Source organism: Homalodisca vitripennis, chromosome 2 (assembly GCF_021130785.1).
Source record: "Homalodisca vitripennis isolate AUS2020 chromosome 2, UT_GWSS_2.1, whole genome shotgun sequence".
NCBI classification, from domain to species: domain Eukaryota; kingdom Metazoa; phylum Arthropoda; class Insecta; order Hemiptera; family Cicadellidae; genus Homalodisca; species Homalodisca vitripennis.
The window spans coordinates 65,281,039-65,353,127 of record NC_060208.1 but is presented as its reverse complement, the minus strand read 5'-3'; positions in this window follow the sequence as shown (position 1 = coordinate 65,353,127).

The following is a 72,089-nucleotide window of genomic DNA, read 5'->3' as shown; positions in this document are numbered from 1 at the left end:
CTATTTAAAAGTTAATTCCAGAGGCAACTTTTAACAAAGATGTTATTAATATTATTTTTTAATTTGTGCGATGCTACTTGTAAAATCTGTAATTTTAATGCATTAAGCATATCAAGGTCTAAAAACATTAATCTAACTATATTACAATTCTACATATTACAAATCAATGGGGCATTGCTACTGTAACTTCTATATTTGATTACACTTATGGATACTGACGCTGTGCACTGTTGAGAGATTGACAGAAATGTCAATACTGTATTGGTTTTGATTTTTTAAATTCTTGTTTCGATTTAAAAGACTAGTGAAACTTTAAATCAATAATAATTATTTTAGTACTTAAACTTTTCCTACGATTAATATATATATATATAAACTACTCTTTTTTTAAATGTTGAATAAATTTGTTTTTAGATGTATATAAACATAACGAAAAATTACTTAATTCCATTTACTTTGTTTCAAACCCCTGAAACATAATGGGTTTTTATAAACCTATAATATGTTGCGTTATTCGCAATAACTTAATAAATCCACATGTTTTACTAAAAATTACACTTAGCAGTAATATCAAATCTTTAATCTGGCGCACCAATAATGCAAGTATACGACATAGTATATTAACATTTCTGAAACCATTTTAGCACATTTTATATAGTTAATAATTTATAACACATTATTTCTAATGAAAGTAATCTGATTTATATTGGTTGAATTTCAATAAAGTATTATTAGAACTTTATCCATTTGATTTTTTTTGTTATTTTAAATGGAACAAAATTAAATGCTTCATCCACATAACCGTCACCCGCTAGCCAGTTGGATTATTGTACGGGTTTGCTGTGTTTCCAGTAATTCAATTACACGCGGCTCACTATAATCCTGCAGAGCCGAGCAACATTGATAGAAATTTACTGATTTACACAAACACACTCTGCACTGTCGGAGGGCAATAATTGACTTACAGCACTCTTTGACTATTAGCGTCTTAATCATTATCTCTTAAATAAGTTGAGATTTACATGAAGTATTTTAATTTATGAAGTATTTTTATTTATTGCTGTTTTTATGAAGTTGTGGCGCATACGGTAACAGAAAAACTATTCGCTGCACTCCTCACACTCTCTAAAGCGACCTAGTTTGGTAATTTCCACGGTATTAAACGCTCTCAATAGTGATAAAGGACCAAACACACGTGTTGTGTTAATATGTCCTGTTGGCTGCAGCACAGCAAACAGCCCTAACTATTTTGGCCATATTAGCCTATACACTTCAAATTGCCTTGGATAATCCATGCACTTGTTAACTAACTCGTTATTCAATAGTTATACACAATTCTGGCTGAGTTTATGGTAATGGGACATAAAAATTAATTATTATCATCAAGTTTTCTGAACTCTATAATTTTATAAAGTTATAAAACTCTATAGTTTTATAATTCTATAAAAAATTAAAATAATATAACCAATAGATAAAAGGAACTAAAAGTAGACATAAACAGTCAAATAGGGAAAGAGTTCAAAGAAATCAATGAGCAGTCAATTACTGTTTTAATAAGTTCATCTAGAATGAACCAATAACAAGAAGGTCCAGTCGGTCGATATTTACCGTGTACTGGTCTGGATTTCAGTAGTCGGTTATTTTACATCCACGTATTGTGTTTTGTTAAAATTTGTACTCGCATACTTCATAATTATTACACACTACTAGCAAAAATTGGCATGGGAGCTTCTCAAGTATAGGACAAGTACAATGTAGTTGCTGAGACCAACGGACTCGTATTCTCCAGAACTACCCTAGACGTCTTATAGTTTAACATATTCCAGGCAATATTATCTTGGAGGTTGTATTGAACAAATGTAGCTTAGCGCTTTTCGCTTAGTGCATGGGTAAAAAACCATTCTAAAAACAACAATTTACTTTGGACGACCTCGTTACCCAGGGATCACCTAAAGTAGAAAGGGTGTTCTACAAATAAATGGCAATGTTAATTTCATTCACAGACTCCACACACTCTACAGGCAATGTCACAACTTCATTTTGTTGTGGAATGTATCAAAATATTCCATGCGTATTATGAAATATGGCTTCAAACTGAACTAAATTTTGTCACCCGTACGTTTCTCAATCCATTCAAATGTATTTTTGTGGTGTTTCAATTATAGAAATCAAATTACGAATATTAGGACGGTTCTCTCATACAAGAGGTACAATACGTGGGAACTGTAATAGGCATTTCTATTCATATTTCGAGGTCCTAATAACCGATCTAATGCAAAACTGGTGCAATAGTATGCATTTTCTACAATATCATCCTCTAACTTTCGAAATAACTGCTTACATGCTCAAGAAAGAACATTATGGATCCATCATAACGAGCGGATATTTAATTATTTTTAAAGCAATCCTTAATAAATAACGTTTTTACAGGTATTTTACCAATACAATACAGGTTCTATGACCTTCTTTAAGTAAATTTTATATTAAAAGATATAAGACTGTATTTCATTATTTAATTCTTTCCCTCTCCAATACACGTAAAACGTTATATTCCAATAAACTGTTGGTAGCTGTAGACACCAATAACTCTTCTACTGACCAACAATAGTACATAACAGTAACAATAACAATAACATCTTAGGAGTAACTTCATGTTATTGTATACTTTGGACATTTTTCTCTAAGTTTATGTGATGACAGATAATAGTAAATAATAAATTTCGTCCCTGTAACTAAATCCATAAATTATTAACCATAGAAATATAGCTTAAAGAAAGCCTTGCCTAGTTTATAGTTTTTATATCCCTATTGTATATGTATTTATGTAATCTAATCACCACCAAGATTTTCAATAAATTTGCATTGGCTCTACAAGTAAATATAAAAGTCAAGTTTGTGATTTGGGCCAAAAGAGACCAAAGGTTTTAAAAACTAATATCGTTTCTACATACTTACAATCCCTACATAATCCTTGTTGTTTATCCTATTTAAAACCAAATTAGGAAATATATTACTCCTTGGCCGATGACAGCTCGTACATAGATTTGGAGAAAATACATTGTGGTCGTTAGACAAAGAATCTTTCGTAATCCTCGAAATTTGAAAAAAGATTTTCATGAACGTTATGTTTAACATGTATAAAAATATATTTTGCGAGCAAATTTAGAACAAAGGAGGTGAAGCCTTAGAGACATAACCTTACATATGTAAAAATCCTAGAGGCCCTAGAAAAACATGACTTTAACGAAATTTGGCATTGGTTTTCTATAGAACAGTTGTTAAAAAATTAATACGAGCTAGTAGCACCAACTGCTGCTTTTTATTGTTATCAAATGAACTTAAATTAAAACTTTTTCTCCTGTAGGCTCTGAAAGATTTGTTCCATTGACATGAAGTCTATAAAGGTCCCAGATGTTCTATGAACACAAGGACTTTAACCAAAGTTGGCATAGATGTAATATAAAATAAATTATAACATATAATAAATACCCAGAGCTTTTAATCCGATTGAGCTAAACTCCAGGTAAAAGAATGTTCCACACAGCTACTTGTCCGTCTTATACAAATATATGCATGGATGTTCACCTAAACTGGCATATGCATTACATTGAAAGTGAATCTACTAAGAGTAGATTGAGGAGGCTATTGGAGGAAAGGGTGTTTTGTGCAACAGTAAAACCAATTTCCGTTTAGGTAGATGAACGCCTAATGAATCTATGGAACTGTATTTAGGCTCATTTGACCAGCTAGAAACAAAATAAACTTATTTTTTCATTTATAATTTATAAAAACAAGGTACGAGTACGTCACACTAGGCGTTGCGGTAACAGGCTTCACTAAATTTGTATAAAACATTGGTTGGACAGAAAAGGGATATTTTACAGTACCCAGACAAACAGAATTGAAATGCAATGTACAGGCGATGTATTCAATACAAGTGTTTAAAGTTTAATGGATATAGATTTATTCAACTTGAAAATATTTATACGGCCTGTAATAACTTTAAATTTTTCATTTGTTCTTTTTACCACAACTATAATATGATTGGAACAAGCTGACCAACATTAGTTGTGGTTAGTTGTACCAGGCTATCCGCATTGCCTGCGGTTGTATGCATTTCGTATGTGCAGCTATTGTATAGAATACCCGTACAATATATTATACAGGCTGTCATTTAGTAAAATTGTATACATAATAAAACTAATTAATTCATGAAAACAGGATTTAAATTCATGTTATTTTTACTTAATGTTTTTGATGCAATTCAAATTTGAATAAGTATATATGAACTAAATATAGAATATTAAAACTACTCTTCAAGATTCTCAACCTACCTATATTAAAACTGCAGTGAATAAACACAAATGTATGATAAAACTACAAAGCATTACATTATAAAATGTGTACCTTTATTTAAAATGTACTTAATACTTTTTGATCTTTCACACTATACTGTAATATTTATTATTTCAAACATTTACCCAGCAATCATATTTTTGTACTTTAAAATTTCAATTAAATATTAGAATATACTTAAAAATTAAAACTCTGTTTTGGACAGTGTTAGGCGTTTAACGCAGAGGATAAGATAAGAAAACTATGTCATTTTTTAGTCTGTCACTAATAATAAGTGGGTACGTAGCTTTTTATAAATGAGTCGTTTCTGATAATTTTTCTGATAAATGTTTAAATTACAACTTGAATTAAAAATAGGTTATATTACTGTAATATTTTAACTTAATAATACTTATTATTAAATTATATGACAAAACATACTTCTTCAAATAAAATTAATAGTTTTATGATATCGTTTTTACCTTTCAACAGGCAATGTAAGCTATACAGTAACTCTTAACCCCACTCTTAAACCCACAAGAGTAACAGAACTGTCTACAACTTGCATTGATCATATTTTTATAAAACACTCTGACTGTAATGCTGTAACTGCCGGAGTTCTAACTACTGACTTGACTGACCACTACGCGGTGCTGGCCGGGGTGGAGCGCAGAGCTCCCCGCACCCGTCTTAATAGTGACATTGACACTTACCTGGACCATGGAGCTACCACAGAAACTGTTGGGGGAGCAGTCATGGGACCACGTGCTGCAGCAGGAAGACGTTAACGTCTGCTGTGACATATTTTTACAATCTCTTGAAGATCTAAAAAATTTATCTCTTAAACCGAAAAGAAACAGTACGCGCAACAAAAAGCTTAAACCGTGGATAACAGTAAATCTAATTCAATCTATCAGAAAACGAGACAAACTTAGTAAAACATTAAAAAGGCAACCATTTAATGATACGCTCAAAAATTAGTTTAAAAACTTATAGGAATAACTTGGCGAAAGAGATAAAAAAGACAAAGGCAGCTTATTATAGAGAAAAAATTACAAATTCATCGAACTGTCCAAAAATGTTTTGGAAAGTTATCAATGAAATTAGCGGTGGGGCACGATCCAATACCCCATTCCCCATTCACAACTTCCTGCAGGCTTCAGATCATGGGGGCGCTGAAGTTAAGGCTGTGGCAAACTCTTTTAATATTTTCTTTTCTAATGTAGGTTCACATTTAGCAAAGAAGTTGCCGCGGTCCGCCGACCCGCCCCTCGTGGATGATGTCGCCTATAGAACCGATCATGTGTTCCGGCTGATGCCGGTCACAGACAGCCAGATGGAGAGATGCGTTGCCGGATTACGCGGTGGCTCTGCTCCCGGGGTCGATGAAATTCCTACATCTGTTTTAAAAAATAATATTAAGAATCTTTTACCACCGATCAAACATTTAATCAATCTCAGTTTTACCTCAGGAGTTTTCCCAAACAAATTAAAATTAGCCAAAGTAATACCTTTGTATAAGTCTAATGATAAATCCGATATGAACAATTACAGACCGATTTCATTGCTAAGTGCGGTCGGTAAAGTACTGGAGAAGTGCGTAAAATATCAGTTTCAAAATTATCTTGAAATAAATAATATTATATCAAAATCTCAATTTGGATTTAGGCCAGGTAAAAATACTTCTGACGCCCTTTTTGAAATCAATAAACTTATAATAGACGCTTTAAAAGAAAATTATAAATCATTACTTCTTTTTATTGATCTAGCCAAAGCTTTCGATTCTATAGATAGAAATTTGTTATTTAGTAAACTTGAATGTATTGGAGTCCAAGGGATGGCCTTAAATTGGTTCATAAGTTATTTAAGCGGTCGAAACCAAGTTGTGTGTATAAATAATATTAGCAGTGAACCTCAGGAAGTAAATTATGGAGTGGTTCAGGGAAGCACATTAGGTCCTTTATTATTTTTAGTGTATATAAATAACCTAGATAAACTGTATCTCACAGGAAAACTACTCCTGTTTGCAGATGATACAGTGGTAATTCATAGCGAAAAAACTTGGCATGAAGTATATGAAACTGCTTCCCAAGAATTAAATTTATTACATAAATGGTTTTCTGACAATATGTTAACTATGAATGTCAGTAAAACAAAGTGTTTACCGATCGCACTACGCGCTGCGAGCGGGCCACCTGCGGACCTGCGGCTGCTGCTACACTCGTGCGGTGACTCTCTCAATACTGCATGTGATTGCCAGCTGATAGAGAGGGTGGACCAGTACAAGTATCTCGGTGTAATTATTGATGCAAAACTCAAGTGGGAACCTCTTCCGTTAATTGTATAAAGTCCAAATTAAGGAAATTAATTTATATATTTCGTCAATTAGGCCAAATTCTATATTATAATGAGTTAAAAACAGTTTACTTTGCGTATGTACAGTCCATTTTACAATACGGTATCATCGCATGGGGAGGGGCCTATAAAACTACATTAGAACCATTAAATGTTATTCAAAAATCAATAATAAAAGCAGCTTTTAATAAACAAAGACAATATTCATCTACTCTGTTATTTATGGAGACTGATATTTTTACAATTAGGCAGTTATTTATTAGGACTGTACTGGTCTACACCTACTCTCATAAAGATGCCGTCCTCACCCCTATTGTTCACAGTTACCCTACAAGAAACGCTGTGAGTGTGGGCTTGCAGGTCCCTTTAATTAAACTGTCTATTAACCTCACTAACGCATACTATGTCGCTAACACACTGTACAGACACTTGCCTTCTGTGATAAGGGACCTGCAGGACGAGCCTGTTAGTGGCTTCAAGCGGCTGGTCACTGCCTGGCTTCGTATGATCGGTCCGGACGGTGCTGAGGCCCTCCTCTCCCCCACTTACCGTTACCAATGAAAACAACGAAATCATTGCTTATTACTAACTTTACCGATACAGTCATTAACTTCCACTCATCACTGTCATCCGTGCGTCATCGTCTCTGAGATAATGTATTTTTTGTTTGTCCATCTTCATTTGTTTTTACCGTGTTTGATTTAAATGCTTGCTAAGACAGCATATTCTAGAATTTTTGTGTGATTCTGATTAAATGTTATACTTTAAATTATGTATAGACTGTCAAGTTTTTATTTTTTAGTTAAAGTTTCCTTTAGTTCATTTCTGTTTTTATTTATTTATTTTTCATTAACATATAGCATTTCTTATTTTATTATTAATACTTTGTACATTCTAGATTTGAACTGGACAGCACGCACAGACTTTGTTCTATGTGCTGTCAATTTTCATGCATTAACATGTACAAGTGTTGGAAATTTGTTTTTGAAAATAAAATTTATTTGAGTTTTGAGTTTCTTGTAAAATATATCACAAATAATCCACTTTACACATCACACACATCATGTATGATTTTAATATAGCAAAAATATTCAAAATTGTACTAACATATTTCATTACTTTAATGACCAACTTTCCAACACACTGTATTAAAAATCCTCTACAAAATTAATTAGACATAAGGCAAGGATATTTATTAATCATGCATTTCTGGAAGGCAATAATAACCGTATATAGCTTGTATAATAAGTATTTATCCCTAATGGTAAACATTCCTGAACACTGCAGACTCTGTGCTAATGCTTCTTTGATTAAAATACCTGTTACAAATGAGTATATGACTCTGATGTTTTAATTAGCTTGTCCCGTGGGTTTAATGTTTTTAAGAGAAGTTTATTATTAGAGGCTTCGCATTGCTATTATAGTCGAAGTTTTATTAAACTTCTAAGAACTAAATAAAATATTAGTATCCTTTATTTCGAATTTAAAACTGTGTTACTGTCTTTCCGTGTTCAAAGAACTGAATTAGTTTCGTTTACAGTAAAACATAAATATAATAACATAAATTATTTTCTTAAATATTTCGCCTGTTCACATTTAGTTATAATAGCTTCACAAATAACCAGTAAGAATGTATTAACAACCGGTTATATTTAATACCACCATAACACTTCATAAACTCTAGAATAACTAGAAATTCCAAGTGCTCCATCTGTAATGATCTCTACGTGATGGTCATTGACTGATCGGTATACCTTCGGCTTCGGTATTTGACAAACGATCATTAAAACATTGAGATGGTTGTATCTCATCAATGTTTTGCAGAGCTATATGTCTGTCCACAATGAGACTAATACCGAAGTGATTCACAGGCCGCGTTATGATGTACTCAGTATGTGGAGTTCCGCAGGTCTCAGAGCTATTAGACAAATTAACGACTCTTTCCATGAACCAACAAACTTATTAGTAATAAGGCTGGACAAGTCACCTTACTCGTTCTACAAAAAGCACTTGTTAGTTTCGACTTTCAGGTAGCATCCGGAATTCTTAGTATTAAGACTAAAGCTTATAAGTAAATATTTTCAAAATCTATTGATATAGTTGAGTTGTCAGACTCGAGCAATAATTTTTTTTTTCTTTTTCTATAACGCCCCTAGAAAACTAAAAAGTTTTTTTTTTACCCAAAAAAAACTTCTTGGGTAGTTCAAATCCACCATAGAAATGCTACACGGATCGAAGGTGAGTAGATGACTATCCGATTTTGTTATAAATTATAGTTATATATTTTCTGTTTCAACCGTTTTAAGGTAAAAGTTGCATTTTCTATGACATGCACACTAGTTACCATACAAAGGGGATAAACGACTCAAATTCAATTTTCTAACCGTAGTTCAGTACAAAAATGTAGCTCTAAATTGTAGCCTTCAAACAAAACTTATTAGTGTTAGTTCATTTTGGTTTAATAAATTTTCAGGGTACCTTTTTAAATTATTTGTTTACAACTCAATTATTATTTTGCTACTCTCGTGCAATCCACTTCATACATTAACATTGTTATCTAAATAATTGTTTTTTACCTAATTACGTAGGAAAAACTATTATTTAGATACCTTTCATGCATTTTATTAGTGTTTTGTCTTTTATCGTCAGTTATATATTAAAATTTTGTTTTAAACTTTAAGTTTAAGTAAGAAGCCATTTTGAAATTATGATTAATACAGTTGTTTTTTATATTTTTGGGTCGTTTTTACATAATTGTTTATGCTCGCAAAAAATGTTAAATATGTACAAATATATACTGAGATTTTTGAACATGTTATGTCCGTAAATAATTTCAGTTACAAATTCCAGGAATGACACCCGACTTTCACAAATATATTTAGTACGTTCTACTCATCTCTGAAAAGATTGAATTTTATGTTTATATTTCGAAAAGTATGTGTACGTTGTTCAACTGAGGTCATTGTTACATGAGATTATTATATGCACGTTTAGATTAGATTAAAGTGAAATTTCTCGTCTGGTTAACTGTGTAAACACGGACCTCACTCATCAGTCTCTCATTTCCTGGCAATATCTCCTCTCCCCACTCACCTCCCTATCATCTGTTTCTTTATCCAGATTACTTTGCATTCTTGTTCCCTTATCATCTTGAACTTTACAAGAATATAGTCACATTAAGCTGATACCACAGTCAGTGTTTTATGTTTGTACAAAACACATTTAGTTGCTCATCCTTTAAGATGTCATTATTAACTAAATATAAACAAGAATCCGTCTACTTAAATATATCAGATGTAGTTTTTATAATTCACTTTGCGATACTTTGTATTTAGTTTAATATATATTTGCGTTCATAAACTGTCATTTGTTACATTGATAAACAGTTTTCTTTTAAACTTATCTATATTATTAAGTCCTAGTTTGAATAGGACAATAGGAACTATTGGTACCAATTTGTGTCAAATAGAACTGCTTCAAATTACCAACCTGGAGTGTTAAATCTCTTATTTTCTTACAAATGTTAAGCATTATTTATATGAATACCAGTTGAGTTTGATATAACCATAAAATATATTTGTGCTATAGCTGTATTTTAATTGTACCAAATATGTTTGATATACATGCAACAGTTATTTTTTTATAATTGTACCAGTGGTTTTTGTTATAATGGTACCTATTGTGTCTCAAAGTTAGTATATCAACAAAAAAGCCACAGCAGCTAGTTAGCGATTCTAACAGATTTTTGCTATGTTTAGTTACTTTAAACAACATTTAGTGTAGATAATATAAAATAGAAGGTTAGGAAAACGAAACTGTACTCTATGTGTATCGTTATTTCAGAATATGTACACTACATGCAGTTCTTTGTATTGTCTTTCGTGTGTTAGAATAGAATATTGTGTCATCATGATAATCTTGTACTTAACACTTCTTATAATGTCAACCAATTATTTCTACATAGGCCAATAAGTAAAAACTACTTCATTCCTGTAGCAATCTTTTAGAGTTTAGTATGATAAAGGTTTTTTTCTTAAAGATTAAAATATGAAATAACGTTATAGTAGTGTCCATCCATTCAAGAGTTCTGTCTTTAGTATCGTTGATCCCAAATTAACTTATTACAAGATCCTGCTATTAGGATAAATTACTCACATCACATTAACTTCCGTCGATAAAACATGAAAACACGGTTAAAAATTTATATTTTTAAGCTATTTTGGACAAAAAATGTAAAGGGTAATATTGTTATAACTACATACAAATATTTATAACGATATTAAGGATAGTATTGAAACGTCACATAGAGCTTTCAATTAACAAAATTGCGTTTCCAAATTGAATTTAGTTTAACAAAAACACGAGCAGTCCTCACCGCGGTCGCGATTGTCCCGTATCGGTGTACGTGTATTAACGAGGTCTTTACTGTTAAACCTCACAACCTGACCTGAAGGATTTTAAATTTTGTTGTTTTTGTGATTATGGTTTTATTAGACAAGTAAATGTAAAAATTTAGCCTAGCAGTTGGCCACCCAGAGACCACAATCTTTTCACTCTCTATTAAATTAGCTTATCATTGATTATCAAGAAACGTTTGTGTGTGATTATGTTAAGACATAGGTTAGGTAATATTAACTCAAACGCGCGAGCGCATGCACACAGTTAATTTGGTAGTAGTTGTTTTTGTTACTTAGTAAATTATATTATTATAACTGTATGCATAATTATTTTGAATTATATAATTATATCAGTCTAGCTCCGGTAGCCGAGCTGATAACAACTAGCTCGTGTCGCTCCGCTTCAAGGTCACGTGCGCTTGTCTATTCGTGCAGCTCAACCTACACATTTGTCTTATAACGTGATTTTTACTTTAAGTTTTATGTTTAATATTAATAATGTCGGCCTGTGGCGTCTGTGAATTACAGTGTGACTCGAGTGCTGAAGTTTTGAAGTGCAGTGGTTGTGACGTTGCCTTTCATCTGAACTGTGTTATTAAGGATGGTGGTGAAGTAAGAAAAAACTAGATCTGCAAAGGATTGGAAATGTAAGAACTGTAAAAGAGCCAAAATTCTAGCCTTCAATCTCAGTCAGGTACCTGTCTGATAAGGTGGACGACTCTAACAACCTAATGGCGACTCTGAGAGAGGAAATACTTTCCTTGCAAAAAGGAAAATGAGTCTCTACGGGCTAAGTTAACTGATTTGGACAAAAGGCGTGGCGGATCTGAGGGAGAAGGTGCGAGGCCTGGAGCAGTACACCAGGCGCCTCAACGTAGAGATCAGCGGAGTTCCTGTCTCACCGAGGGAGGACATCGTCAGCGTGGTAAAGGATGTGGGAAAGGCGATGGGCGTTGAAGTCCTAGACAGCCACATCGCAGTAGCTCACCGAGTTCCGTCATACAACAAGGAGCGCATCCCCTCCATCGTCGTACAACTCCCTGAATAAAGAACTTAAGGGACACATGGATCGGCAGCTTCAAGCAGAAGAAGACAATAAGGGCTAAGGAGGTAAATGGTGGCTTTCCCTAACGATCTGGTATATGTTAACGACCATCTGTTCGCCTGAAAACAAGTTCTTTTCTATCCAAACTTAAAAGGAAGTGTAGAGAGGTAGGGTTTACTTATGCATGGTGCCGAGACGGCAAATTCTATGCGAGAAAGGCACCTGGTGAAAAGCTTAAAAGGATTTTTACCTATGAGGACATTGAAAAATTCTTGTTTAAAAACCTGAAAGCAAGGCAAAAATTCATAAAATGGTTTTATAAGCTATATAAATTAACCTAGTTTTAATAAATAAATGATAATTTCAGACAGTCAGGTTGTAGATACAGATATTAATAGTTTTTTTGCCTTTCAAAGTCCCAATAGTGAACCCTTTTTCACCTTAATCCACGTCAATATAAGGAGTGTAAGGAAGAATTTTAATGGTTTAATTGCCGAATTGCACCAGTTAGGAACCAAAATCACTGTTATTGTTCTTAGTGAAATCTGGATAGGGACTGATGAATCTGATTTAATACAATATTCCTGGCTATAATTTGTTTACCCAGGTGCAATGACAAGTATAGAGCTGGAGGTGTTATGTGTTTTGTCAGGAAGATATCGTTGCCAGTAAGCTAGATGTAAACATGACCACTGCTGATTTTATTTTATTGGATTTTAAATTAGGAAATTGTAACTATCAGTTATGTTGTGTGTATATGATTACATAGTTTCTCTGAGAGCGCTTATGTAACCGAATTGCAACAAACCATTGTAAAAATTAATAAAAGCTCTTTTTACGTAGGGGACGTTAATATTGATATTTTGGATACTATTTCACCTCATGTTCAAGACTATTTAAGTCTAATGTATAATAATGGTTTTATGTCTTTTATCAACACTCCAACTAGAATAAGCTTGACTTCCAAAACCTGTATTGACCACATTTTTGTTAAGTGTCGAAATATTGATTGTTTTCAAAGCGCAGTTTTTTGATATTGACTTAACGGACCACTGCTTAGTTGCCTTAAAATGTAATTACAATGGAAAATTAAATAATAATCCTGATTTTGAAAATATTCTCTATAATACGATTAATAAACCAGTAATAAATATGAAGCTTTTTGAGCAGAGAGTCAAAGATGTAGACCCCTAATCAGTTTCTTAATGTTAGTGATGTGAATATTTGTTTTGAAAGTTTTATCACTGTGCTAAATAACTGTTTAAATAACTGTAAAAGCAATATTAAAAATTCCAATATTAAATTGTTTAAAAGCCAAACTAATTAGTCCTTGGATTAATACAAATATTTTTATATAAGATGAAAAAGAAAAAGAACTTATATAAAACTCTAAAAAAAAAGACCTTATGATTTAAATTTTCGTACATATTACAATTAAGTATTGTCTAAGGCTGAAAAGTGGAAATAGAACTAACAAAAAAACGCGTACTTTGCAAATAAGATAAAAAAATTGTAATGGTGATTCGGCTCAGCAATGGAAGGTTATTAACGGGTTGACCGGGTCGTCTTCAAACAAGTCGGTAGATAAGATAGAGCTAGATAAACGGGGACATCGTAACGGAACCCAGCAAAGTTGCAGACCATATCAACAAACTATCTAGTTTCAGTGCAGTCTGATAACAGCACTAATCAGACAGTTCAGACAGCTAATCAGTTACACCCGACAAATCTATCACGCAATCTTTCTTCATTCCTCCTACTAATGAATTTGAAGTTCTAAATATTAATTCGTTCTTTTAAAAAACAAGAAGTCATCGGGTTTTTTTTTTTTTTTTGACGGAATTACAGTTGATTTAGTCAAAAACATATCCAATTTTATTGCTCCCATTTTAACTCACATAATAAATATTAGTTTCAGTACCGGTATTTTTCCCTGAGCTTTTGAAATCTAGTGTTGTAATTCCGATTCTAAAATCGGGAAAGTCCATAAGAGTTGATAACCTAAGACCCAATAAGTTTACTTTCAGTTTTTTCTAAAATCATAGAAAAAATCATCAAAAAAAATTTAATTGCTTATCTTAATTCAATAAATTTTTTTGATCCAATTTGGCTTCACAATAAATAAATCTACTGAAGATGCCCTAATCCAATTCACGAACAAAATTTACAGTAGTATAAATACGGGTCAGAAGACCACGGGGCTCTTTATCGATTTTAAGAAGGCATTTGACCTTGTACCCCACCGAATACTTTTGGACAAGATGGGGGGACGCGGGGGTGAGGGGCGTGGCTTTGGACTGGTTCGGGAGTTTCCTCGCCGGCCGTTACCCAGCGGGTGCGGGTGGGGGATCACCTGAGCCGGCCACTGCCGGTCACCAGAGGGGTTCCACAGGGCTCCGTCATCTCTGCTACCCTCTTTTTGATTTTTATAAATGATCTTTTGAAACAAGGCTTCGGTGGGGAGTGTAAGTGCAATTTGCCGATGATATTGCGTTTTTATACTCAAAACCTGATCCACACGAACTATATTGGTTTATTGATAGTGACCTTTCATTGTTGAGTTTGTGGTGCAAAGAAAACATGATGCAAGTAAATGTGAAGAAGACTAAGTTTATTAACTTTGACAAAAGAGGCTTTGACTTGCCTTTACCTTTGTGTATACCATAATGTAGATTGTAATTTAAATCCATGTGTTTGCCAACCTTTAGAAAAAGTTGATAGTTTTAGATACTTAGGTGTGATTATTGATAATAAGTTAATTTGGAATATACACATAAATACCCTGCCATAGTAAGCTTAGATCTACTGTTAGAACATTCTATTTTTTGAAAAATTTTTGTGATGTCACCCCCAATGAGAACCATTTATTTTGCTTTAATTGATTCGAAAATTCAGTATGGCATAACGTGTTGGGGAGGATCTTTTAATTACTTGATTAAAAAAATTAGAACAACACAAAATTTTTTATTAAGAATAATATTGAATAAAAATAAAAGAGAGAGTTCTTTCCCCCTTTTTAATTTCTTAAAAATATTGCCTGTGCAACATCTTTATGTATTCAAAGTTTTGAAAATTTTTTACGTAAGAAGTGGGAACAGAGGTACTTTTAACACTGCTGTTCAACACTAGAAGTAATTACCAACTAAACTTTAGATTACCCAAAGTAAATAAATCAATTTTCAGGTTGTCCTTTGCCTATGTTGCTCCCAAATTTTTTAATCAATTACCAATAAATGTAAAAGAAAATAATAATTTAAATAAATTTTGTAAAGCTGTAAAAAGCTGGCTCTTTGAAAAAGAAATACTTAGTTTTTAAAGTTTCGTACTGGAATAATATTTAACTATATTTTATTTAAGATTTGTGGTTTAAGTTAAGTTTCGTTTTTTTTTGGGTAGATAGTAAGGATTAGTATGTTAGATTTTACAATAAGTGCAGACGTCACTGAGCTATTTTTGTTTTTATGTTGGACTGGACTCATTTTTGTTTCCCTGTAAAGAACTGTACGTTTAAATAAGTAATGCTGCCACGCAACTTGTTATTGTGGTAAGTATATGATTCCTGATTAAAATTTTGTATGTAATATGTATTTATGAAAAGGAATAAAATCATTTACTTCATTTACTTCATTTACTTCAAATACGTTATTAAAATATATACTTCTTTATAATAAAAAATCGTAAAAACATATATGTATCCTGAAGCTTTGTATGTATGCCATTCATTCTAACACAGATTTAATATTATTAATAATGATACAAAGAAACAGTACGATTTGGAAATCAGTGAATTCTAAATAATTAGAATTGAATAATTAGCATTTGTTTTAATTCTTATTTCATAACAATATAAATCAAATATAAAATTACTCAAAGGTTTGACAGTTCAATGTAAATTTTGAGTGTGACATATCATTTAGGCTATGATGCCAATTTCACCCTTGATGAATTGATTGGTTATTTATATTTATCACATATCAATTTAAAGTTTAAAATTACTTCAGTAAATGGGGGGTGGGGGGGGGGGGGGGTGGGGGGGGGGGGGGGTGGGGGGGGGGGGGGGTGGGGGGGGGGGGGGGTGGGGGGGGGGGGGGGTGGGGGGGGGGGGAAGCACTCATCAAGGCGTAGGATCACGATGTTCTCAGACGCACGTATTGAATAAATCAGTTCCGGACACTTGTACCTACATTTTAGTTGTATCAATATGTCTCAGCACTCATCAAGGCGTAGGAACACGATGTTCTCAGACGCACGTATTGAATAAATCAGTTCCGGACACTTGTACCTACATTAGTTGTATCAATATGTCTCAGCATTCATCAAGACGTAGGAACACGATGTGCTCAGGACGCACATATTAAATAAATCAGTTCCGAACACTTGCATCTACATTAGTAGCCAATGAGCCAGAAACTCTTGTTATAGTGGTGAATACTATTTTATGTTGATATAGCACACTAAAGTAATGAAAATGTTAATCATATAAAAAATATGCTCCACCACTCTTATGCCCAAAGTTTTAGATAATATACCATGATCAAGACAAAATATAGATAAATGAATTAATATACAATAACACCGTTATGATAAAAGAATTAGATTACTAAAATTTTTTTGCAAATAAATTGACCGAAATGAGCTTAGGAAACTTCCAAGGAATTTATGGTTAGTATTTCATCAACCTCTACGCATCATCGGTCCCTGCTGTAGGCAATGGCCATGTAAACAAAGTGACTTCGTACTAGGAATCTGTAATTAAAAAACAGGTGATGCAATTTATTATACCCCTACCTTCTGAAATAACTATCAAGACTGTTTAGTTCAGAAATCAGGAAAGGCAGATTAGTTTATCGCGTTAAAGTATCTAACTCCGGCATTGATTCTAGCCCAACGTAACGCAGAATAAACATGGTTGCTCTTATCAATGGTCTACTACTTAAGTGGTCGGAATATACTGTTAGCACAGAACAGTAAATTGATTGCTGTAACAGTTCAGTTTGCCTGTTGTGCCTTAACAAGAATACGAGCAATTCAAAACTTAGCTTTGATGGTCTCTACTAAATTAAATTTTGAGTAATAAAAACAGATAAGATTTTCAGCAAGCAATACAGGAATAACAATCAAAAGATGAAAGCTTCTGTTAGAAACTTGTGTGTAGAAGGTTTGTCATAAGTTTTTGTCAAGCTAGATTTATAAACCTTACCTTGTCTCTCAGCCATAGGAACAACCACTATAGAAAATGACAATCCTATAGTAGTTTCAACGAGTCTATTAATGCTGGTGAGGAAAGATTAGATGACGGAATCCTTACAAACAAAACTACACAACGGGATTATAAGAGATTTTAATAGCAAGTTAATAAGAGCAATGCATGTACTATGATTTTTCCTGAACCATTGCGAAAGAATTTCAGCGGAATCAACGCGGATCATCATATTATTTCGAACGATTTTCTCTAATACATTTTGAAATCACAAGCAAAATTGGTAATGGTCCTAAAGTTTGTGGACTGGTCGGTCTTACTTCCAGGCCTTCGAAGTTTTCAATTAGCCAACTCTTGATTTATTGTTTATAATGAAATTGCTCCTAGTGCTTAAGGGCCTGCTGCTTTTAACATCTGCATCAAGACTTCATGACCAACGGGGAAAGAACTAAGAAGCCTTGTGTATATTCATGAGTTTTTCAAGACCCCCATAGATTGGAAAGTGGTTTAAATCTCCGATCGATTCCTAGAAGCGAGTGGTCCCAGACACATAATCATTTAAGAGAAATGGAGGCGATACTCTGTGACGGAAGAATTCATGATCATGTATACCTAAATTTGGAGTGATCCTATAAGGTTGTGGACCTTTTGTATTTGTTTCAAAAGTCCATAAGTCTTATAAACTTGATGTGCCCCTCACTATACATTTTCTGTTAATGTTTCCATGACGAGTTGTATCAATATTTATCAGCACTCATCAAGACGTAGGAACACGATGTGCTCAGACGCACGTATTGAATAAATCAGTTCCGGACACTTGCACCTACATTAGTTGTATCAATATGTCTCAGCAGTCATCAAGACGTAGGAACACGATTGTGCTCAAACGCACGTATTGAATAAATCAGTTCCGGGCACTTGTACCTACATTAGTTGTATCAATATGTCCTCAGCACTCATCAAGAACGTAGGAATACGATGTGCTCAGACGCACGTATTGAATAAATCAGTTCCGACACTTGTACCTACATTAGTTGTCATCAATATGTCTCAGCACTCATCAAGGCGTAGGAACACGATTTCTCAGACGCACGTATTGAATAAATCAGTTCCGGACACAATGTACCTACATTAGTTGTATCAATATGTCCTCAGCACTCATCAAGGCGTAGGAACACGATGTTCTCAGACGCACGTATTGAATAAATCAGTTCCGGACACACATTGTAGCCTACATTAGTTGTATCAATTATGTCTCAGCACTCATCAAGGCGTAGGAAAACACGAATGTTCTCAGGACGCACTATTGAATAAATCAGTTCCGGACACTTGTACCTACATTAGTTGGTATCAATATGTCTCAGCACTCATCAAGACGTAGGAACACGATGTGCTCAGACGCACGTATTGAATAAATCAGTTCCGACACTTGTACCTACATTAGTTGTATCAATTATGTCTCAGCACTCATCAAGGCGTAGGAACACGATTGTTCTCAGACGCACGTATTGAATAAAATCAGTTCCGGACACTTGTACCTACATTAGTTGTATCAATATGTCCTCAGCAGCATTCATCAAGACGTAGGAACACGATGTGCTCAGAATGCACATATTCAATAAATCAGTTCCGGACACTTGTACCTACATTAGTTGTATCAATATGTCCTCAATATTCATCAAGACGTAGGAACACGATGTGCTCAGACGCACGTATTGAATAAATCAGTTTCCGACACTTGTACCTACATTAGTTGTATCAATATGTCTCAGCACTCATCAAGGCGTAGGATCACGATGTTCTCAGACGCACGTATTGAATAAATCAGTTCCGGACACTTGTACCTACATTAGTTGTATCAAATATGTCTCAGCACTCATCAAGGCGTAGGAACACGATGTTCTCAGACGCACGTATTGAATAAATCAGTTCCGGACACTTGTACCTACATTAGTTGTATCAATATGTCTCAGCATTCATCAAGACGTAGGAACACGATGTGCTCAGACGCACATATTAAATAAATCAGTTCCGAACACTTGCATCTACATTAGTAGCCAATGAGCCAGAAACTCTTGTTATAGTGGTGAATACTATTTTTATGTTGATATAGCACACTAAAGTAATGAAAATGTTAATCATATAAAAAATATGCTCCACCACTCTTATGCCCAAAGTTTTAGATAATATACCATGATCAAGACAAAATATAGATAAATGAATTAATATACAATAACACCGTTATGATAAAAGAATTAGATTACTAAAATTTTTTTGCAAATAAATTGACCGAAATGAGCTTAGGAAACTTCCAAGGAATTTATGGTTAGTATTTCATCAACCTCTACGCATCATCGGTCCCTGCTGTAGGCAATGGCCATGTAAACAAAGTGACTTCGTACTAGGAATCTGTAATTAAAAACAGGTGATGCAATTTATATACCCCTACCTTCTGAAATAACTATCAAGACTGTTTAGTTCAGAAATCAGGAAAGGCAGATTAGTTTATCGCGTTAAAGTATCTAACTCCGGCATTGATTCTAGCCCAACGTAACGCAGAATAAACATGGTTGCTCTTATCAATGGTCTACTACTTAAGTGGTCGGAATATACTGTTAGCACAGAACAGTAATTGATTGCTGTAACAGTTCAGTTTGCCTGTTTGTGCCTTAACAAGAATACGAGCAATTTCAAAACTTAGCTTTGATGGTCTCTACTAAATTAAATTTTGAGTAATAAAAACAGATAAGATTTTCAGCAAGCAATACAGGAATAACAATCAAAAGATGAAAGCTTCTGTTAGAAACTTGTGTGTAGAAGGGTTGTCATAAGTTTTTTGTCAAGCTAGATTTATAAACCTTACCTTGTCTCTCAGCCATAGGAACAACCACTATAGAAAAATGACAATCCTATAGTAGTTTCAACGAGTCTATTAATGCTGGTGAGGAAAGATTAGATGACGGAATCCTTACAAACAAAACTACACAACGGGATTATAAGAGATTTTAAATAGCAAGTTAATAAGAGCAATGCATGTACTATGATTTTTCCTGAACCATTGCGAAAGAATTTCAGCGGAATCAACGCGGATCATCATATTATTTCGAACGATTTTCTCTAATACATTTGAAATCACAAGCAAAATTGGTAATGGTCTAAAGTTTGTGGACTGGTCGGTCTTACTTCCAGGCCTTCGAAGTTTTCAATTAGCCAACTCTTGATTTATTGTTTATATGAAATTGCTCCTAGTGCTTAAGGGCCTGCTGCTTTTAACATCTGCATCAAGACTTCATGACCAACGGGGAAAGACCAAATTATTTCCAGAGTTACTACCTAACTTACATTCATTATTTGTATGTAAATAATATGGAATGTATCTTATGTGAAGGTAATCGAACGTTATTTTGAATGCAAAGAGGATTAAATCTTCATATTTAATTACGATGATGACCTAATCAGTTCGTGGAACGTTTATTAAACACGTTTATTGAACACATACAACACTGTGAAACAGGCAATAAGTACACGTTTTGCTCTTGAATTCAATTAATAATATATATACTGTATATATATATATATATATATATATATATATATATATATATATATATATATATATATATAATACTAGCTGTTTCCCGCGGCTTTGCACGCTTTTCGTAACCTTTGCCCGTGTATGTGAACTTCTGGTTTAATTGAATTATATTTACAACGCCGATGTAGAGTTTGCCTTGTTGCCCACGATCAAGAAAATATGTTTATGTTTATAGCCATTGTACTTTATTATAAAGTGGTCTAACACTCAAACTTTAAGTTCAATCAGAAATGTATCTTAAAGACAAATATACATAATAACTTAGCGCCTTCAAATAGTGTTTAGCTATGTAATATACGTAACTATCTCGTAATTGCAGTTTATAGTGTGCAGGCGCTTTGAAACCTTTTCATAATGGTCTGTCTAAATTTTGCGATTCCATAAAGGGCAAACACACAAAACATTCATTTATATATATATATATATATATGAACGCTAAAAATACGATCGAGTCAAAATTATAATGAAAATATGGTACATTACCACAAATATAATTAAATTAGTACAGTTGACCAACAACAGTTTGTGGTTAGTTGTACTGTGGCTAGCTACACCGCCTGCTTTTATACAAATGTCAAATGTTAATGCATGTTGTGTTCTATAAACACATGTTGTGTTTATGCGTGCGTGCGTACGTGCGTGCGTCATGATATCGTTACTTCTACTCTAATCCTATGTTTCTAATGTTTTAAGGAAACACGTCTTACAACATTTTAATGAATTGCTCAGTCTATTGCTAAGATTAAAGCACGAGGACGGCAATTCAGCTCTATTTTTAAATATTTATAAAAGTTCAAGGAAGCAACAGAAGAAAGAAATTGGAACAGTTTCCCGGAATATCATTGAATTCTAGAATATAATAATACTGTACTCATAAAACATTATTCTAGTTTAGCTGACACTAAACAGTTTTTGACACTTTCAGCCGAATTTAGCCAAAGGGACTGTGATGTTTGGTAGTATTTTATTTACTCTTAATCTCAGTTGAGCACAGAGTCTATCCAGATAAGAAAAATCTAAGTTTTAGTTACTGCATAGTTTCAACTGTAAATTTTATAAAATACTTAGAATATAGTGATTTCTTGATAATTAATGTAATACAGTGACACCGCAGACAAAGTTACTGTTTAACTTTTACTTAAAAATGAGATTAGGCCATAAAGAACCGTTGTTTCTTACAATATAGCTGTTAAAAATCGATTATTTTAAAATATTGAATAACCTTAGTAAGAATTTTTTATTTTTCCTCTTTTACTAGAAGATTACAAGTGACCGAGTTGGGCTTCTACGCTTGTATACTTTTTTAATCGGAACAACAAGGCAAACTGAACTATGACACCGTAAACACATTAGACCAGAAATACATTACGAGTACAATTACGATAACTACACTTTTGGAACGAAGTAGGCTTCTGAAACCTACGTATATACTGAAAACACATTAGGCTGGAAGTAAATTATTATTGCTGAAAGTAAACGATTTTTGGACTAAATATATATTGACATGTTTCCAGTGACACCATTTATCTGAGAAGTGTTTGGTAAGCTGTATCCTTTGGTGTTCCTATTGTTGGCGGGAAAATGGGTGTGAAACAACGCGTAACTGCTAGTCTTGCTTGAATGTTTAAGTTTTAAGTGAGCTCAGTGTTGACTTGAAATATAAAATATCAAAAAAATCCCGTTTTGTGAAACATTATGGATCATAATACAAACTCTCCAGTACTTTTATAATAGATATAACTGTTAATTATAGAATCAATGTACTTTGGTAATAAAATAGAATGATATTAATATGAATTATGTTCGCAGTTTAAACATACAGTACAACCTCTTAAAGTCGGACTGGCCGAGACCGTAGCCGATCCGACATAACAAAAGTCCGGGTTAAACGGAGATGGTAAAAAATAAATTACAACATGTACAAACAATAAAATATTTCTTTATTGCCGGAAAACAATTAAAATACACATCACGATAAAGTGTAATACTGTATATACAGTTTAATTTTTCGGATAGAATTTCGTTAATTTGAGTTGCGTCAGCTTGTCGTGCGGTCATGCATCCTTTTCATCACGAGAAGCTCGGCCGACTCTCTTATTGCTGCTTGAAGTAAACCAGTAACTCTCAGCCTCTTTATGGCAACGAATAGCAATACATGTAATTGTTGATTACTAAGAAGAGTCTACCGATGAACAAACATCCTCCACACGCTCTGCAGTCTTGGTGGACGACAAAAAGCTAATTTTAAATTGTCCTGAACTGATCCGGGCTACCCGGAGATCCGACAAAGAGGTCCGACTGAACAAGGTTACACTGTATGCATAAATAACACTTATTACATTCCTGTGCAGAATAATTAAATATTATTAAGGCAAAGGTAGTATTGAAAATGGTTATTATTAATGGTTACTACTACACAGTAACCCCTGTTCTAAAACTATTTTGATTTAAATACCTGTTTTATATCAAAACAAGACTGACATTTAGAAAACAAGCATTGGAATTTTAAGATTTATAACATAAATATTTCCGATTGTACAATAAGAGTGTTATGACACTTTATACGAACTAAACGAAATGTTTGATTTTCTTCATCATGGACTATGTCTTACTAATTTTTTCTTAGTAAAAGAACTGTATGACTTTTATTTGTGTACATGTTTTGTAGAAATCAATGGTGAAATAAACAAATAATTACGAATACAGTCAACACAGAGTAAACAGTCGATTACTCCGTATACGAAGTAAATTGTATAATAATACAAAAATAGTAAAATTGGTTGTATAGTCAGGAAATAGATTGCTTTAGTCTTACAAGGTACTTTTTCAAGAAAATTACGGAGTTTAAATTGTATGTGTAATGACGAGATTTATATAACAGTAAAATAAACAAATTCCCTTTGTTATATTACATAGAAGTAATTATTATTTGGAGCACAAAGTCCCTGAATTAATTTAATTACATGGGAATGCCATGTAATTAAATTAATGCCGATGACTAAGCGGTCTAAGACGTTTGTCTTTGGATTTGAGATAGGGATATGCAAGTTCAAATCTTGTCTGTGACCCTTGCACATTTTATTAGTACCATCGATCTTGTACTTACATCGACTCTCCGCCTTATCCTCGTACAGCCCAGAGCCTCATGAGGACGGGGAGTAAAGGCTTAACAGGGCATCGGCCACTACTATAGAACCCACTAAAGCTTATTTTCTGACCTTTGGACCCTCGGCAGATGCATGTGGGCTCGTTTGTGTGTATGCTATGCATGTTGTCTGCCTGTTTGCCTGTACCTGTCTGTCTGTCTGCTAAGCTGTCTGGTTGTCTGTTTTCCTGTCTTTATTTCTGCTTATCTGCATGCCTCTCTTCCCTCACGTATATCTTCCTTCATGGTTGCCTGCCTGTCCGTCTATCAGTCTGCATGACAGTCGGTCTGTCAGTCTGCATGACAGTCGGTCTGTCAGTCTGCATGACAGTCGGTCTGTCAGTCTGCATGACAGTCGTTCTGTCAGTCTGCATGACAGTCGGTCTGTCAGTCTGCATGACAGTCGGTCTGCCAGTCTGCATGACAGTCCGTCTGTCAGTCTGCATGACAGTCGGTCTGCCAGTCTGCATGACAGTCCGTCTGTCAGTCTGCATGACAGTCGGTCTGTCAGTCTGCATGACAGTCGTTCTGTCAGTCTGCATGACAGTCGGTCTGTCAGTCTGCATGACAGTCGGTCTGCCAGTCTGCATGACAGTCCGTCTGTCAGTCTGCATGACAGTCGGTCTGTCAGTCTGCATGACAGTCGGTCTGTCAGTCTGCATGACAGTCGGTCTGCCAGTCTGCATGACAGTCGGTCTGTCAGTCTGCATTACAGTCGGTCTGTCAGTCTGCATGACAGTCGGTCTGTCAGTCTGCATGACAGTCGGTCTGTCAGTCTGCATGACAGTCGTTCTGTCAGTCTGCATGACAGTCGGTCTGTCAGTCTGCATGACAGTCGTTCTGTCAGTCTGCATGACAGTCGGTCTGTCAGTCTGCATGACAGTCGGTCTGTCAGTCTGCATGACAGTCGTTCTGTCAGTCTGCATGACAGTCGGTCTGTCAGTCTGCATGACAGTCGGTCTGTCAGTCTGCATGACAGTCGGTCTGTCAGTCTGCATGACAGTCGGTCTGCCAGTCTGCATGACAGTCCGTCTGTCAGTCTGCATGACAGTCGGTCTGTCAGTCTGCATGACAGTCGGTCTGTCAGTCTGCATGACAGTCGGTCTGCCAGTCTGCATGACAGTCCGTCTGTCAGTCTGCATGACAGTCGGTCTGTCAGTCTGCATGACAGTCGGTCTGTCAGTCTGCATGACAGTCGGTCTGTCAGTCTGCATGACAGTCGGTCTGCCAGTGTGCATGACAGTCCGTCTGTCAGTCTGCATGACAGTCGGTCTGTCAGTCTGCATGACAGTCGGTCTGTCAGTCTGCATGACAGTCGGTCTGCCAGTCTGCATGACAGTCCGTCTGTCAGTCTGCATGACAGTCGGTCTGTCAGTCTGCATGACAGTCGGTCTGTCAGTCTGCATGACAGTCGGTCTGTCAGTCTGCATGACAGTCGGTCTGTCAGTCTGCATGACAGTCCGTCTGTCAGTCTGCATGACAGTCGGTCTGTCAGTCTGCATGACAGTCGGTCTGTCAGTCTGCATGACAGTCCGTCTGTCAGTCTGCATGACAGTCGGTCTGTCAGTCTGCATGACAGTCGGTCTGTCAGTCTGCATGACAGTCGGTCTGTCAGTCTGCATGACAGTCGGTCTGTCAGTCTGCATGACAGTCGTTCTGTCAGTCTGCATGACAGTCGGTCTGTCAGTCTGCATGACAGTCGGTCTGCCAGTCTGCATGACAGTCCGTCTGTCAGTCTGCATGACAGTCCGTCTGTCAGTCTGCATGACAGTCCGTCTGTCAGTCTGCATGACAGTCGGTCTGTCAGTCTGCATGACAGTCGGTCTGCCAGTCTGCATGACAGTCCGTCTGTCTATACCTTCTTAAGAAAAAGTGTGAATCAGCTGTGTAGTCCTGTGGTACTGACGCTGAGGCAGAGTAGGTTTTTTATAATACATTTTCCTTTTATAGGGCTGTATTAATTCACAATTCATAAGTAGAAATCTTTAATGAAACAAATAGAAAAACCTACTCGTCGATAAAGATAAGTAAACACTGAGGTTGAAAAGAATCGATGCACTTTGATATATTAAAACATACACAATCAAAACTAAAAAGTCTTACACACCAAATTTTAAAATTATACTTTTAATTACTTATAATCTACAATGAAATTCTCATGTAAATGTGTATACAGTTAGTTAAATATTTTATAAAATATGAAAATGTAAACCTATCAAAGTTTATTTTATTCTAGTCGAAAAATATTAAGTTTATTATTATGTTTTTTACTTTATTTCGAAAATACTACAAGAGGGGGGAGGGATTCTTATACAAACGTGATTCCTTTGCCCTGTTTCAACCTACCTAGTATTTCATTTCATCACTATTTATTACATTATACATTTGTTTATTCACCTCGCTCCTTACACGATCCTACTTCAAAGCAAAGATTAAAGATGCAGTTAGAATGTTCTGAAAATCACATATTTTAATCACTCTTCTTGTGCCATAATTAGTTATTGTATTGCGATATGTTTTACACACCTTTGGACATTTCAAATCCTGAAATAAGAGCTATTCGTAATTTCTCGTAATCTGATCCTCTTAATCATGAACACTGAAAAAAAGGAAGTGATATTATATGCTATATCCGATTGCAGAATATCGTGGGATATATTATGTTACATTATAAGATCTTTCACGAAAAAGCTTAAAATTTTCAAAATTTTGTACGAAGACGAGGATAAATGCTAGTTTTCATATACATAATAGAAAAAATTAAATAGATTAATAAGGGAATTTTTATAAATCCGTTTTCTTCTTCAAACAAGCTTCAATAAAACGTTTAATTTAATAAGGATTCTTTAAAATTAAACTGATTTAAACATTTAGTTGTGAGGTGAAATCCTTGTTATTTAAAACCCAAACGACACCAGCTAGACTGGATATGACACATTAGAACACATCAGCACAACGTGACGAGGTACTTCAGTGTTTTATTTCAAGCCTTTTTGTGATGGTGATTGGCCCCGATTATTATTCATTCCTATAGACTGGACAACGGTAATTTTTCCCTCCGACCGTTTTTAAAATGGAATTTTGTTTATTAATTTATGATAAAATATATGCTTCAAATATTTCAGTGTTTATAAAAATTATTATAGTTGTTATATATAAAAGTCACATTTTAGTGGATTCACATCCAAATATGGTGTAATCTTAGATTTTATTGTTAAAAAGAAACAAATATGTATAATTTGAAGATTTGGTTGTGTTTTAATCATGTAAAAAACTGCTTGATTGTATTTACTGAAATTTAAAATAAACATTATTATGGTCCCTGGTTATCATATAGACCTACTCCTATTCCAAAATCCCTCTAGGTACGCCCTACTGATTTCGTAACTCCCTTAACACATTATAAACAACATTTAAGGATTTAACTTAATCAGCAGATAGTAAAATGTGTAAAAGTGTAATAACCCATACACATTTAAACAGGTGATAGTAGATGTTTGTTATTCATCTGTCAAAGTCAGTTACACTTTAAATATGTCATGTTACGTGTAGGAGCTTTTCTTTGCCTGGGTTTGATTTATTGGGATTTTAATCCACTAAAATAAAATGCCATAATTTATTAAATCATATGACAAGCTAAATACCTCGAATTTAGTCTTCCCTTACTCTCAGGATTTACTTATACTGGCCTAAAGTAGTTCAATTGTTACTGAAATCGCTGGAACTGTTCAATTAAATATCATATTAGGGGAGAATAAATCGATCCATTTTAGAGGTACTTATAAAAAAACCGTGTCCCTCTCGAACTTCAGGGCCTTATCTTAAAACTTCTAAAATGGACCTAGAAATATTGTTCAGTGCCCATCTCAGGATAAATTAGGATAATTTAAAGGAAAACATGCTCATTTTGTCCCTGTTTTTTCATAATAAAAATGCGTGCGAAGACGTGGGATACTGCAAGTATAAAAACGTCAGCTACAACTCAAAATTTTCCATAGAGCGATAACCGAGTCAAGCAAAACGGAGCGTTGCTTCAACTTGAATGGGTGACCGCTGAGCGATCCTGTACTAACAATCAGTCCGCCTACCGGACAAACACTCTCCTCCGTTGTTGGTTGTGCGGAGGAAGTCACTTATAAAAAGTTGACTTCTAGGTTATGTATTATCGAGAGGATATGTGTTATATGGTTTTTGTTATAACCAATGGTAGATAAATAAGTATACGATTAATGGTTCTTAAAAATTAAAATAAAAATAGATAACTTTACATTATTCAAACTACAACCAGCCAGACACTATTCCCGTTAAGAAGAATTAGGAGAGCAGAGGAGTATTTAGTTAAACATGAAGATTGAGTGAACAAAACAACACAATGCCGCTGGTAAAATGTAATCTACTGGCCAATCAGCCGCAGCAGTAATGGTTTAAATGCATCGGTGTACCATTGAACCTCATTGTCTGTAGTAAACGTGGTTAGCGCGGCACTTTTAGAACGCAAGGGACTCGTTAAAACCTTTAATTGATATACATTTTGTAGCTTTAACGTGAAACTCATTCTACTAGATAAAGTTAGATATTATTACTGATTATCAAAATACTAGTTGATAAAAATGTCTTTCTTCTCTTAGGACAAGAAGCTTATAAATTGCACTTACTCCGGTAAGAACCTTTGCGTTGCTTCCGGAGTGACGGGATATTCAGGATAGATAAGGTTAGGAAGTAGGGGCCGATTCTAATCGAGATCCATGAGGAAGAATTAGAGCACTACATCTCAAAGTCATGTGTCCCCGGAAGAAGGGAAGGCCCGCTCTGAACCAGCCTCTTCAGTCAAAGTAGGCAGGGGGTGGGACACCCTTGTTGAGGCTAGCAAGAACCTCTGAGGTTATAGGGTACAAGCCCCACAAACTCCATCAATCATCTCTCACAGTAGACTAAACCTATCGAATTGCCCATGAACCCCAGAATCTCGACATTTACGGTTAACGATGTGCCGCTCCTGGACATCCATAAGGTTGCCCAAATTTACGTGACACATCGGTTTTTGCTGTGCCCAGTGGTGGGTTTCAACTGGAAGGGATAAGTGATCCCCGCTGGGTATAAAAATGTCTTTACATTGAGTGATTTTCTAAAACTTGGAAATATTAAACATGATTTAATATACATTCTGAACATAATTAAAGGATAAATATTGTAATTTGTTGAAGAATACTACGTTGAAATGGAAGTTGAATATTTGATATATTGCCTATAACTTGCTATAATCAATATTTATTTATGTAAAATGAAACTTTAGACATTTACAATTTACATGAAGTATCACTATATCCCTTTAACCCCAAAAATTCAAATATATTAGGAGGGTTTTGAGTTGACTCTTCAATATATAAAAATGGTATATTTGTAAAAGATAAATAAACTAACTATAATATTATATGCGTCAAAAAATAACTTAAGTGTGTTACATAAGTGTGTTAGGTGTGTCAGTTAGGGATGTACAATATTAATAAAGATGTGTAAAAACTTATTAATTACAATGTATTACTTAATAATTACTACTATTTATTACAATCACCGATTGTTAAACTATAGTGGGTTCGAGACTCTACCGTTTGAAACATTATAAGTGGAGATGATAGTAAATTATGAGCAATATTTATGGTGGATTTAAAATAATTTGTATTGTGCAGCAAAGAACACTTGCACGAGTAATAAGATGCAGGTCTAACATTTTCATGCAGTGTTAGGTTCTTTGAAGTATTACATTTGAACTTACAGAGTAGTTAGGACTGATCTCACAAATAGTCTCAAACATTTAATAAGAAATGTACTTACAATAGGTCAGTATAAAATAGACTATTAATAGTAACAAAAGAGAATAGAGTGTGTATCGTAAAACAACAGGAAAATGGTTGCATTTTCCGTTCTGTTAGAGTTTATTTAAAAGTAATACCTGTATTGTGTTGCAAATATTGATAAAGGAAGTAAGCCATTACGATAATAACGATAAATGTTTCTTCGGGTATTTGTTAAATATGTTATTCAATAATTTTTTGTCTAGCTTTGTTTAAATCAATTGTCTGAAACTTTTAAGGATTCTTCCAATTTAATAAGAAAGCCCTTCCAAACGGTTCATAAAAATTAGCGCGGAAACAGTTTAAAATTATTGCAAATGTTTATTTGTACTTAGTAAGCCTCATTACTCAATGGTATTATTGGTGGTGGAGTTGAAAGGGATATTCAAAGTAAAGTTAACCCATAATGCTTAACCAAACAACACAATGGCGCCGGTAAAATATAATTAACCATCCAATCATCTAGAGCAGTAATGTTTATTTGTGCATATTTGCATCGTTGAACCTCGTTGTTATTGATTATACATAGCGAGACTGATTTAGAACTTCGGGGGACTTAGTATACTACCCTTATTTCCAAAGCTCGGATGCAAAGTAATATTTCAGGTTTCGTGGAACATATTACTTATATTAAACATATTAATAAAAAAAAATTAGTCGGCAAAAAGAATTTTACTAAACAAAATGAATTGCAAATCTATCATTTCTAAATTTTAACTGTAATAAACAAAAATAACGAAAATAAGTTCTTCTTAAATTTCATTTAAAACAAATAAATAAAAATAAAATCTCTTTCACACAGTTTTTACGGCTTCTCTGCACAGTTCTTATGGAGTGTAACTTCTACTACTAACTAGTAACTAGTAAATACTCTCGCTGAAGAGTGGGGACCAACGAAACTATACTACTGGAACGCGCGCTGTCCATAAGCCCTGTACTATGTTTTCCGGGCACACACAGCCGTGTGCTGCGGGAGTATCCATAGACTTGCAGGCGCTCGGAGTGGGCAAGAACTCAACCGCACTAATCGACTACACAGGTAACCCGCTTTTACATGTCACAACATGAACTTTTCATGTCACAACACGAACTCATCATTGGACATACTTTACTTCAGTCTGTCTCAACGTCTGCTACGAGAAGGTCAATTGTTATTTTTATCGTTTTAAAGTCAATTATTATTTTAATCGTTTTAATAGGTGTTTAAGAGTTACAAATTTGTTTTATATTCGAGATGCTTTTTAACAATGGTAAAGAGTTGTGCTGCGTACAACTGTACTTCGAGATGGAGTAAAGGCTGCAACACTTCTTTTCACAAGTAAGGGACTTAACATTTTTTAACCATAGTAATACATTTAGCAATTATAAAATTGTAACATGATATGTTGTATTTTATATACTTGTTTCATAAACTTGCAAGATTATATAGGACCTAACAGAAATAGTTCAGTAAGTACGACTGTTGAATGGTATATAAAAATAAATAATTATGTGTAAAGACTGATTATCCGCTAGTCAAAAATATATTTTTATATTTTTAAAACTATAATTTGATATTTCTGTAAACAATTTAAAAATCCAATTACTCAAGAGAGTTGTTCCAAAGTTAGCCTATCTATTCTTAAAGTAGATTTTAGCCTTTTTACACTATGGCACCAAATTCCAATCCAGTACGAAACTAAAAACATTTGTTTTATGTACTTCAGAATTATTGTTATGTTTTGATTTTTTTCAGTAAATTTATACAGAACTTTTTATGTTTTAGCTTTCCGTTGGATGATGACAAACTTTTAAAAAAAAAATGGATTATTGCATTGAAAAGAAAGAAATTCAAAACCAACAAAACATACTGTTCTGTGTGGTAAACATTTCAAAGAAGACGATTTTCATTTAGTTTTACCAAACACAACTAAGAAAAGACTAAAAAATGAAGCAATTCCGACATTGTTTGACTTTCCATCAAATATCCAACCACCGCCAAAAAAAACAGAGGAGGGTTGTCATCAAAAAGAAGTTACCCGTACTATTCAGCACCTAGTGCAGATCTTCGATTTGAAGCCAACACGTCTATGTCATCGGTAAGTTTAACATAATTATTTGTGTTGTCAGAATCAAAAAGCAAATGTGTAATATGATAAACATAATTTTTTAAAAGAACGTATAAAAACTACTTTGCTCCCCTGCACAGTGTTAAAAAACATAAAATCATTATATTAAATTGTTATATATTCTATTAATACTATTGTAAGTATTTTTTATTTGATATAAAACTATAAACAAATTTTTAAGCCAGCCTTGTTGCCGCAAACCTCAGTTATAATGTTCTATTGTTTTTATTGTCTGCAATTTTGCTGCGATAGGGCTATATTCAACGCAGGTTAATCTAAACAGCATTTTTGTTGTATTTTTTGAGGTTCTGCTGCTGCCGTTGGAACACGACCAGTCAGTTTCCACACCAAACGAGCAAAAATCAACAGTTGGCCTACATCAAACACCGGTAAGCTGTAGTATAGTTCGTTGGTAGACATAGACACGGACATCACGTAAAAGGTTTTTTTTAGAGGATGCGGCTAGATAAAAATGTCTCATGAATTGGAGTGGGGTTCTTATACAAATGTTTTTTTTTAATAAGTTTGGGTTAATAATTTTAATAAAATTCACGAATGATAATTACAATAATTTTAATTGTTGTAATTAATTCAATGCTAATGATTCTAGGATAAGCGGGAAAACTGCATCACCCATCCACATCTCTATCTCCCAGAAAAGTGCTATTGCGCGGAAGGTTAAAGCTCTAAAGCAAAAATTAAAAAGAAGGGACTGTAAAATTAAGGTCAATGAAAGAATTGATTTCAAATTTGAAAAACAAATTTAAAGCACCAGATTCGTTAATCGAAATTGTAGAAAACAACTTTACAGGGTTGCCTTTCGAGTTATTGTTGAGTAGCCTGAAAAACAAAGGAAAAAGTAAAAACAAACATACTTTTCACAGAAAGTGTTAAGGAGTTTGCCTTAACACTATATTTTTATTCACCAAAAAGCTTATAGATACTTGCGGGCTTCAAATTTAATTTTAACCACATCCTGCCACATTAAGAAAATGGATTTCAAAATTTAATTGTTGTCCAGCGGTTTTTTGGAGGAGGTATTCATGTATTTAAGACATAATGTTAAGGAACAGGAGCACCTAAGAAATGTAAGTTTGGTATTTCGATTCCATGAGCATTAGAAAGCAGATAGTTTATGACGAGCAACTAGGGAAAAAATGTAGGATATGTAGATGTTGGAGGATTCAAAATAGACAACAACGAGGAGATTGCTACAGAAGCTTTAGTATTTCAAATTGTTTCTTTGAGAGGCCACTTTAAATGTATCGTAGGGTATTTTTATGTAAATAAAAACTTCATCAGTTTTTCTGTCGCAGCTAAATTAAAGTGGCTATAGTTAAACTAAGTGAAGTGGGCGTTAATGTACAGAGCGTGACCTTTTGACGGAACCAGCACGAATCTTAGCGCATTGAAACATTTAGGTTGTAAAGTTCCCTGAAGCGCCATTTTTTTCAAACTCGATACTATGAATTACGATATTTGTGCCATTTTGGATCCTCCACACATGTTAAAACTAGCAAGAAATGCACTAGCGGACATAAAGGTTTATAGACTCCGAGTCAGGGAGAATTTGTTTTAAGTATATAGAGGATCTTAATAATTTACAGAACAAGCTAGGTCTGAAAATGTGTAAACAAATTATCAGACAAACATGTTTTCTACAAAAATAGAAAAATGAATGTAAAGGTAGCTGCACAGACTATTAGTTCCAGCGTAGCAGACGCTTTACAATATTTGAACATTAAAGAACATCCACAGTTCTCAGATTCAGATTGTCTAGCAACTGTAGAATTTTTAAGAATAGTTGACAATCTTTTCGATTTTATGAACAGTAGGGATCCATTTGGAAGAGGCTACAAGGGCCCGATGAAACTAGAAAACAAAAGCAAATGATGATTTAATGCTTAAAAAAAGCAGACAACTATTTGTCAAAACTTAAAATTGGAGGACAATCAATTTTAAATCATGCAAGGAAGACGTTCGCTTTAGGTTTTCTAAGTAATATTAAGAGTTTTTGTATTTTTAAGAGACAGATTGTTTAGTTTTAGAGGATTTTAAATACTTGTTTGTCATACAAATTTAGTCAAGACCACCTGGAATTATTTTTCTCCTGTATTAGAAGTAGGGGTGGGAATAATGACAATCCTAATACAAAAACAGTTTACTTGGGCAGTAAGGCAACTAATGTTTAGGAACAGTGTCAGGGCATCTGAAAAAATTCCAACTGTCTTGAGTTTGACCCCAACTCACACTTAGGCCTTCTTGAGTTAGGCCATGGTTTATGTGTTGTAGATGACATAGATGACGAGAGTGAAATTGAGAGCGCCATATGTGTAATGGAAAATTATGATGACTCTAGTTTTAAGGATGAAATCTTGTAATTATATCTGTGGAGTCATTGTTAGACGAATGGAGAAACAAATCAAATGTAAAGATTGTTGTTATGTACTCCATGCTAATGATTCTGATCTTAGAACATATACACGCCTTACTGAATTTTAAATCTAAGGGCAAATTAATCAGATCAAGTGAGGATGTATTAAAGGTTGTTAAATATGCCTATTTGCTCAAGCTATCTGAGACTAATTTGACTACTGTAAATTTAAACAATGAGAGTTTGTAACCATTTAACAGGTAGTGTATTCAAAGGACATTTAAGTAACGATGAATTTACTGGAAGCCATGAATTATTGTTAATTAAAATCTGTAACTCAATTGTTTTTGAAAATAATATCTCATCACATTGCAAAACAAAAAACCTTGCCATGTGACGAAGAAATCTAACTTGGGCATAAGACAAAAAACTTAATAAAATGAATTTTGTTTTCCAACACTTAGACTAAAGTTTATCATGTTTGTGAATTGTTTTGTGACATGAATTGAAATATACCACAAGTAATAAGAAAACATGTAGCCTACTATTTTACCTAGACTATATCTGGTTCCTGTTTGTGTTAGTTACTGTCGTAGCCTACGGTAATTTGATAACGATTACAGGTTATTGTTTATAGTAATTTAACATACACCTCAAATGCTTAAGAAAAAAAACGCTGTGTAACAACAGATGTTAGAAAATTATGTTGTAAAATTTAATCATATTAGAGGCTACAGGGCGATTTTAAAATGCCGCGAAAGCAAAACTGCATAGCCTGCTTGTACGCGGAGCGTGTTCTTGCCCACTCCGAGCGCCTGCAAACGTCAGACGCAACCCCGGATTTCGGCCCGGTTCTGTAGCCCAGCGCGCGTTCCAGTAGTATAGTTCGTTGGAGTGGACACCTCGCCCAGAAGCCCCTTTTAACGAGCCACCCCTGGCGAGGTCCGCTCATCGCCCATCACGGTTGTTGATTGTAAGTGAATGAGTAGACCTTAGATCTTGCCCTGCCAGCAAAGGAGTCTCCACTGATATTCCCTGCAAACCTATGTTCTGTCCGCATACATATCTTTCAGTACAACACACTACAGGTCTTTTAATATTGGAAATGCCCTTCGTGTTTTAAAGTGACTACTTCTTTTAGTGGGCTATGGTTGAATGGTTTGCATGGGAGAAAAAAGCTTTCGTTTCGTATCACGCATGTTATGTTTTTCACACGCTTTAAAAGTAGAATAACAGCTTTACCGATACGTAAAAAAACGGATGTATGAACATCTGATCTGAACTAACCTAAGTTGACGTAAATGAAAAATCAGTTAGGAGTGATTAAAAGGGACATATAAACCACAATGATATACAACATTATATATGTATAAGGAAAATAATGCTTTTCAAATCTAGTAATATATAACAATGATTTGTTTTCTTTTCGTTAATTTTTATCATATTATTATTGGCGTAATGTTATTATGTTCGAAATATCACATCGTCTGGATCTAGCCCAGCTTCTGCAGACTTTCCTTGCTTGTTGAATTTGTCTGTTTAGGTTACTCAAGGTTCAAATTAAAAGCTGTAACAATTTACAAAATTCATACTCTGCAATCAGTAGCTATGTTGACTTTAACAGACTAAAACACTTCCGACGACAAACAATCGTTGATTCGCCAAACAGACTTAATATATGTCAAATACTGATTTTAATTAATCTACGAACTGGTAATTTATTTATTAATGGATTCAACGTAAACTTGATTAACTTATTGCATTATTTTAATAGCAGTGTTTAAATCTCATCGGTTTCTAATTTGAATTTAATATTAATTTATATTTCAATTCACATCTAGTTTCGTCCTGATGAGGGTTGAAAAAATTATTATGTAACCTAATCCTAATCTAACAAAGCCGTATGTAATTTAATCCGGGAAGAAAAATTAATCTTTCTGTTGATTATAATTAGAATAATTATTATAATTATAATATATATATATATATTATTTATTATAAAAATAAATAAAAATAATTGATTAAATAACCTTTACTCAATTTCATTAGGCCTTACCTTACATTCATATTTTAATACAAACTTCGATAAAGAAGATTCTAAACGATAAATTAATACATTAAATTTAACAATTTCAAAAAATAAAAACGTAAGTACAACGGGATATCGAACAACAATAGATGCTGTGTTTACAAGATATTTAGCTAGATTTCATTCCAGAGGTTTCACTTCTTACTTCAGTTGTTATAAACCCATAATTTCATTTTTATAATATAAAGACAATGAATATAAATTATTTATTTAGGAAATACATTAATAATGAAGATGTATAAATATTTATTATTTTAATATATACAAGTCAGTGATCGTTTAATATACGAAACGTAAAGAAATTACAAAAATATGTATAAAATAATATATAAAACGTTTTATGTTAAAGAATTGAGTCTTTTGTATTATTTTAAAATATAACAAAATAAATATTTTAATAATTAGCAAGCAAAGTTTTTCAAGATATAATGTATATTTACAGCCCTTTATAACTAGTAGTCACTTCTGTCGGTCAGTCCCGCGACTGCCTCTCCATTTTGTTTTATAGTTTTCTTTGTGCAAGGGGAACATACTATGGTCTTTCTTATCTGTGTGTTTACGTACCAGTTTAGTTATCTCAGATTGATATTTACACCAATTCAATATACTACAAGTTGTTATACTACTTTCAAAACATACATCTCCTTCTTTTGACAGTTAAATCTGTGAACTTCAAACGTCATAAGAACATAAGTATAAATCTTCTTTAACTTCAGTCATTAATAAAATACACGGACTTTGTGTATCCATCTCTTTGTTTCAGTTAAATATTTTTAAAAGTAATTCACCACCTTTCTTGACTTATTAGGTCCTGGTTCGTTAGCTAAAAATGCGACGCTTGCAGAATTTCACTCACTGGTTTTGATTACGTCCTCTGCCAATAACTGGTTTCAAAATCCTTCTCAGCTCCGGTAACTGGATTAGTGAGACTGGTTATGGTTTTTTGCCTCATCGGTTATGGGTCACTCACCTAAATGTACCTCGTAGTCAACTGTCTGTCCGGTCTTATTGGTGAGGACATCAGAGAATTCTTTTAAAATGTCATTTACATCCTGAGTCGCTTTGTTACATCATATTATACGAGTAGTATTAATTCATGTTGTTACTTATTATCGTACTGTTCATAAATAGTTTCTATTTTCTCACTAGAATTAAAGTGACAGCTATCACTCATTAAATCTAACACAAATTCAGTATTCTTAATAAAGTCAGTACCTAAAATTGCTTTCCGATCTACGTACTTAGCAATAACAAAGTTTACTTTCCATGAAAAGCCATAGATTTTTAATGTTTCGTTGTATACTAACCAACTAATTTAATGCCAGAGTTATCAGCACTTATGCACTTGGTATGGGTAACTGTCTTATCTTTAACTAAATTACTTTCTTTCAGATCGTCATAAAATGCTTCACTCATTAGGCTCGTTAGAATATATTAATACCTTTTCATTGTATTTCTTTCCAAATTCAAGTTTCACTTCCAAAGGACATTATAATTGTACACAAGTTTAGAGGTAACACAATTTTTCAACACATTATTAAGTGTAGTACAATATTACCCTTACAATTACGTCTACATGATTTAAATTATTTACCTTTGACCCGGGCGAAATTGCATCACTCTCAGCCTGCTGCTGAACAAATTCTTCCCAACTTTTTTAGGTCGATGGCTGTATTTTTGGAACGAGTGGCTACTTCTGTTTTATTTGCTAACAATTCTTTGCTAGGTGGCTTACCTTACTGCACACTTTCTTTACTGTTTGTTTATCTGTGGTGTTGTAAATTTTTCCTGGACTGTATACTAAATTGTTTCTGGTTACTTACACTTTAGTTTTCTAGACAGGTCCCTCCCTTGGTAAAATACATTCTACTCCTGAATGCAGATCCTATCGAGGCCATCAAATGTTTTTTGGGTTCTCACAAACTACCAGAGTAGCTCTAAAAAATGTGGTAAATTCCAACTTACATATTGTTTCCACGAGATCACCTTCTGTATAGTTACAAAGCAACAATTTAGCATTCTGCTTCACACTTAATATGAATTGACTATGTCTTTCGGCAGATGTTTTAGGACTATTTACTTGACTATATTACTATATTTTTCTTTTTAAAATTTCCCTGCGTTTCATTGCAATACAGAAATGAATAATTATTCCATGTACAGTACATAGGTTTGCACCAGTTATAACTGCAATAGAAATAATGCAAATGTATATTATTATGAAACGTACCTGACGCATGCATGCAATCTTGTTGACGCAATAAAGATTATTACAACCTTGAAATCGACTAGCTTTTGGTACAATGCAATGGACCCATAGCATAACATATACTTATGTTTACAAGTTACACGTACATAAGTGCGCAATATTTCAGAGTCGGATAAATCTCCTCGCTAATTTGCGGTATAAACTTTATAAATTCAAACAATTCACTTAAATTTAATCCGTTTTATTCGTTTCTAGGCTTAGTTTTCCATAACTTTACCTAATAAGTTCATTTCAACATACGGCCGCAGTAAGAGGGATATCAATATTTCTTACCTTTTTTAGCGGGCGATATCTTTGTGTCTAGGTCCTTCTCAGTAGCAGTACTATCTAAAATATTTTCTATCTCTAACGAAATATCTATTTTTGAACTAAGCCGGTCTTTTATGAAACTTAACTTATATTTTAATTTTTGTAAAACACCTTCTACCAAAAAAAAAACTTGGGACATGTTTTCTAACCGCATTCTGTAGTGCTTGGCCTTGGTTCTACATCGCAGTGCTTCCAAGGCACTCGAACCGAAATGTGTGTAAACAGTTGACCACTCCTCCTCTCACCTGCCACGCGCCGCAATCGCGAGGCGGCCAAGATCAAGGTAATGAATAACTACAAATTATTTAATTCGCATATTGCCTCTGAGAGACTAATATTCAAGTAACGCAGTAAAACACACAAAAAGTACCCTCCACAATTACTTTAACTTTACAAACGGTACAGTCTTTAGATGATACTTAGATTTTAGCATTAAAGACAGAAAGATTTTTAGCAAAAGGAAAGCTGGAACTTTTTAGTCTACCTATAATAACCACCTCTATTGGAATAATCAGCTTATTGATAGTAAGTCCTCTAAAAGGGCTTATAAATATTTCCCTTTTGTGACGTTCTATGGCAGATTTTAAAATATTATAAAAATAATTCGGTTACTGGTTGTATTACCAAACCGTTGGGTTAGAAGAAACTTAATGCAAATTCATCTAGCTCGGAAACGTCCTTAATCGTTAGAAGAAAATGTGGTAAGTTATTATTAATACTCCATATAAAAGTAAAAGAACAATTCAAATACCAAAATTTAAAAAGATTTATACTAGCCGACCTTATTAGTATTATTAAGAAATTAAATGGAACTAGTATAAAAAAATCGAAATAATATTTTTAATTTACTTGATCATGGATGCAATACTAATTAAATAATGTCTTTCTTGGTAAATTGTTTCTTGCTGTGAGTTGCTATAAGAATGAAATTCTTGTAATAACTGCTTGTATATTTGTCCCCACCAAAAAAGGGGGGGGGGTGGGGGGGGGGGGGGGTGGGGGGGGGGGGGGGTGGGGGGGGGGGGGGGTGGGGGGGGGGGGGGGTGGGGGGGGGGGGGGGTGGGGGGGGAAAGTAAATTTGTAAATAGTAAAGTAAGTTACCTGTGTAAATATTTTATATCCTAGATTGAAGTAGATATAAATTGTGGTGCTGTCCTTCTGACGAGACCACGTTGTCTTAATAATAAGTTGTCTCGATAAACTTTTAATCTAGTCATGATGTGTTTGTGAGTGAGACTTCTTTCCTGATAATTTCCCTAGATCGCATTCTTCTTTCATTCCTAATTCCTTTTTCGACTACAAATACAATATACACGATTTAATGTGTAAGTCGACGTCAGCGTATAAAATAAATCAATTTTAATTTTTTATTAATAATTATGTTTTATTTTGAATGCATTATGAAATTCCAAAGACCATTAGAACTATTAAGCCCACCCCAGATAACATTTAAGTTCATTCTCACTATATTTTGGCAGCGGCGTTTCAAATTAATATTTGTATTCGAGGCATAGACGTGGTGCATGTAATTGTTTTGCCGCAATGAAACTTACACGTAAACTTTTTGAAATCTCGAGTATTTATTACTGCGACCTCAGACATCTAGACATCTTGAGTTTCACCCATTTGGTATAACTGGAAAGTCATCATTAAGTTGATCTTCAAGTTTCAGGATGATTTTTATCCCTAACTTTCACTTCAAAGGTAAAAACATTTTTCCTTCTTTCAATTGCTAGACTATTATGCATAGTAAAACAAATGGGAGAAAATATTTTTTTAATGAACACGAGATTATGACAATGTAAAAAAGCCAATAACAACATTAATTATAGTATGTCTGTATGTACATACATTTTTGTTTCGTAAAAATATGAAACGAAATACCTGTTAAAAAGGCATCTGTGGTAGTTTTCTACATCAATGCATCTTTAATGTTTTTGAACCAACACATAGTACATATAAACTAATGGTAATGTTTACTACTAGTAATTGTTAATGAACCATTCATTTAGCAGGTGTAGTGAAAATATTTGATTTTCTAAATATTTGTATCTATTCCTAAAATATCTTAGCCATTTAAAAAATAAACTTATCTATTCAATAAGACTGTTATTACTTTTCTCAATAAGTTGATGACACGGAGATATGATTGTCGAGAAATGCAATAATGAAAGGAACAATGAAATGTAACTATGGATATTGTTAGGTATTTAAATTTGCAATAAAATGAATGAGTTTAGGTTCAGCTTAGTCATATTATTTTAGCTTTAGTTCTGATATAAAAAATATTGAAATCAGTGTTAATAATATTGTTTGCATATAATCATTCTCAAATCTTGGACTTTAATCTTCCTTTTCCTAATTAGCTGTTATAGTTAAGGTGAAAATGTTTTTACACATGAAATGTATAATAGGTTACAGTACGTACCAAACGATTCTTATATAAAAGACGATCATTTTAAAAGTTAACCTTCTATCCACAGCGTAAAGTTGTTAAATATAATTAAAACTGTAATCGAAATTCCTCTCTCCTTTTAGTAAAAGCATCAGCATTAGGCAAACGTCTGAACTGCAACCCGAGCTTTTAACAACTTTAGATCATACTCTGAACATCACTTAGATACTTCCCGCCCTTCACAGAAAAGCTCTTTATATAAAACAATGTTAAAAGCTCGGCAACCAAGTATAATCATAGACTATGAGTTTTATGTTAGCGTTTCAAAGATATACGTCACAATTTTAAAATACCTGTATAGAATGGAAGCGCTTTGTAATGTTGCCAATTTTATCGCAAACCGAAAAGTAGGTTTGTGGAAAGATGTTTAGTAGTTTAAGTAACATTTCATTAAAGCCTTGTATTGAATCTCTTATACGTTGGTCTGCAAAAATAGCTAAATAAATAATAGCTTAATTGGAGTAGTGACCCTTACTTTAGAGTTGGATCGGTAAGCTTAAAACGTAAAAAAGTGACACAAAAGGTGTCTTTAAAAATATTAATCATTTCTTAGTATCAAACAAGTTGGATTCCAAACTGAATCGTGCTTAAGTCGGACTACGTATTATAATTTATAAGCGCATAAAGATCAATTAGATCTTTTTATTTCAATATATTAATGTAAACACAAACAGCAGTAGATCTAGAGTTGGCTAAGTATATAGTTACGTTTAACATCACCATATCGGAGTACGATATACTGTATTTGAACTAAACTGACCTCGAAAGCTCGGTGTAATATTTAATTGAGGCGAGGTTATCCATTTTGGATCCGTGTGGAGGATTATACGTACTATTTATAATCCGATTCGCTTGTTATTTCATTTCATAGCAATGGTATTTCAATAATTGTTTACGTTTGTGTTCGGTAATTACTGATATTTCTGCATAGAAACTATTTCAATTATTATTTAACGGTAAAACGCAACCGCATAATTATATAAAAATGTTTTGCTTAATAATTAAGGCAACTACGTTTACTTGTGTAGAGCAGTTTTTAGGATAACATTGTTACAGTAGAATGTGGACAGTCCAGGGCCATTATTTTGTTTCTGATCTATTACACAGTTTTCAATTTCCCATGTTATATCCCTTTGTGTACCTCTTGTGGAAAATTGGCTCTAAGAAATAATTCGATCGTCAGCCGCTCTAGTTTAGGTGGGGATTGAAATATGAGGGTGAATATAAAATAATTTATTTTTCTTAAATAATATTTTTTAGCTTAATATACTTAAAAATAACCTTCAGACACAAATAAATGTTAAGCCAGCGTCAGGTAGCCAACGTGAGGGTGGAGACTTCCAGTACCTACACGTAGTTGCCTGATTCACTCTTAATTCCTATCTTTTATTATTCTCCCGTTTTAACCAGCATGGCCGAGGCTCCGTTCTTTAGCATGCACGTCAACCATCGATATCCAGAAAGTCAGTTATGATGAAATTTCGTTGAAGTGATCATTTGAATTAATGTACCAATTCCAGGTCAAATGTTCTAAAATATTACAAAACTCCAAGTATAAATTTAAATACTGATATAATACCCATCTCAGTTCTCTTTTTTCCAGAAGTAGGCTTCTCTGATCTGTGAGGCGTATTTTTTCGATCGGGCAACAAAACACAATTAAGTGTAAAATAAACATACTAAGAACGAAGTAAGCTACAATTGCCATAATTATAAACTTTTTAATGTATTTTCGTGATCCTGGCATCAAAGCAAACACAAAATTGTCGTCAGAAATATCATTTACTTGAACCATGCCTTCTAACGCCAATTTATAAACGTGCAACGTCTAGTAAATTGCGTGGAAAGGAGGTGGGTAACAGCTAGCAGTACAGATATAAGAGACAATGTAGTGTAACTCTTACTATATATTTAATGACTGTTACGAAATCTAACAAAGTTTTATTTTGACAGAAGTAGGCTTCTCGGACCTGTATAATATATGTAAAAAGTAGTTGCTCCGCCGGGAGTCGAACCCGGATCTCTCACTTGCCGGGTGAATGTGCTACCATTACACCACAGAGCGCTTACTTTTTCCGATTCAATTATTTTTGTATTTGGCCGTACCTGTCACATATGCGTTTAAATAAGCAAACTAACATATGATCGGAAGACCAAATACCTGTCAAACGACTTTTATTTACATTAAACTGTATAAAATTGCAATAGCCTTATTTAATTTCAATAAACATTGAATCACAAAAAGTAGTTGCTCCGCCGGGAGTCGAACCCGGATCTCTCACTTGCCGGGTGAATATATATATATATATATATATATATATATATATATATATATATATTCTTGATCTATAGAGAGGAAAAATCAGATTTGGAACAAAAATGCTATATTTTATTTACTATGAGTAAATTAAAATATAAACTTTTTGAAATTTTTTCTTGTTCGTGGGAAGAAAGCAAACTCAACATAGGCGTCGGACTTCACACGAACCAGAAGTGCTTGTACGAGTGCCAAAACCTATAGAATTCCGTTAGTAGCCGCGTTTTAACTACTAGTAAGTATATAAAAACAATAAATACACTTCAAGAAATGAATACGATTATAAATGCAATAGATAAGTTTAGTACGATATAATATTCTAAAATAAATACATAAAAAGCAATAAACAAACTTCATGCAATACATAAGAATATAAATATACTAAAAATGCGAGAAATACCATGCAATAAATGTAGTTGAAACACACACACACACACACACACACACACACACGCACACACACACACACCACACACACAACACATATATATATATATATATATAAGTAGATAAGAATATAAGGTTCCTAGCGCACTTTCGGAGCCAACAGAAAATCAAGGGAAAATACTGTTAAAGGACAATAAACGAATCTGTAAAATCAAACAGTAACTCACGAATGAAAAATTACCGAATCTATAGCTGTTTGCTTCTACTTTTCTTGAGCTGTCAAATCAATCTATTTGAAATGTCTGCTACGAATAAACGAAAAATCTTCTACTCTACAAAATTGATAGTAACACAGTCTTTATCTTTAATAGTCTTCTTTCCAGTAACAACCAAGTGTAGTTTATCATGTTTATTCAATTCTTTAATCTTTTTTTTCATCCAAAACAGTCAAAAATCTTTTCGGTAAGTGTACTTTATAATCTTACAACTCGGCAATTATTGTCATACCAAATTTATCTTTCATTTTCTCCAGATTCAAAATTTTGTATTTCTTATTTTCTTCTAATTCATTCAACTTCTTATATTCTTTAAATCTTAGCTCACCAACTTCATTTAATTCCTTTAGTAGCTCCATTTACATAGGAAAAATTTTGAGTGTGTCAAGTTTCACTATTTAGTAAAATATCTTTTTATTAAGGAAAAGTTATCAACTTTTAAGCTTAAAGTTGGCAATAATTTGAGATAATTCAGTATATTTTCAGGATTTTTTAAAAAACTCTTTAAAAAACCTTGATTATCTACTGAATTATCTCAAATTATTGCCAACTTTAAGCTTAAAAGTTGATAACTTTTTCCTTAATAAAAAGATATTTTACTAAATAGTGAAACTTGGACACACTCAAATTTTTCTTACATAAATGAAGGGTGAAAAAGTAAACATGTCCGTTTTGTAAGAAAGAAATCCTAAAACATAACTATGATCGACATTATAGCTCAAAAATCCATTTAAAAAACAAACAACTTTACGAAAGTGAACTGAATTATTTGAGGAATTGGGCTAAAGAAAATCAAATTGTCGATCATGAAATGATGTACAATATAGAATAATTACGAGAATTAAAGAAAAACTTTAAGGAAGATAAAAAAGATCTCAATCTATTTAAAGATGAAAAAAATTCAATCAATCGCTGAAAAATTGTCCATAGAAACAAACGATAAAACTAAGTCTGAAATGATCGAAGAAATTGATAAAACTCTTAATGAAAAATCCGAAAATATCGTTGATGTTGAAGTTTTATCCTCTATACACGGTCTTTTCAAGCAATACATTTTAACAAATTTAAACGATAATTCCATGTCAATTTACAAATATCTATCAATTATGAGGCCAGAAATTAAAAGTTTAATAGAAAAATTTCAAGAGAATGTTAAAAAAAATTATGGTTGCCTGTAAAGTCGGTTTTACGGGCGAAGATTTTACGTGACAACGTCTTTTTCTCGGTAGAATATTTATTGATATGAATATTATTAAATTGCACAATAGGAACAAGGAATTGAATGAAAATAAGAATTGCACAAATTTTGAACTATAGAAATATATTTTGTTTACTAAAAAAAAATTTGTACATAATTTGAAATTAATTAAAATTTGTTATTGTAAATGGTAAAGTTGAATAAAACATTTTACTAAAATTGGAATTTGAAATTCTTGCTAAACACAGTTAAATTCTAACTCCGCGCGTGGTGATTGGTCGGTTTAGTTCGTTTTGTTTGGTCGCACTGTTATGACAGGTTAGAGGTTATAATTTGTTATTTTAAATGTTTGACTAGCAATACGCGCTGTTTCTTCTCAATCGACTGAATTACGATTGATTGCAGAGTGATTTAAAACTAATAATTTACTTAACACTATCAACATTTGTCAATAGTATGACATAACCTATAAACTCAGTTTCTCAACTTTTGTGTCAATCTAACAATTAATCAATCAATCATAGTTTACGATAATGAAATATCAGTGTACAATTATTTACCTTTATTGTTGTAGTTGTTGTAAATGACGAATCTAAGCACTCCGCATTTTCACGAATAAACATAGTTATCTGCTTTATCCCGTGCGGCGGACCCACAGTTATCTGCTTTATCCCGTGCGGATCCCGTGCGGCGGACCCACTGGACGGGCATCGTAACGTTACCGGGCGTTACACTTTTTCATGAGTGACTCCGAGCCGCAACCTAATTTAAGACGTTGTCACGTCAAAATATGAAAGGTTATATCTCTTTGGAATGTGAATACGAAAGAACTTTAGTGAACGGTGAAACACAAAACGTGTCCAATGTACTTTACTATAAAAGCAGACGAGATCTTTGATGTAAACGACTTTATTACTAAGCAATTTAATAAATTAACACATCGAGAACAGACAAATCATCCAAATAGAGGTTCTGGATGGACATTTAAAAGTTGTAAAACAATTAGTTTTGAGCCTTAATAAACACGAATTTATGAACGCAGGATCATATATCGATTTGCCAAAGAAAATCAAAGATAAGAAAGCTTGTATAAATATCAAAAATAAAGATGATTATTGCTTTATTTATTCTATCCGATGTGCTATTGAAAAAACCCGAAAGAGACTGCGAAAGATCAAAACAATATGAAAAATTTGTAAATGACGAGATATTTTTCAGGTTTTCGAGTATCCAATGTCCTTAAAAGCTATACAATTATTTGAAAAACGAAGTCACAATCCCAAGTACAAATATCCAAAAATGTCTATAAATATCTACAGTTATGATGAGAAAACTCAATATTGTTCCATTACAAATTTCTGAAAAATACGACTCTGAGTTAAACATTGACTTATTGTATGTTAAACAAGAAGACAAATCTCATTATGTTTTGATAACCGATTTAAATAAACTCGTTTTCTCTCAATTATCTAAATGTAAAAATAAAAAAATTTTCTTTGTAGAATATGTTTGAGTCATTTCTACAAATATAGTGCTTTAGCTGATCATTTAGAAATTTGCAAGCAACATGAAGTTTGTAAACCAATTGTGCCATTTCCAGGTCAAACAACAACATTTACTAATTATCAAAAGAAATTTTCTCATCCTTACGTTATTTATATGGATTTTGAAAGCATATTAGAGAAGATTCCAACATGCAAAAATAATCCGCAAAAAATCGACTACAACCAAGATTCAGAAGCATATTCCTTATGGTTTTACTCTATATTTAGTGTCGAATGTGACAAATCGCATGTATAAACCGATATGTTATCGAGCCAAAAATGAAGACGATTTGCCTAATGTTCCTGCAAAATTTTGTTGAAGAGCTTAATAAAATTATCGAAATACATAGCTACAAAATATAATTCTAAGAACAAAAAAACCTATGAAATTGACCGAAGAAGAAGAATTAGCTTACCAAAATTCTAGTCTTTGTCATATTTGTGAATGTGAGGGTTTTGATAATCAAACAAGAAAAAAATTACGAGATCATTGTCATTTAACAGGTAAATTTAGAGGTTCAGCTCATTTATCTTGTAACTTGAATCTAAAATTTCCTCAAAATATTCCAGTTTTCTGTCACAATATGTCAAATTACGATACTCATTTGTACATAAAAGAATTGGCTAAACAATATGGAAATGTTGATTTGATCGCAAACACAGATGAAAAATATATAAATTATTCAGTAAATTCAGGATATGGGTATGAGTTTGAAGATGATAAACCAAGAAAGTTCATCAAGTTTTCATTCGTAGACACGTTCAGATTTATGGCATCATCTATTGAAAAGTTAGCTAAAAAACCTCAAAAAAGATGATTTCAAGCATACAAATAATTTTATACAAGATGGACGAATATTGAACGCAATTCTAGATAGACAACCAAATGACGAAGAAGAAATCTTTAAAATTCTATCTGGAAAAGGCATATTTCCTTACGAAATTTATCGATAGTATTGAAAAACTTGATTACACAGAAGACCTGAAAATTCAAGATTTCTATTCACTTTTGACAGACGAGAGCATATCTGAGAAAGATTATCAACACTACTTGAGTGTTTGGAACAAATTAAAAGATAAAAATCTTGGAAATTACTCTGATTTCTACAATATCCAAGATGTCGCTGATATATTTGAAAACTTCAGAAACATTTGTCTAAATTGTTACAAACTTGATCCAGCACATTATCTAACAGCTCCAAGTCTCGCATGGGACGCTATGTTAAAATTAACGAAAATAGAATTACAATTGATTAGTGATTTTAATATGTATTTAATGATTGAAAAAGGTATTCGTGGAGGTATTTCTCAATGTATTAAGCGATATGTGAAAGCAAATAACAAATATTTGAAAGATTTCGATAAGACAAAACCTGAAAACTATTTACTTTATGTCGATGCAAACAACCTTTATGGTTATGGTCTTATGCAAAAACTGCCGTTTAGTGATATCAAGTGGATGAATCCTAAAACATATACAAAAGAAGAGTGGCAAGAAACAATTTTAGAACTCACTGGCGACGAAGATTATGGCTATATTCTCGAAGTTGATCTAGGATATTCCAACAAATTTACATGAACATCACAAGGATTTACCTCTTGCTCCCGAACATTATAAAAACAAACTTTGCACAACTTTACTGGATAAAACTGAATACGTTGTTCATTCAAGAAATTTGAAATTTTTACCTCGAACAAGGGATGGTGTTGAAACATGTGAATAGAGTTATAGCGTTCGATCAGAAGCCTTTTATGAAAAAGTACATTGATTTTAACACAAACATGAGAACCAAAGCTACAAGTGACTTTGAGAAAGATTTTTACAAGCTGATGAACAACTCAGTTTTTGGAAAATCTATGGAAAATGTGCGAAATAGATGTGATATCAAACTAGGAAATGAAGAATTTTCAATGAAACAGGCCAAGAAAACGAACTTCAAATGCTTTAATATCTTTGACGACAACTGTATAGCGAGTCACATGTAGAAACAAAAAGGTTAAATTTAACAAACCGATTTACATAGGATTTTCAGTTCTTGACCTATCAAAATTGTTAATGTACGAGTTTTATTTACGATAAATTAAAGAAGTTTGACCCAGATTTGAATCTGTGTTACATGGATACAGACAGTTATTTCCTAGAATTGAAACGAGATCCTTTTAAAATTATTAAAGAAAATATAGATGACTTTGATACAAGTGATTATCCAAAAGATCACGAATGTTTCACTACTAAAAATAAGAAGGTAATAGGGAAATTTAAAGATGAGTTAAATAGCGAAGTTTTAGAAGAATTTTGTGGATTGAGATCGAAAATGTACTCGTACAAATATCTAGACAAAAATCCAGTAAGATGCAAAGGGATTAAGAGAAGCGTTGTAAATAAAACAATAAATATCGAAAACTTGAAGAAATGTTTTTTTCGAAGATAAAGAAGAATTTAGGGAGATGACAGTAATCAAAAGCTACAAACATGAGTTGTACACTGTTACTATAAACAAGTTAGCACTGAACGCTAAAGATGATAAGAGAATTGTCCTAGAAATAAGATCGATACAGTACCGTATGGATATAAAGGCGAAATTAAAACAGATATTTTAGAAGAGTTAAACAAAGTTGGAAACTTTGATATATAAATGGAAGATGATTTAATTCACTGTCACAAGTGTAAAAAGAAAACGAAAAATATAGATTCTAATATTGTTCAAACTCAAAACGGATTGTATAGAATTGCAGCAAAATGTTCAAAAATTTAAGACAAATAAGAGTAAATTTATAAAGAATCCTTATGAAAAAACAAGTAAAGAAAGAATCTAAGAATAAGGAAGAAATCGAGATTGAAGCTAGAGAAATTCATGCACCAGTACGAAAAAAGTTTTAAAAAGAGAAAATTTATAACTTTAGGAATTGACGATTTATGGGCAGCAGATTTAGTTATAATGTCTAACTTTTCAGATCAAAATGATGGATTTAAGTATATGTTAAATGTTATTGATACTTTCTCTCAAAAATATGCTTGGTCAAGAGCTATCAAAAGAAAAAACGGCAAGGGATGTTTCAAAAAGCTTTCGAAAAATAGTAAAAGATGCCATAAGGATCAATCACAAACCTCCTAACCTACTTCATACAGATAAGGGTTTAGAGTTTAAAAATAAAGAATTTAACGATGTTTTGAGAAAATACAACATTAAGATTTATCATACTGAAAAACGAAGAGAGAAATCAAGTATTGTAGAGAGATATAACAGAACTCAAAATGAGAGAATGAAAGTAATTTTTGAGATTAATAAAAACTTTAAATGGATCGATATTCTTCAAAAAATCGTAAACAATTTATAACGATACAGTTCACAGCACAATAAAAATGAGGCCCAAAGACGTAGATAAGGATGCAGAAAAGGAGTTATTAGAGACCGTTTTTCAAGTATATTCCACCAGAAATTCACACGAAAACTAAATTTAAAAATCAATGATCATGTAAGAATTGTTAGTAAAAAAACAAACATTTTCGAACAAATATAAGAACAATTGGTCAAGAGAAATCTTTGTGATTTATCAAATTAATAACACAGATCCTGTAAACTTATAGTATAAAAGATTTAAATAATGAAGAAATAACCGGAAAGTTTTATGAATATGAATTGAGGAAAGTCAAAGCTATAATTTTTTGTATATAAATGGAGAGGCTCAAAAGAAGTGTACAGTTTGTCAAGAATATAAATATTTTGAAGAATTTCATAAAAATAAGAGTAAAAAAAGGAGGAATAGTGTCTATGTGTAAAGATTGTCGTAGTAAATATAACAGAGAATTATACGATAAAATGAACAAATTAACTTTAGAAGAGGAAAAAGTGTTTACTTTTGTAAAGAAATTAAAAATATTTCTGAATTTAATAACTGGCATATAGTAAAGATAAAAAAGATACATATTGTAAAGATTGTGCAATAGGAATTATTAGAAAAAGTCAAAAGAAAACGACCCTTTGCGAGTGTGGACGAATCATTCAATGGTTACCTTATCTTCAAAAACATTTACAGACAAAATTTCATAATTCGAGAGTTTCATAAAATGTAGTAACATTTTCATCGTGTAATAATTTTTTCTATATAAATGGAGTCTCAAAAGAAAATGTCCAAAGTGTCAAGAATTTTATAAGGAAGAGAATAGAAAAGACGGATTGTACTGTTATTGTAAGGAATTATATGATAAAATGGACAAATTAACTTTAGAAGAAAAAAAGTGTTACTTTTGTAAAGAAATTAAAAATATTTCTGAATTTAATAACTGGCAGTATAGTAAAGATAGAAAAGATGCTTTTTGCAAAGATTGTGCTAAAAAAATTAAAGTTATAAAAACGAAATGCCTTGTGAATATGAAAAAAAATTCTACAATGGTTACCTAGTTATGCTAAACATTTACAAACAAAAATATAATAAATCGAGAGTTTTTAGTAAAATTTAGAAACATTTTCATCGTGTGTAATTTCGATATTCTATAAATCAGTCGATATTCTGCCATATTTGTAGTTAAATATGATTTCCTTTGTATAAAATATTCACAGATTCTTTAATTTGGTTGTAGAGATTTATACTATTTGGATCTCCATATCTTAATAAAATTTCCATTTCTGGGTAATCAATTTCAAGTTCTTTCAATCTTTTCGGTATTTCTCTCTTTTGAGCTCTGATAACGTAATAAGGATATTCCCACATGTGATTCTTCTTAATTAATACAAAAAAACATGGTGTTTTTTTTTTCTTATCAAAATCTTTACAAACAAGGTCTGGTTTCATTAAGTCAATTTTTACACTTTGTTTTGCGATTATTTCCGTTTTTATTTTCATCTTTAATTTGCAAGTGTTTAACTTCGTCCTCTAAATATTTAATCTTGTTTTCAAGTTTGTACTCACTAAATTTACGAATACTTGACAAAACTTCTTCTAAAACCCAATCTTGAAACATTTCTGCTATTTTCATTTTAGATTTCAAGATTAAAGAATTATATGCCTGCTTCATTAATGAAAAACAGTGTTTTTTTTGAAAGTTTGAAGGCGGGGGCGAATCACCCCTACCTTCAGAATGTATGTTTTCGAAGCTTTTTTTATATTTTTCTTTAACATGTTCTTTAATTGCTTTCTTCGTATCTTTATATTCTAACACCTCTGCAACATCTTTCGCCTTAAACCCAAAAAATTCATTATTTTCGTCAACAATTGTAAAGATATGTTTTCTTTTAAATCTAAGTTGATTATTGAGTAGGTCTACAACTGACACTCCATTTAGATAGAAAAGAAATTTAACTAGTAATTTTTATTTCGAGAATAAAGGGCCTGCAGATTCATTGATCAAAAACAGTGTCAGGATGAAGATTGTTAAGGGGCCATTCGAATAGCCCTTTGTTTTTTTAAGTAAAAATATTGAATTTTGTCATCATCATCAACTCATTTTTATTCCTTTTTCAATCTTAAATATATTGTTGTTTTACTCTCATTATTTAATAAATTTCCCTCAGAGTCTTGTATAGTTAGAACGATTTTTTGAATTCCTTTTAATATTTTTTCTAATTGGAATATAATCGATTTCATTCGGTTTTTCACTGATTTTTGATGATCCATAAGCAACATTTGGGAAAAATGTGTACAAAATTTCAGATTCTTTGTGTAAATGTTCGGTATGATTTTCAAAACTAGGTTCAACGAGATTACAATGTACTTTCAATTACATCGAACGGTCTAAATTTTGGCGTTTTATTTCTTAAAATATACCTGATTTGGCTCAATAGTTTCTTGAACAAACCCTAATAAATCTACTATAATTGCTGAAAACATTATTCTTACTGGTGATTTTATTTGAATTTTATTAGAGAGATAATTTTTTTGCATTTCAAACTTGTTTTCGTCAAAGTTTAAAGATTTATCTGATTGTTTGAATGTTTTCAGATAATTTTTAAGGGAATTTTTTTATTTGATCGAAGGTATAATATCCTTTGTTTAAACCATAATATTTTGTTATGTTCTTCTCACTAAATCCTATACAATAAGGAGAACTTTCACTAATATTTATTACAAAATTGTCAGAATAAAAACCGCTTTAAAACCGATAAAATAATTTGATTCTTCCTCTAAATGAATAGGATGTTCCAAGTTTAAAACTAATTTAGAGCTTTCTGAAGTCAACTTGAATAATTTCATTTTTGCTATCTAAATGGAGAAATTTTTAAAGCACAAAGATCAGATAAAACTACAAACGTTTGAAGAAAACAAGAAAGATCAACCTATTAGATTGTTAATTGTTGGTTCAAGTGGATGTGGAAAAAAACAACTTTATTATTGAATTTCATCTACAATAGATTAATTCCCTATTCAAATTTATATGTTTTTAGTAAATCTTTAGAACAAGACGCCTTATAAAAAATTACAAGAAAGATTTGAAAATATTGAAAAAAACTTAAACAAAAAAATATCACATTTTTATAATGCTTCCGAGGACATAGTTCACTTAAGCGAATGTAAACCAAATTCGTTAATCGTTTTCGATGATTGTATTTTAGAAAATCAAGACGTTATTAAAGAATATTTCGTAATGTCTCGTCACAAAAAAACATATCTTGTATCTATCTTTCCCAATGCTTTTCAAAGGTTGATAAACAAGTTATTAGAAATAATTTGAATATGTTGTGTGTTTTTAAGCAAGACGATCACTATTCGAGAACGATTTACAACAATTATGTTGGATCTGATATGAGTTTTAACCACTTTAATGAATTATGTGATAAAATTTGGAAAGAAGACTATGGATTTTTAACTATTTAATCTAACTTTGAAGCCTAAAAATGGTAAATATTTGAATAAATTTTCTAATATAAATGCTGCTCAGTGGTCTGACAAATCTACTTGATAAAATATTTGTTACAATTATTTTTACATTATCTTTACTTTTTATTTACATTATGAAAACAACTGAAAAACGGTAAATCTGTTCACGTTTTTAGGTTCCACGTTCACGTTTTTACGGTCCACGTTCACGTTTTTACGTTCCACGTTCACGTTTTAACGTACCACGTTCACGTTTTACGGCCCACGTTCACGTTTTACGGCCCACGTTCACGTTTTACGGTCCACGTTCACGTTTTACGGTCCACGTTCCACGTTCACGTTTTCACGTTCCACGTTCACGTTTTTACGTTCCACGTTTCAAAATTTTTCTAATTAAATGGTGAACGTAACTTCTGAAGAAGCGAAAAAACTTGATCAAATCGAAAAGGAAATTAATCAAAGAATTTAAAGAACAGATTCGAATTGATGAAAAAGAACAAGAATTTATTCAAAAAATTAATCAACCTGTAACTTCTGCAATTAAAAATGTTGAAGGTAAAATTGAAAACGTTTTAAGCGATAATCAAAATTTGATGAATTTGGTTCCAGTTGTACGACAATTTGCTGATATTTCAATTCCAGAATCTGAAGTAAAAGAGTTTGAATTGCCAAAATTACCATCTTCAACACAATTTAGACCTCGAATCATTGAAGACTCTACCATAGTTGAAACCAATAAGTCCTGGAACAACGGATATAATAATTGGTGAAATTAGTAAAAAATTCCTTCCTAGAGTAAAAGATGATAAATTTTGGTTTGTATTGGGATAAAAAAAAAGAAAAGTTTTATGATTGGAAATTTTACCCGTCCATTTTGAGCATAATGATATCATTATTAATGAAAAAAACATATGAAGGAACTCAAGGTTTATGGAGATTATTAACAGACTATGACGCTCCAAAAGATAATTTATATTCTGAAGAAGATTTGAAAAAGTATACAGAAATTTTATGGGAATCTGACTCAATTTACAAAAATAATGATCCTTCTACTAAGAAGCCTAAGTCAAGTAGAGGTAAAAAATATATTAAATTAATTAAACCAATTTGGGAAAAAAGAATCGAAGGATCAGGTGTGAGAAATACAGTGATAATAAGATTGAATACAGATATATCGATGATTTGACAAAAACTTGATGGAATTATTAATTATATTTATGCTCAAGAGAAGGGCTGGAAATAACAATTTTTTGAATGAAAAGAAAGCAATTAAAGATTTTTATTCGAACAAACTTGACGAAATGATTGAAAAACCTGATGGAATTAAATATTTAAAACGAATTTTGCCGGCAATAAGTTTCATCTATGATTGAGGGTAGTGGACTTTTGAATGATTTTATCAACAATTTACCTTTTGAATTACACGTACCAACTTATCAGTATCTGGGGCCTGGCACAAAACTCGAAAAAAAGACTAAAAAGAGGAGATCCTGGTATAAATAAATTAGATCAAGCTGCTATGGAACACGATATTTTTTATGCAAAACATAGAGACACAAATTCCAGACATATAGCAGATAAAGTTTTGCAAGATAAGGCAATGGATAGATTTTTATCAAAAGATGATAGTTTAGGTGAAAGATTTGTTGCGCTTCTAACAGCTGGAGCAATGTTTTTGAAGAGAAAACTAGGAATGGGAATCGAAGAGAACTTGAAATTTTAACTATATAAATGGAGGTGAACGTAAATTTCAGCAAAAATCAGAAAGAAAAAATAAAATCCGCTTTTAAGAAAAAATACCAGTTAGTATTCAATTTAAAATAGATCAACTAAAAAATGGCGAAGATAAGATATTTTTAACAAATAGACAATACAATAAACTCGAAAAACATAAGAAAAACAATAAAGGAACCAGAATAGAATTTTCTTATAATCAGTTGAAAGAACTTAAAAATGGTGGACTTTTGAAAGATTTATTAGATTTTGGAGAAGACATTCCTATCGTTAAAAATGTCGTTCCTTATGTTAGAAAAGCCGCTCCAATTGTAAAAAAAAAAGATGTAATTCCTATTGTTCGAAACATTTTAAATTGGTTAGATAAAGAGTTGGAAAGATGTTACAGGATCTGGATTAGATGAAAAAAACTTTGAATTACGTGAAATCAAACATTGAAAAAAAAAATTTAAACCATTAACATTTGGAGAATTGGAAAAAATCTGCAAAAACATTAAAACATTTTAGATGAATATTCATGAGAGATACATTACGTGAAAAAGTTAAGAAATATGAATGTGGAATTGTTAATTTAGACTCGATTATGGGAACTGGAACTCATTGGATTTGCTATTATAAAACTGATAAGAATGCATTTTATTTTGATTCGTATGGAAGAATTGAGGACAAACCGCCGATAGAATTGATCCAATATTTGAAAAAATCAAACGTCTACTACAACGATTCTCAAATTCAAGACTATAAAGACCCCCCAATTTGTGGTCATTTATGTGTTTTTGTTTTGAATAAACTGACTGATGGTAAAGATTTTAAAGACGTTGTCAACAAATTATTGCTTAATAAATATGGATTCGCAAAATATTTTTGATTTGTTTGGAATACAAATTAGAAACTGAAAATATTCGAAATAATGTCAATTTTGATAGTTTGAGAAATGAGTTTGATAACAAGGTTAGAAAATTTATTACAAAACCTTCCAGATTCAGATATATTTGCTGTCGAGATTGAAGATTTTAAAGCAGAATATGATAACAAACTTGCAAATTTCATGAGTTCAAATGAAGTTGCTGATAAAATAAAAACTTTGGGAAAAAGAAGTTGATGATGGTGTAAAAAAATTATTTACCAATTTAATGTCTCATATCGATAAAGCTGATAAAATTACTGAAGCGATCAAAGTTGAAAAAGAATTATGTTAGTTTGGCTAATAAAAAAAGAATTGACGGTGTTCGACCTGGTATTGACAAACATGATGTTGTTTGTTAAAGAACAAATTTTAAAACCTCTAAAATTATCAGAAAACATCGATATTGTTGATTTACATGATCCGAATGTTTAAAAATGCCTTAGATTTTAAAGGAAAAAGAATAAGCAATGTTAGTAAAGGAATTAATCCATTTGATGTTGTTGTAATGATTCAATTAGAAGATCCTATTAAAATGTTTAATGAACTAAAACAAAATTATGAGAATCATAAACAGCATGTTAAAGATTTTACAACAGAAGTCTATGGAAAACTTGATGAAAGAAGTAAAAGATCAGTAGACGATGTTGGTGAAATTAATGAAAAACTTACTAAATTTAAAGAGTCTTTTGATAATTTTAGTTTAGATGCTACGAAAACTTTTGAGAATATTGGTCATAAATTTGTTGAATACAATGATTCTTATGCTGACAAATTTCAAAAAATAGAAGAAAAAACTTAATAAGTGGGAGGAAGATCTTACTGAAATAGGTATAGAGAATATCTGGAAAATGTGCTGAATGTAAACGCTAAAAAGAGCCAATTTATAAAAACTTGAAATTTTTTCTTAATAAATAGAGATGGCGGGACATTACAGTGCTTTCGATCTTTTTATAATGCAACACGAAAGAGATTTGAAAAAAAGAACATTGGGATGATATTTCTCAAAAATATGAATTATCCGAAGATATGATGAGATTATACGTAAACAAATTGAATTGGTATAACATTGCAAAATATCAAAATCTGTCCCCAGAGTTCATTCAAGAAAATATACATTATCAATTAAAAGATCATATGTCTGTTCTTTGCCTCTATCAACACTTGAGTATAAAGTTTTTGGATGAAAATAAAGATACAGTTGATTGGAATAATATTATAGATAGCGGTTTCTATCCTGTGCAGATTTTATTGAAATATGTGGCCGAAATTGCAAAATTTAAGGAAGAGAATCCTGAATATGACGAAGTAGATCATTAAAAATGACTAAAATTTATATCTTTTCTTATAAAAACGTACATTAGATCGATGAAAAAATGATATCTTTCTTATACATGATGTTTAAAATTTCTAAATTTTCTCTTATTAAATGGCGGACTACAGAAAGTATGCTAGTGATATTGAAAGGGCGGAGTTTAAAAATTTCTATCCAATTAGTAAACAACATTTGAATGAACCGAATAAAAGAACTGAGTTTAATATTGATTTTGGAGATAACTTTTGCTCGTCTAACTTCCATTTTTATATTTCTGGAACTTTAACAAAACAAGATGGTCAAGCATATCTTGGAACTGATAATGTTAGATTAATCGATAATTTTATACCGTTTTTATTTTCTAAGATTGAAGTAAGAAAACACAATAAATTGATAGTAGAAGTCGAAAACTGTGGCCAATTAAGCACAATTAAAGGAACTATTTCGTTTTCAAAAAGTGATGTTATTTCTCAAACTTCTAATGGCTTTGAATCAGATTTTTAAATTTGGTGTTTTTGAAGCAGCTGGAAATTTATCTCATTTTGGATTAGGATTTTTTGAAAATGTTACTATTCCGATCTATAAAGGAGGATTTTATCTAAGTTTTTATAAGAGCAGAAGACGATGATGTGATTCTGAAGACTGCAACTGGAAATGTTATGCCTGTTGATGGAAAAATAACAATTACAGATTTTTTTATTAGAGTTCCAATGATTGATTATAAAACCACGAGTAAAATTAGGTTGATTGATGAAATTACAAAAAGTCAAAACATTATGTTTAATTTTCTAGATTGGCAATGTATTGAACAAAAAAGGTATTTCCGGAACAACTTATTCGTTCGATATCACAAATATTTATAGAAATATCTTCAATCCAAAGTTCGTTATCATTGGTTTTTCAAACAGATAGACAGAATAATCAAGAAAAAAAATCCTTCAAAGTTTGATAGTTTGAATGTAAAAAATATTCAGAGTAAAATTGAACGGTTCTTATTATCCAGATGAATTACAAAACTTAAACATTTCCGGAGGTCTTTTCAGAATCATGTACCAGATGTATCAAGATTTTAAGTAAGTTTACTGTAATAATAAGGAAATGTATTACAATCCTAAAGAATTTTTAGCGAATAGACCTATTTATGTCATTGATACGACAAAGAGTTTGACAAATATTTCTGGTTCAAAGAACGATATAATTATCAATATGGATTTTCAAAAGGCTGTTACAAACGCGATTTGTTATGTTGTTGTGGTTTCTGAGAAATTTTTAGCCTATGATGTGATTAAGAACAATATTAGAGAAATTCAGTAAAAATCGCGTTATTTTCACTATTATTCTTAAGATAATTTTAAAACTTTACAGAACTGTTAAAGACATTGATAAAAACATTGAATTTGAATTATATAAAGAAATATTGAAAAATAGGGATGATATTAGGAAAAAAAAAACAATTTCAAGGTCATGGACCGGAAGTGGTGATTTAAAAAAATACTTTAATATTTACTGATCCTATATACCAAATTTCATCAAAAAAGCTCCAATAGTTCTCTAGATATAAAGAGTTTAAAGATAAGGGATGATTGAGGTAGATTTTGAACATTTTGTTATTTTCATGAAAATTTTAAGTTGAAACTCGCTTGTTTTTGAAGTTTCAGATTTTTCTGATAATTTTTTATATTTTTTTATGAATATTAAGAAAATAGGGGATGATTTCCCCCTTATGGATAAGTTAAGTCGAAAGAGTTAAGTATTTACTATATGTGTACCAAATTTCATTAAAATCGGTTGAGTGGTTTTTGAACAACAAGGTTTGAAAGAAATATTGATATTCACTTATTTAATATACATTGGAAACTATAACAGTTCTAGGGAATTGAGACATTTCATTTTAACATGTTGGTAACACTACATCTCGTCTTCATCTCTTGCTGGGCGTTGGCCACGTATAGCTAGCCATGTGTGATCCTCCTCTATTTTAACGAAATTTAACAAGATATATCATTATTTAGAAGATTCTAATGTATTTGTGAGTTGAAGAAAGAAGATATGGACTTTATAAAGTAAGAAGATTGCTGTGAAGATCTGTGTTTCTTGTTAAAAGTGAAGTGAAGTGTTCCACTGGGCGTTGTCCTTCATATTTAATAAGTTTCTATTATATTCTCGAAGAAAGACATTACAAGAAGATTGTGAATTTATGTAGACATTCTAAACTGTAATAAAAACATTGTGTGAAAATAGTGTTCATTTGTAATACAGAATTAAGTGTTTTTACAGTGATTTCATTGTCGCACACGGTGTGAGCAAAGCAAGGTCATTGTTCACGGCGTGAGCAAACCAAGGTCAAGCGTTAGTGACACAAACGCCTCTCACATGTTTCAATAAAATGAGATTCGAGGTCAAGCGTTAGTGGTACAAACGCTCTCAGCAGACGTCACAAATCTAGAGTTGATTGAAATAAAATATATGATACCTTTCTTCTTCTCCCATTCCCAATTTCTTAGAAGTTAAGTAGATATCGCAAAAACACGCACACTAACAACACTTATTTTGTATGTCTTTAACAATAATTGATGATGTTCATATTATTCTCTTTCATTCCTTCTAAAACTTCAAAAATATACTCTTTCGCTGATGAAAAATCTCTATTTCTTCCGGAATAATCTTTGTAATCATAGACAAAATATCCTAAATAGGTGTACAATAGAATGAAATTATTTCTATTTATCTCTGTTGTAGAAATGTAAACATAAACATTTGAGTTGAAAAATTTATATCTCGGAAGAGACTTAGTTCCATAATCTCCATTTATAACAAAAAATCTTTTTGTTTAATGGAAGAGTATAATGCCAACTGTTACAAGTGTTATAATAGAGGAGAAATTATTGATAAAAGATATTTTGTTTGTAGAGATTGTAATTTAATTTTGTACGAAAGACCTAAACCTAAGAAATTTCGAAATAAACTAACACATTTGAATAACCTGCTTACAAAATTACAATACGGAGGTGAAAAACAAACAAAATTTGTTACAGAGTTAAGGAAAATAAATAAAAACTTTTACTTATCTCTCATAACCCTTGAAAAAATTATTTTTCTTTTCAAAGAATACATTAGGTTTGTAGGTATCGATACACACGTTTATTATGAGAAGATTTTACCTGTATTTTTTTCGTTATCTGGATGTTGAATTTGTCTACGATTTTAAGCCAGAAATCCTCGATGATTTTATAGTGCACTTGGAAAAGATAAATAATGAACCTCGTGAAAAGAATGTGGTTTTACTCACATTCTCCCCGACTTCTAGAGTGATTGTTAGCAAATTCCATCATTTCCGTTTATAAGTTTTAATTTATAGTTTATTCGTAGCAGACCAATAGATTGATTCTAAGGAGATTTTACATTAAAACTGCTCAAGAAAGTAGAAGCAAACAGCTATAGATTCGGTAATTTTTCATTCGTGAGTTACTGTTTGATTTTACAGATTCGTTTATTGTCCTTTAAACAGGAATTTCTATTGATTTTCGGTCGGCTCCGAAAGTGCGCTAGGAACCTTATATTCTTATCTACTTATATATATATATATATATATATATATATATATATATATATATATATATATATATATATATAAAACAAGCAATAACTAAACTATATATTTGTTAATAAATCTTAATTCTCCAACTCTTTATAATTCTTCATTTGTCCATTTGGAAAAATATTTACAAAAATATTTTTTATGATTTTAATTCTTCTATCTGAGTTCTGTCACATATTTTGATAGATTTTTTTTTGTCTTTATTGGAATTTTGTAATCAGACATACAGCACCGTATTTTATTACATTTTTACAAACAAAGTATATGTACTGTTAATAATTTGTGTTAAGTAAAATTTTTAAATTAAAATAACTAATGTACCCATAATCGAAATGTTAATATTTATATTTCTACAACTGACATAAAATACAAATGATAAATCTTTTGTGTAACTATTTTGAATATTATGCTTATATTTATAAATATTATTATAGAATACAAAAATATTTACATTCGCTAAAAATTTATTTTTCAAATTATAGAATGTCAAAAATTAAAGAATATCAATATTTTCCCAAGATAAAGATATTTTTAATTGTGTTTACACCAATGAGTGCTGGTTTAAGATATAAGATAAGATAAGGATACAAGTTACGAGATGACCTTAAGAAACATCCATAGAAGGAAAATAACTAAGAGGATTTTAATGAGTAATTCAAAATGAGACATGCACATGGTAGCTCACTAGGGAAACAGTTATATCATTGATGGGTTCTTAGTCAGAATACGAAAATGTTGGAGAAGCAGATATGAATAATTTATTGAATGTTAGAGTTGCCGTACGTTGGACTATGTTGACATAGCCAAAAGTTTCACCTGTCATATATGACGTGTTTCTAAAAACTGTACAGTACTTGCATAAGTGTAAATATTTGTTATTGTGTGAGAGAGAGAGCCGATTACATCAAGTGGGAAATTATAAACTGGTAAAGGGCAACATTAGGACTGTTAATGCTGCTAAGTTATGTTTAGAAAAATATTGAGTGACATTCTCTTTACTGAAGTTTTATATTCTGTAATCAGAAAATCAAGCATCACAAGTATCGTTAGTTATATATAAAAGAAGTAAAAAAGGACGTACTATTTGTAGTAAGTACTATTATGAAAAAGGAGACATCCTTGTATTTTAAATATATTACTTTTAACAGATAACAGGATTTCGGACATTTCTCATCGTTATAGGTTACAAGAATGTATCGCAAAGTTTATAAGGTGTCAAAAACATTAATACATATCAAAAAAAGCAAAAAACAACATACGGCCATGGGCTCAACCAAGTTAAAAAAATGCCAAAAGAACACGTTATACATAAAGATTTAAGAATGTACTTTTAATGCATAACTGTGAGACGAATCAAAACCCATAAGACTTAAATACAAAACAATACACAAGATGATGTACACAATAAGTCGTCAGACTAAAAAAATATTAATAACCGCATATTACATAGCCTTTGATATTCATATTACATTTGAAAACATTTGCTTCCAATTGTTGGGAATGAGGGAGAAACTTTTGGCCCTTCGCTTTTCTTTTTGATCTCAAAGTCCTCGCGAGTGTTCGAATTTTAATGACTAATTTGCTATTGAAACAATATGCTAAGCAATTAAAACTTTGATAATCAGTGTATTTAATTAATTTGTGGACTATTTAATGTAATCAGTAAATAATTTTCCCCGAAATTTACTGTTTTATATTCTTTGTCATATACAACCTTCTTTCTGTGTTCAATACTAGTGCTCAAATAATTTTGGTATCATTTTCATTTGTCAACAACATACAGTAATAGGGGTAGTAAGAACATAAGGACTGAGTTACAGATTCATTGTCTCAATAACGCCACCAGATTACAACATTTTAAATAAAAATGAGAATTATTTTGGCAATATTATTGGAGCACCTATTTCACTATAAAACTGTAAATAACGTAGATATACCGTTGGTGATAATGTATTATAACTGTTACAGTGATTACATGTTATTATTATTAATGTTTTTTGCATTTAAAATCAGTATTATTGAGTGTCAGAGTTGAGATTAGTTTTTGAGGTTACATTTGTTTATTGTGCTATCTTATTTATTAGCTGTTAGATGGTGTTAAATACATTAAACTATACTAACATTTTATAGTTGGCGTCATTTTATCAAAACTGTATTGACATTAAAGTAAAAAAAAATAAGCCCATCTAAACGAGGTACCGGCGTTCCTTTCAGTGTATAATACAACTAGCAGCATCCATAGCCGAAAAAAGTTAAGAGCCACTTGCACCGTCACCATTTGTAAGTTGACCCAAACTAGACTTTTCGGACACAATAGTAAAGTGGCAACTTTGAAAACTGGCGGCCATTCAGCAGCTGCTAGTTTAAGTTTTTACAAATAACTTTGTGTAGAATGTCACGGACTCCAAGAGTATGTGATAGATATATTAAAGTACTGGACCATATAAAATCGTTATGAAAGTTCAAAAACTGTAATAACAGAGAGACGTCTTGAACTACTAATTAGAATCGGAATATTTTAGAAAGAAACTTAAACCTACCATTAAACTTAAGTGCTTCGAAAACTGTCAAGAAATTAATTAATAAAGTTTGATAAAACGTCTCCTGTGTTGAATTACTTTTATTGATTTGTTTTATGGGGTAGTTTGATGATCCTTGACTATATCGTCGGTATTCAATTGATATTTCGTTCAATCACAAAACAACATGAATTCATGAATCTAAAAACTAATGAATAATTTAAAAATAATTTTAATAAGAGGGTAGTATACAGTTTTACGTCATATTCCATATATATATATATATATATATATATATATATATATATATATATATATATATATATTATAACTCATAGTGATCGCAGTCGTAATAAAAAGAACAACTTATTAGTTCAAAGTTGCATTTTTTTATATTTATACTTAAATTAGAGTACATAAAACCAACTAAATTTCGTCAGACTAACTACAACGACTTACTAAGAGGATGTTGAGTTTTGTCATATACAAGCAATATAAAATTATATTCTTTTATTCCGTGCTTTTGTTAAAAAACTAAATGAGTAAAATAAAATGTTTTGTTAAACTCTTAGTTTAGCTCGCACTGGGTTATTATATAAGGAAGATAAAGTATCTCATCGGTGATGCACCCAAGGAGTAACCAGGCTAGTTATTGCCTGACAGTTATTTTAATATCTCGGTCTTACAAACTAGAAAGGTTAATTGACATCTCCCCAAAAATGTAAACAACAAACTTGCACAATCTGTTTCTTAGTTGTATCAGCTCAAACAACAGTAGCGCTTCTACGTATACTCGGTTGGTAACATAGTAGCCATTATGGTACCATCTTTCCCAAGGATCAGTACAGTCAATTCCAACCAAAGAAGTCAAGGGATTTGTGCTCGCTGCATAGTAATATAAAACCTTCGCAATTTTCAAAATTTTCAGTTTGGTCTTTCCACCTATGAAGACTCCATTCTAGGGAAGAACTATTAATCTGGTTTTTTTAAAGTAGATAACATTTGCTGACTTAATACTAATTATTATAGTTTTCTACGTTAAACAGATATCAAAATATAAACACAGTTTCAAATTGGCCATACTGTAAATGTGTTGTATATATAAGCGCTAATAATCTACAAATGGGATCTATACTTGTAGTCTCAACTAGTACTGGGAGATTGCTGAGGTAGAATGACGTCTTTAGTTAGTATATGGGGCCGAAGTGTTTAATATTATTTTACTATGGATATCTTTAACAACTTCTATGTTATTTAATTGGTTTAAAATTGTCACTTTCTTATACGCATGATGTTAAAAAGTAGAATTTATATATTCCTTTTCTACAAAACATATAACCCATTTATTTCATTACTCACTCTATAAATCCAAATTAGTAAATAATAACTCTAAAAGCTTTAATCAATCATTTACGAGGATAACTGTAAAATGCACATTAACAATCAGTAATGTGTTTCAAGACACAGGTTCTATTTAAAACTCGATCATAAACGATTACGCTTGTATAGATTAAATATCATTTATTCCTTGCTCGCGAAGAAAGCGAACAGTAAAGAAGCCGAATGCATATCATTAACAAATATACCAATGTTCGTGCTTGTAGGCATCAACATAACACTCAGTTCTTCTGTACTTCCTGCAAATGAGAGGTTTTAACTCAGTTCACTCAAAGAATTTCCTAACCAATGTTCATTTATGTTATATTCTGTTTTTTTTGGAGTGAGAGTGGTAGGCGTGCATGTTTTAAGCGTATTCATTGACATCGTATTTAAATTGTAAGAAGAAAAGTTTGAAAGTCCTGATGTGTTTTACTAAAACCTCCGTTTTCTGGTTCGTTACTTGCTCAAAGTCTTCGAGGCGTTTTTTGTTCAATAGTATACGTACTTGAAATATTTCTGCCTCGCCGTGAGATAGCCATCATAAACCAGCCAGTCAATATATATTAGCAACAGACAGTTTATATAGTGAAGTATTTAAGTATTCTTAACTCAGTCACATCGAAAACTAAAAACAACCGATAGGTATTGTCAAAAGCTACATGTTTTGGATATCATTCAACCATGATACTAAAATACAGAATAAAATTTGATCCGCGGACCGGCTTTGTTTCTGTAGTTAAAGTCGTATAATAAAACACATAAAACAAAACAAAAAATAAACTTTAATTTTAAATAGATGCATAAAAAGGGCTACATATACACAGCACAACATCCGACAGCGACATGAACAGTTTGAGGGCAGGTTGCATAATCCCCACCTCTGCTCTTTACCCGGCGTTATCATTACTGACATTAAGAACAGTTTCATTCTGACTAAGGATGTTACAAATGATACTAGAATGGAAATTTAATTTTTTACTAAAATGTTCTCTATTGTGTCTTTATTATTGAGTACCTTGTATACGTATTCCATATTCTTCTAATGTGTTGAACACATTTCCTTCCCCACAAATGCGTAGGCCCTGGTTAAATTCGTGTATATAAGGCTTTGTATTGTGTAGATATTATGCAAAACTTAATTATTGCTTTACACATTGTGGGTTAGGTCACGTTCTGTGATCTTGTTTTTAGGGCCAAAAATAAAAAGGAGAAATCTGTGTGATAGACGACATGAAGTTTTTTTTATCTGGCCTATATTAAATCAAATACAAGGCCCAGTTGACTTCATAAGTATATTAGACAGACTGGTCGATCCTTTAACGTATGGTATAAAAAAACTGACCTGACCCACGTTGTATAAAGTTATAACAAGTTTAGTACAATATCTATATGATAACAGTTTTCTTAAATTTAAAGTAATAAAAGGAAATATGAATATTTATGTTCTTTAGTGTATACAAGGATTACATTTCAAATTCAGGGTTGCAGTTGAAGTCAAAGTATATAAGGATGAAGGTAGATAACGCGGTGGGTGATGCCGTAGCACTCACTACTACCATTAGGTAAATAGTTATCGTAATTATTAATTTATTCTAAAGCAGTTTAGATTTAAGATCTATCTTGTTGCAGAACAGCAAAATTTGTATGTACACAGTAGAGAAATAATCAGACTAAAATCTTTAAAACGAATTATCGTTTGATCTGAACCGACTATTTTAGTGGAATCCTCATATATTATACATGGAATTTGTAGTTTGCTACAAAACTTTGCTAATGAGTATTTCTCATGTAAGAGTATTCATGGATGTCCTATAGAGGGTTTTATAGTACATGAACTCTGTGTAAGGGATACTATGTTTTGTGTAAAACGCTATTAAATTTAAACTTGCTGTATTTCGAGACGTTTAGGAATGTATATTATTGTATATGCTGTAATAGTTGTTGCAATTAAACATTAACTGACTACTACTCAGATATCATTTAACGAGAATATCATTTTCTAGGTGCAAACTACTGACAACGTTTATGTTAACATAATTATGTAAAGAATTTAACATAATGTTTTTAAAAACTATACATAATATTGCACAAATAAAAACAATATTTCGTTTAACCTAACTGTACCTGAATTTGTTTGATTGAATCGTAACCAGTAATTTGTATAACTATTCTTTGTTTTGAAGGTTATTTTTGACGATGGAAGGATTGTGAAGGAAACAGGATTTTTCCGGACATTTGCCATCGTTTCATCAAAAAATACTCCAGGGATTTCGTGTTAGAGAAGTGGGTGTGTTTCAAAATCCCTAAAGTTGACTGAAACTGACAAACTGGTAAGTTTTGATGTCGAAAGTCTATTTACAAATGTACCAGTTCCAGAAACTCTCGGAATTATTAAATCACGTCTCAAAGAAGACCAAACATTAAAGGATAGAACTAAACTTCCCGTGCCAGTAATTATGGAACTGTTAGAACTATGCACTCAATGCAATTATTTTGAGTTAGAGGGTAAAATTTACCGTCAAGATGAGGGGATGGCAATGGGTTCTCCACTGTCTCCTATTTTCGCCAATATCTTTATGGAGGAATTCGAGCGAAAAGCTTTGGCTTCAGCTCAGTTCAAACCGAAGATTTGGTGGAGGTATGTGGATGATACCTTTGTTATTTTTTCTCATGGAGACATTGAATTAAATAATTTTTTGAATCACATTAATAGTATTTCTCCTTCCATCCGCCTCACAATGGAAGTGGAAGTCCAAAACAAGCTTCCCTTTTTGGATGTGTGTGTATTAAGAGAAGATAGGGATGTCCTTAAAGACAACTGTTTTTCGAAAGATAACACACACAGGAAAATATTTAAATTATCAATCCAACCATCAAAAATCTGTCAAAGAAGGAGTAGCCTACTCGTTTGTTTGATAGAGCAAAGAGCTTGTGCTCAGATAAAGATGGACTAAAAGAAGAATTTAAGAAAATTGAATCGGATCTCAGAAGCAATGGATACCCTCAATTAGTAATTAATAAGTGCAAACGAACCAGAAGAATCATTCCTGAGTCAGAAAAACAGAATTGTGATAAATTTGCGTTTATGTCAATCCCTTATGTGCCGGGATTATCGAGAAAATTAGAAGAGTAGGTAGAAAGTACAACATTAGAACCGCGTTTAAAACATACAACACTCTTAGACAAAGTCTCGTAAAAACAAAACCAAAAAATGGCACACAGGATTCCAAAAACTGTGTTTACAGTATAAAATGTAGCTGCAATAGGGAATACATAGGCGAGACAAAAAGACCACTAAACATAAGGATAAAAGAACACAAAGAAAACACACGAGAAAGGGTTTCACAGAAAAGTCAAAAATTGCACACCATTGTTGGTCCGAAGACCATCATATGAATTGGGATGAAGCCCACGTAATACATCGGGAACCACATTTCTTCAAAAGGAAATTAATTGAGGCAACATACATTAAATTGGCAGACCAACCAATCAGTCAACCATCAGTCGAGATTAGGCCGCTTTGGTTGCCAATTCTAAAAAAATGAACTAAAGAGAATACCAAAAGTATCAAACGGATCGGATATTTGCAATAAACCAATGCGGAGTCACAATATGGTTTTAAGAAGTTCATCTCGCATGAACCAATAATAACGAAAGGGCCCATTCCTGTTCCCCTTCCCTTGTATTTCCGCCATCTTGTTTTAGCCGGCCCGTCACGATTACCATTGGCTACCCCCTCTGGTCAGTCGTAAATGGTTAGTAGACGAGTGAAGACATATTGTGACCTGTATTCCGTAGTTTAGTTTAATGATTGGTGTTTTGTATAGTTTTTTTTTATTAAGTGCATGTCTTTAGTGTTAAGTGAAGTTGACATACAACATGTAGGTTGTGATTCCTGACTCAGGCGTGCCACAACGCTTTAGTAAGATTTGTTTATTTTAACCTAGTTTGTAATTATGTATTAGGTTAGTTCTTTACCTGAAGAAGAGATCAGATTGCAGATCTCGAAACGTAGTGTTACTGTTTTCTTGTTTCACTTAACGATGGCAAATGTCCGGAAAAATCTTGTATAACTACTGTGTCTTAAGCCTGTGACACTAAATTTTATGGACGTTATAAATTCACATTAGTGGATAATTTGTATTCATTTCTATGATAGTTAATATTAATAATCCGTTTATGAATGTCTCGAAACTTAGACTGATAATTTGATATCTTACTACGAGTCCAATATAAGAAATTGAGAAATATGAGATCCAATAGAAGTCCCATAGAAAAACATATCCAAAATCTGCATAAGGATATCTAGTTACATCCTTTGCTTTTAAAGGTCGCCATATAATCTCTCATTTATGTCAAGAAGGTCTTCACAGTACAGATTATTCATTAAAAAACTGATCATATTCCTTGAAAGTTTTTCCACTGCAGGTGACATGTCTTCCCTTGCCTTTCTTCCTCGCATTCTTCTCATTTATTGAAGATTCATTTTGTTTTAATTACTGTTTTAATATAAACCATTACCATTATACTTAGTTGAATAAATGTAAATTTTTCCTGTTTAGAGAAATGAGAAATTACTCGTTAAATTGAATTTTTATTTAGAATATCTTTTTACACTTTATAATTATATGTTTTACGCTATGATGATACACTAGGACAATTTAAGGGATAAAAATAATGTTGAATACTTTTTAATCCGGAATGCAACACAGTAAAGAATTTTGGCTATGAAACCAAAAGTAGATTTGTCTTTTCCGGTACATTTGATCGTCCTTAATACTCGTACATCTCAGGTAGGGGAAAAAATAATATATTTAATTCAGTTGTTTGTTTGTATAGGAAATTAAATCAAACATTTTACTAGTGGATAAATAACTATAAAAGTAAAAAAATCCGGTTTATTTTAAAATGCCTTACAGTAATTTGGAATACTTTTATGTTTATGCAATGTTGTATTGGTATTATTATATGTATAATTTAAGCACAATGTATTGTGTGTTTTTAACATTTAATTAGAAAAACGTGTTTGTTCCATTACTTGGAAACAAATAAATATTAATTTTATATTATGGATGTGCATAAATATATGATATAATACTTCTATGTAATCCTGACAAAAAGTTAAAATATTTAATGTATATAAAAACTTAAATGGTTAGTTCTTGAAGATAGATCAAATAACATAAATAATCAAGTTTATGGTATAAGTATGTTATTATAAGCTGATTGTGGGTGACACACACACACACACACACACACACACACACACACACACACACACACACACACACACACACACACACACACACACAACTCACACACACACACACACACGCACACGCACGCACGCACGCAAACACACACACACGCACGCACGCACGCCACACAACACACAACACACTCCATAATTATTGGGGAAAAGCCATCAAAACTGCTGATCTATTCGGAGTGGCTCGGAAAAATAACAGTGTTTGAAGTGTGTAATGTTTTTGAATATGAATATAACCTTGAAGGTAAACGTCAGGTACATATTACATAATTTTACAACATCTGTCGAATTTGTTTCTAATGTAAATAAACAAATTTTAGTTACGTTTAAAATTTATAAGTTGTATGAGCATAAGGTTAGGAATATTTTGCAGAAATTTGCAGAAAATTGTCAAAATTCTCTAAAATAAAAGTGTTTTTTTAAAGATGAAATGTAATCCTACGCTTTGAGATGAAACTTCAAACATTATCCAATAAATAAAATTTTATATAATAATAATTATACTATCGCCATTTAATACGGCTTGGAAATATTCTATAAAAGATTTGATATTGTAATGTTTTAAGTTTCAATTGTCTCAGTATTGATAATTAGGAATATGCTCAGTTTGTATTATTGGTAGTATCCAAAAACATCTGAACTGAAAAATTTTGTTGTCCTCAGACTTTTGAACTGAAAGGGAAATTACAATAACATTTCTAGCTACTATAATCAAGTTGTAAGAATGAAAATATTTCGTACTGGATTTAGGCAAAATAATAGCTATTCAAATGTATTTACTTTTCAGTTTTGTGCTAATAGGTAGCTGGCCTTAAATGAATGTTTCATGTATAGATATTTACTTTAAAATGTTTTGCTTAGAGTATTTTATTTGTTGTAATTTTGCAAACAAGATCATTTTGCACATACGTTTTTTTCAAAAACTCTGCCTTCTGTTATTGCCTCTCAAAACATTATAAAGTAAGCTATTTTATACGTATTAGTTAAGTGATTTGAAACATTACATAATCGGGATTCTAAAGAAGCTAGATTCCGTATATATTATTCATATTAGATATTGATAGAACATTAAGTGGAAATCTTTCTTTAAGACATTCGCTCCCAGAGCGTGTATAAGCCGAAAGGTGCACAGCGCAATACTAGACACTGTACTAGGAGTAAAGTATACAATTTTGTATGCTTGCCGACAAAATATTGTGCTGAGTTACTTATCTAATATTTACCAAAAACTTATTCATACACACATATATTTTTGTGCAAAAAAGAATACCCTTACGGGAAATCATGTATTTCAAATAAAGTTGG